This window comes from Coregonus lavaretus (assembly GCF_964263955.1).
Source record: "Coregonus lavaretus genome assembly, contig: HAP1_SCAFFOLD_1138, whole genome shotgun sequence".
In the NCBI taxonomy this organism is placed as follows: Eukaryota; Metazoa; Chordata; class Actinopteri; order Salmoniformes; family Salmonidae; genus Coregonus; species Coregonus lavaretus.
The window spans coordinates 9,784-81,872 of NW_028156382.1; the positions used below are offsets into that span (position 1 = coordinate 9,784).

Here is a 72,089-nt window from a genome sequence, read left to right on the forward strand (position 1 = left end):
AACCCTCTCTTCCTGTTTCCATCCTCTAACCCTCTCTTCCTGTTTCCATCCCTCTAACCCTCTCTTCCTGTTTCCATCCCTCTAACCCTCTCTTCCTGTTTCCCATCCCTCTAAACCTCTCTTCCTGTTTCCATCCCTCTAACCCTCTCTTCCTGTTTCCATCCTCTAACCCTCTCTTCCTGTTTCCATCCCTCTAACCCTCTCTTCCTGTTTCCATCCCTCAACCCTCTCTTCCTGTTTCCATCCCTCTAACCCTCTCTTCCTTTTTCCATCCCTCTACCCCTCTCTTCCTGTTTCCATCCCTCTCTTCCTGTTTCCATCCCTCTAACCCTCTCTTCCTGTTTCCATCCCTCTAACCCTCTCTTCCTGTTTCCATCCCTCTAACCTTCTCTTCCTGTTTCCATCCCTCTCTTCCTGTTTCCATCCCTCTAACCCTCTCTTCCTGTTTCCATCCCTCTAACCCTCTCTTCCTGTTTCCATCCCTCTAACCCTCTCTTCCTGTTTCCATCCCTCTACCCTCTCTTCCTGTTTCCATCCTCTAACCTCTCTCCTGTTTCCATCCCTCTAACCCTCTCTTCCTGTTTCCATCCCTCTAACCCTCTCTTCCTGTTTCCATCCCTCTAACCCTCTCTTCCTGTTTCCATCCCTCTCTTCCTGTTTCCATCCCTCTAACCCTCTCTTCCTGTTTCCATCCCTCTAACCCTCCTCCTGTTTCCATCCCTCTCTTCCTGTTTCCATCCCTCTAACCCTCTCATCCTGTTTCCAGCCCTCTACCTCTCTTCTGTTTCCATCCCTCTCTTCCTGTTTCCATCCCTCTCTTCCTGTTTCCATCCTCTAACCCTCTCTTCCTGTTTCCATCCCTCTAACCCTCTCTTCCTGTTTCCATCCCTCTCTTCCTGTTTCCATCCCTCTAACCCCTCTCTTCCTGTTTCCATCCCTCTAACCCTCTCTTCCTGTTTCCATCCCTCTAACCCTCTCTTCCTGTTTCCATCCCTCTCTTCCTGTTTCCATCCCTCTAACCCTCTCTTCCTGTTTCCATCCCTCTAACCTCTCTTCCTGTTTCCACCCCTCTAACCCTCTCTTCTGTTTCCATCCCTCTAACCCTCTCTTCCTGTTTCCATCCTCTAACCCTCTCTTCTGTTTCCATCCCTCTAACCCTCTCTTCCTGTTTCCATCCCTCTAACCCTCTCTTCCTGTTTTCCATCCCTCTAACCCTCTCTCCTGTTCCATCCCTTCTAACCCTCTCTTCCTGTTCCATCCCTCTAACCTTCTCTTCTGTTTCCATCCCTCTAACCCTCTCTTCCTGTTTCCACCCCTCTAACCCTCTCTCCTGTTTCCATCCCTCTAACCTCTCTTCCTGTTTCCATCCCTCTAACCCTCTCTTCCTGTTTCCCATCCCTCTAACCCTCTCTTCCTGTTTCCATCCCTCTAACCCTCTCTTCCTGTTTCCATCCCTCTAACCCTCTCTTCCTGTTTCCATCCCTCTAACCCTCTCTTCCTGTTTCCATCCCTCTAACCCTCTCTTCCTGTTTCCATCCCTCTAACCCTCTCTTCCTGTTTCCATCCCTCTAACCCTCTCTTCCTGTTTCCATCCCTCTACCCTCTTCCTGTTTCCATCCCTCTAACCCTCTCTTCCTGTTTCCATCCCTCTCTTCCTGTTTCCATCCTCTAACCCTCTCTTCCTGTTTCCATCCCTCTAACCCTCTCTTCCTGTTTCCATCCCTCTAATCCCCTCTTCCTGTTTCCATCCCTCTAACCCTCTCTTCCTGTTTCCATCCCACTACCCTCTCTTCCTGTTTCCATCCCTCTAACCCTCTCTTCCTGTTTCCATCCCTCTAACCCTCTCTTCCTGTTTCCATCCCTCTAACCCTCTCTTCCTGTTTCCATCCCTCTCTTCCTGTTTCCATCCCTCTAACCCTCTCTTCCTGTTTCCATCCCTCTAACCCTCTCTTCCTGTTTCCATCCCTCTCTTCCTGTTTCCATCCCTCTAACCCTCTCTTCCTGTTTCCATCCCTCTAACCCTCTCTTCCTGTTTCCATCCCTCTCTTCTGTTCCCATCCCTCTAACCTCTCTTCCTGTTTCCATCCCTCTAACCCTCTTCCTGTTTCCATCCTCTAACCCTCTCTTCCTGTTTCATCCCTCTAACCCCTCTTCCTGTTTCCCATCCCTCTCTTCCTGTTTCCATCCCTCTAACCCCTCTTCCTGTTTCCATCCCTCTAACCCTCTCTTCCTGTTTCCATCCCCTAATCCCCTCTTCCTGTTTCCATCCTCTAACCCTCTCTTCCTGTTTCCATCCCTCTAACCCTCTCTTCCTGTTTCCATCCCTCTAACCCTCTCTTCCTGTTTCCATCCCTCTACCCTCTCTTCCTGTTTCCATCCCTCTAACCCTCTCTTCCTGTTTCCATCCCTCTAACCCTCTCTTCCTGTTTCCATCCCTCTAACCCTCTCTTCCTGTTTCCATCCCTCTAACCCTCTCTTCCTGTTTCCATCCCTCTACCCCTCTTCCTGTTTCCATCCCTCTAACCCTCTCTTCCTGTTTCCATCCCCTAACCCTCTCTTCCTGTTTCCACCCCTCTAACCCTCTCTTCCTGTTTCCATCCCTCTAACCCTCTCTTCCTGTTTCCATCCCCTCTAACCCTCTCTTCCTGTTTCCATCCCTCTAACCCTCTCTTCCTGTTTCCATCCCTCTAACCCTCTCTTCCTGTTTCCATCCCTCTAACCCTCTCTTCCTGTTTCCATCCCTCTAACCCTCTCTTCCTGTTTCCATCCCTCTAACCCTCTCTTCCTGTTTCCATCCCTCTAACCCTCTCTTCCTGTTTCCATCCCTCTAACCCTCTCTTCCTGTTTCCATCCCTCTAACCCTCTCTTCCTGTTTCCATCCCTCTAACCCTCTCTTCCTGTTTCCATCCCTCTAACCCTCTCTTCCTGTTTCCATCCCTCTAACCCTCTCTTCCTGTTTCCATCCCTCTAACCCTCTCTTCCTGTTTCCATCCCTCTCTTCCTGTTTCCATCCCTCTAACCCTCTCTTCCTGTTTCCATCCCTCTAACCTCTCTTCCTGTTTCCATCCCTCTAACCCTCTCTTCCTGTTTCCATCCCTCTAACCCTCTCTTCCTGTTTCCATCCCTCTAACCCTCTCTTCCTGTTTCCTTCCCTCTCTTCCTTTTTCCATCCCTCTAACCCTCTCTTCCTGTTTCCATCCCTCTAACCCTCTCTTCCTGTTTCCATCCCTCTCTTCCTGTTTCCATCCCTCTAACCCTCTCTTCCTGTTTCCATCCCTCTAACCCTCTCCTCCTGTTTCCATCCTCTAACCCTCTCTTCCTGTTTCCATCCCTCTAACCCTCTCTTCTGTTTCCATCCCTCTAACCCTCTCTCCTGTTTCCCATCCCTCTAACCCTCTCTTCCTGTTTCCACCCCTCTAACCCTCTCTTCCCTGTTTCCATCCCTCTAACCCTCTCTTCCTTTTCCATCCCTCTAACCCCCTCTTCCTGTTTCCATCCCTCTAACCCTCTCTGCCTGTTTCCATCCCTCTAACCCTCTCTTCCTGTCTTCCATCCTCTAACCTCTCTTCCTGTTTCCATCCCTCTCTTCCTGTTTCCATCCCTCTAACCCTCTTTCCTGTTTCCATCCCTCTAACCCTCTCCTCCTGTTTCCATCCCTCTAACCCTCTCTTCCTGTTTCCATCCCTCTAACCCTCTCTTCTATTTCCATCCCTCTAACCCTCTCTTCCTGTTTCCATCCCTCTAACCCTCTCTTCCTGTTTCCATCCCTCTAACCCTCTCTTCCTGTTTCCATCCCTCTAACCCTCTCTTCCTGTTTCCATCCCTCTAACCCTCTCTTCCTGTTTCCATCCCTCTAACCCTCTCTTCCTGTTTCCACCCCTCTAACCCTCTCTTCCTGTTTCCATCCCTCTAACCCTCTCTTCCTGTTTCCATCCCTCTAACCCCTCTTCCTGTTTCCATCCCTCTAACCCTCTCTTCCTGTTCCATCCCTCTAACCCTCTCTTCCTGTTTCCATCCCTCTAACCCTCTCTTCCTGTTTCCATCCCTCTAACCCTCTCTTCCTGTTTCCATCCCTCTAACCCTCTCTTCCTGTTTCCATCCTCTAACCCTCTCTTCCTGTTTCCATCCCTCTAACCCTCTCTTCCTGTTTCCATCCCTCTAACCCTCTCTTCCTGTTTCCATCCCTCTAACCCCTCTCTTCCTGTTTCCATCCCTCTAACCCTCTCTTCCTGTTTCCATCCCTCTAACCCTCTCTTCCTGTTTCCATCCCTCTAACCCTCTCTTCCTGTTTCCATCCCTCTAACCCTCTCTTCTGTTTCCATCCCTCTAACCCTCTCTTCCTGTTTCCATCCCTCTAACCCTCTCTTCCTGTTTCCATCCCTCTAACCTTCTCTTCCTGTTTCCATCCCTCTAACCCTCTCTTCCTGTTTCCATCCCTCTAACCCTCTCTTCCTGTTTCCATCCCTCTAACCCTCTCTTCCTGTTTCCATCCCTCTAACCCTCTCTTCCTGTTTCCATCCCCTCTAACCCTCTCTTCCTGTTTCCATCCCTCTAACCCTCTCTTCCTGTTTCCATCCCTCTAACCCTCTCTTCCTGTTTCCATCCCTCTCTTCCTGTTTCCATCCCTCTAACCCTCTCTTCCTGTTTCCACCCCTCTAACCCTCTCTTCCTGTTTCCATCCTCTAACCCTCTCTTCCTGTTTCCATCCCTCTAACCCTCTCTTCCTGTTTCCATCCCCTCTCTTCCTGTTTCCATCCCTCTAACCCTCTCTTCCTGTTTCCATCCCTCTAACCCTCTCTTCCTGTTTCCATCCCTCTAACCCTCTCTTCCTGTTTCCATCCCTCTAACCCTCTCTCCCTGTTTCCATCCCTCTAACCCTCTCTTCCTGTTTCCATCCCTCTAACCCTCTCTTCCTGTTTCCATCCCTCTAACCCTCTCTTCCTGTTTCCATCCCTCTAACCCTCTCTTCCTGTTTCCATCCCTCTAACCCTCTCTTCCTGTTTCCATCCCTCTAACCCTCTCTTCCTGTTTCCATCCCTCTAACCCTCTCCTCCTGTTTCCATCCCTCTAACCTTCTCTTCCTGTTTCCATCCCTCTCTTCCTGTTTCCATCCCTCTAACCCTCTCTTCCTGTTTCCATCCCTCTAACCCTCTCTTCCTGTTTCCATCCCTCTAACCCTCTCTTCCTGTTTCCATCCCTCTAACCCTCTCTTCCTGTTTCCATCCCTCTCTTCCTGTTTCCATCCCTCTAACCCTCTCTTCCTGTTTCCATCCCTCTCTTCCTGTTTCCATCCCTCTAACCCTCTCTTCCTGTTTCCATCCCTCTAACCCTCTCTTCCTGTTTCCATCCCTCTAACCCTCTCTTCCTGTTTCCATCCCTCTAACCCTCTCTTCCTGTTTCCATCCCTCTAACCCTCTCTTCCTGTTTCCATCCCTCTAACCCTCTCTTCCTGTTTCCATCCCTCTAACCCTCTCTTCCTGTTTCCACCCCTCTAACCCTCTCTTCCTGTTTCCATCCCTCTAACCCTCTCTTCCTGTTTCCATCCCTCTAACCCTCTCTTCCTGTTTCCATCCCTCTAACCCTCTCTTCCTGTTTCCATCCCTCTCTTCCTGTTTCCATCCCTCTAACCCTCTCTTCCTGTTTCCATCCCTCTAACCCTCTCTTCCTGTTTCCATCCCTCTCTTCCTGTTTCCATCCCTCTAACCCTCTCTTCCTGTTTCCATCCCTCTAACCCTCTCTTCCTGTTTCCATTCCTCTAACCCTCTCTTCCTGTTTCCATCCCTCTAACCCTCTCTTCCTGTTTCCATCCCTCTAACCCTCTCTTCCTGTTTCCATCCCTCTAACCCTCTCTTCCTGTTTCCATCAAAAATTTTATGAATTGATTTGCATTTTAATGAGGGAAATAAGTATTTGACCCCCTCTCAATCAGAAAGATTTCTGGCTCCCAGGTGTCTTTTATACAGGTAACTCTTAAAGGGAGTGCTCCTAATCTCCGCTTGTTACCTGTATAAAAGACACCTGCCCACAGAAGCAATCAATCAATCAGTTTCCAAACTCTCCACCATGGCCAAGACCAAAGAGCTCTCCAAGGATGTCAGGGACAAGATTGTAGACCTACACAAGGCTGGAATGGGCTACAAGACCATCGCCAAGCAGCTTGGTGAGAAGGTGACAACAGTTGGTGCGATTATTCGCAAATGGAAGAAACACAAAAGATCTGTCAATCTCCCTCGGCCTGGGGCTCCATGCAATATCTCACCTCGTGGAGTTGCAATGATCATGAGAACGGTGAGGAATCAGCCCAGAACTACACGGGAGGATCTTGTCAATGATCTCAAGGCAGCTGGGACCATAGTCACCAAGAAAACAATTGGTAACATACTACGCCGTGAAGGACTGAAATCCTGCAGCGTCCGCAAGGTCCCCCTGCTCAAGAAAGCACATATACAGGCCCGTCTGAAGTTTGCCAATGAACATCTGAATGATTCAGAGGAGAAATGGGTGAAAGTGTTGTGGTCAGATGAGACCAAAATGGAGCTCTTTGGCATCAACTCAACTCGCCGTGTTTGGAGGAGGAGGAATGCTGCCTATGACCCCAAGAACACCATCCCCACCGTCAAACATGGAGGTGGAAACATTATGCTTTGGGGGTGTTTTTCTGCTAAGGGGACAGGACAACTTCACCGCATCAAAGGGACGATGGACGGGGCCATGTACCGTCAAATCTTGGGTGGGAACCTCCTTCCCTCAGCCAGGGCATTGAAAATGGGTCGTGGATGGGTATTCCAGCATGACAATGACCCAAAACACACGGCCAAGGCAACAAAGGAGTGGCTCAAGAAGAAGCACATTAAGGTCCTGGAGTGGCCTAGCCAGTCTCCAGACCTTAATCCCATAGAAAATCTGTGGAGGGAGCTGAAGGTTCGAGTTGCCAAACGTCAGCCTCGAAACCTTAATGACTTGGAGAAGATCTGCAAAGAGGAGTGGAACAAAATCCCTCCTGAGATGTGTACAAACCTGGTGGCCAACTACAAGAAACGTCTGACCTCTGTGATTGCCAACAAGGGTTTTGCCACCAAGTACTAAGTCATGTTTTGCAGAGGGATCAAATACTTATTTCCCTCATTAAAATGCAAATCAATTGATAACATTTTTGACATGCGTTTTTCTGGATTTTTTTGTTGTTATTCTGTCACTCACTGTTCAAATAAACCTACCATTAAAATTATAGACTGATCATGTCTTTGTCAGTGGGCAAATGTACAAAATCAGCAGGGGATCAAATACTTTTTTCCCTCACTGTATATACATTTGAAGTCGGAAGTTTACATACACCTTAGCCAAATACATTTAAACTCAGTTTTTCACAATTCCTGACATTTAATCCTAGTAAAAATTCCCTGTCTTAGGTCAGTTAGGATCACCACTTTATTTTAAGAATGTGAAATGTCAGAATAATAGTAGAGAGAATGATTTATTTAAGCTTTTATTTCTCTCATCACATTCCCAGTGGGTCAGAAGTTTACATACACTCAATTAGTATTTGGTAGCATTGTCTTTAAATTGTTTAACTTGGGTCAAACGTTTCGGGTAGCCTTCCACAAGCTTCCCACAATAAGTTGGGTGAATTTTGGCCCATTCCTCCTGACAGAGCTGGTGTAACTGAGTCAGGTTTGTAGGCCTCCTTGCTCGCACATGGGGTTAGGGTTAGGGCTAACCCTAACCCTAACCCTAACCTGTATAAAAGACACCTGTCCACACAATCAAACAGACTCCAACCTCTCCACAATGGCCAAGACCAGAGAGCTGTGTAAGGACATCAGGGATAAAATTGTAGACCTGCACAAGGCTGGGATGGGCTACAGGACAATAGGCAAGCAGCTTGGTGAGAAGGCAACAACTGTTGGCGCAATTATTAGAAAATGGAAGAAGTTCAAGATGACGGTCAATCACCCTCGGTCTGGGGCTCCATGCAAGATCTCACCTCATGGGGCATCAATGATCATGAGGAAGGTGAGGGATCAGCCCAGAACTACACAGCAGGACCTGGTCAATGACCTGAAGAGAGCTGGGACCACAGTCTCAAAGAAAACCATTAGTAACACACTACGCCGTCATGGATTAAAATCCTGCAGCGCACGCAAGGTCCCCCTGCTCAAGCCAGCGCATGTCCAGGCCCGTCTGAAGTTTGCCAATGACCATCTGGATGATCCAGAGGAGGAATGGGAGAAGGTCATGTGGTCTGATGAGACAAAAATAGAGCTTTTTGGTCTAAACTCCACTCGCCGTGTTTGGAGGAAGAAGAAGGATGAGTACAACCCCAAGAACACCATCCCAACCGTGAAGCATGGAGGTGGAAACATCATTCTTTGGGGATGCTTTTCTGCAAAGGGGACAGGACGACTGCACCGTATTGAGGGGAGGATGGATGGGGCCATGTATCGCGAGATTTTGGCCAACAATCTCCTTCCCTCAGTAAGAGCATTGAAGATGGGTCGTGGCTGGGTCTTCCAGCATGACAACGACCCGAAACACACAGCCAGGGCAACTAAGAAGTGGCTCCGTAAGAAGCATCTCAAGGTCCTGGAGTGGCCTAGCCAGTCTCCAGACCTGAACCCAATAGAAAATCTTTGGAGGGAGCTGAAAGTCCGTATTGCCCAGCGACAGCCCCGAAACCTGAAGGATCTGGAGAAGGTCTGTAAGGAGGAGTGGGCCAAAATCCCTGCTGCAGTGTGTGCAAACCTGGTCAAGACCTACAGGAAACGTATGATCTCTGTAATTGCAAACAAAGGTTTCTGTACCAAATAATAAGTTCTGCATTTCTGATGTATCAAATACTTATGTCATGCAATAAAATGCAAATTAATTACTTAAAAATCATACAATGTGATTTTCTGGATTTTTGTTTTAGATTCCGTCTCTCACAGTTGAAGTGTACCTATGATAAAAATGACAGACCTCTACATGCTTTGTAAGTAGGAAAACCTGCAAAATCGGCAGTGTATCAAATACTTGTTCTCCCCACTGTATATGCAGTTTGTCACACCCTGGCTAATGGACTCTATTTGTTGAGCCAGAGTGTGTTTGTTCTGTATATCCATGTGTACAAACACCTGCACGGCTTCAGCTTCAGGCAAACAGGCATTAGCTGTAACAACACTGCCCCTCAGTGTCATTCAAATTTACTTTTTGTTAAGTTTTATTTGGACTTTTTTGAATTGTATCTTTGACCGTCATTCTATCCCCCACCCAGCAACTCCACTCCCACTTGTCTCCAGTTCCACATCCCATCCCTCAGCTTCCCTCAGCCCATCCCACCTATCTCTCCATCCCAACCCTCAGCCTCCCTCAGCCCATCCCACCTATCTCTGCATCCCAACCCTCAGCCCATCCCACCTATCTCTGCTGGCCTCCCTCAGCCCATCCCAACCCTCAGCCTCCCTCAGCCCATCCCACCTCTCTCTGCTGGCCTCCCTCAGCCCATCCCAACCCTCAGCCTCCCTCAGCCCATCCCACCTATCTCTGCTGGCTTCCCTCAGCCCATCCCAACCCTCAGCCTCCCTCAGCCCATCCCACCTCTCTCTGCTGGCCTCCCTCAGCCCATCCCAACCCTCAGCCTCCCTCAGCCCATCCCACCTCTCTCTGCTGGCCACCCCTCTTCGGATTTCTACGCACCATATATCTTTCAACTATGCTGTGATGTTTAACATACAATTTCAATCTATCTAATCGAATAGAATCCACAGATTGCGAGTTGAAGATAAATCATTTTACTATGAGTATTTGTATATTACTAATTGACTGACCCGGTCTCTCCAGATCTCCCAACAGTACTATTTCTACGGTCAATTTTAGATCAATATTATGCATTTTCAGCCATTCCTGAACCTGAGACCAGAAACAGGCTACCTGAGGGCAATACCACAATAAATTGTCTATTGATTCTGTATCCTCACAACAAAATCTGCAGCTGTGAGGATTGTATGCCCCAAATATTCAACATTTTGTTGGTGGCAAGAATTCAATATAATAATTTTAGCTGAAAAGCACGAATTCTTGAATCTTGCGTCGTTTTATATATCAACTCTCCATGGAATCGGTACATCAAAAATTTCTTCCCAACTATTTTGCAATCTGTATGGCACAGCTGCCAACATCCTGGTCCTCAAATGAAACTGCTATACTTTCTTATTTATGCTATTTTTATTCCTCCACCAGTTTTGATCCTTTATATTGGGCAGACAGACCAGTTCCCTACCTCTTCCCGCTGCCACCTGCCTCCTCCATTTTTGGGGTAATTTTTGCTGTAATCAATTGGTTGTAATCTTGGATTGAGCAGACCTTCCCATACAATTCTGATAACTCCATGAAAGACATAACTCTACCATTCCAATTGACAATATCATTTAAAAACAATTTTCCCATAAATATAGGTATTTTATCAACCAGCACATTTGAGTTCAGCCATAAAATATAATTTTCAATGAATCAAAAATGAGACATGGCAATCTGCACAAAGGCAAAAAGGCCATTAAAGCGATTTTTTTTTTGCTCATATGATTTGAAAAACGAATTTTAGGCAGCGCCATAAGTAAGTCAGTAAACTGAGATATGATGTATATGGAATAAGGAGTTAATTAATCAGGGCAATTTTCCCATAAATAGACAGGTATTTACCTCTCCATGGTTGCAGGATCTTGTCTATTTTTACAAGTTTTCTATTGGAATTCATTGGAGAGATTCATTCATTTATATGTTGTGATGAATACCAAGTATGTCTACTTCACCGTCAGCCCATTTTATAGGTAAACTGCAGGGTCATGGAAAAGTTGTATTTTTTAAAGATCCAATATGTAATACTGTACACTTAGCATAATTAGGTTTCAGTCCAGAGAGTCCAGAAAAGTTATCTAGATCTTCAATTATACATTGCAGGGATCTAGCTTGTGGACTTAATATAAAACTTGAGTCATCGGCATACATGGACACCTTTGTTTTTAAGCCTTGGATTTCTAATCCTCTAATGGTGTTATTTGATCTGATTTTAATAGCTAGCATTTTGATGGCCATAACAAATAGATATGGTGACAGTGGACACCCTTGTTTAACTCCTCTTGACAATTCAAAACTCTCTGAGAAGTAGACGCTATTTACTATTTTAAACTTTTATCGATTTTACAAGAGAATAACCGATATTGAAAAAAATCCAGGTATTTATAAATAAAACCCAGTCTTACTTTATCAAAGGCCTTTTCAAAATCCGCTTTAAATACCAGGCCTGGCTTCTTAGATGTTTCATGATGTTCTATTATTTCTAGTAGTTGTCGTATATTTTCTCCAATGTATTGTCCATGTAAAAAACCTGTCTGTTCAGGATGAACAATACCTGGTAAAACCTTTTTAATTCTGAGTGCTATACATTTCACTAGTATTTTTGCATCACAACACTAAAGTGTAAGAGGCCTCCAGTTTTTAAGATAGACTGGATCTTTATATTTGCCATCTGGGTCTTGTTTTAATAATAGTGAAATCAGACCTTCCTGGAGTAGTTAAAACAAGCTAACAATGAAGCTTTGAGTTTAGCAAAAAAAAGGCTTGATATACCTCTACCGGGTTGCCATCAAGCCCTGGGGTTTTTCCACACTGAAAGGATTTAATAGCGTCAAAAAGTTATTCCTCTGTAATTTGGCCCTCGCACTGATCTTTTTGTACATTTGTTAATTTTCCTTTTTTGGGGGGGGAAAGAATTCCTTACAGTAATCGTCATTCAGTGGGTGAGGATGAGACGGAAAATAGAACATTAAAATATTTTCCTCTTTTAAAATGTAATTCAGAGAATCATAGATGACTCCGTCTTCAGTAACGAGTTTCTGCAGATTATTTTTATTAGCGTTCCTGTGTTGGAGATTATGGAAGTATTTGGTGCATTTTTCTCCATATTCCATCCAGTTTTCTAATAGAATACATTAGATGGTTCTTGAATAAGTTACTCCAGTTCTTTTTGTTTTTCCTCCAATTTATTCTGTGTCTCTGTAGTATCGTTTGTATTGCTATATACCTGTACTATTAGTTCATGTATTTCCCTTTTTAGTCTAGTCTCTTTAGCCAGAAACTGCTTTTTATTATTGATGAATATTGAATTCAATAACCGCTGAAGGTATATTTAAAGGTATCCCAAACAATATGGGGATTTGCTGAACCTATATTGCCCACGTTAACATATGTAGCTTAAGAAACAAGGTTCATGAAATCAATAATTTGCTAGTAACAGATGACATTCATATTCTAACTATCTCTGAAACTCACTTAGATAACACCTTTGATGATACAGTGATAGCAATACAAGGTTATAACATCTACAGAAAATACAGAAATGCCAGTGGTGGAGGTGTTGCTGTTTATATTCAGAACCACATTCCTGTAAAGATTAGAGAGGATCTCATGTTAAATACTGTTGAAGTAATATGGCTACAGGTTCATCTACCTCACCTAAAGCCCATTCTGGTGGGAAGCTGCTATAGACCACCAAGTGCTAACACTCAGTATCTGGATAACATGTGTGAAATGCTTGATAATGTATGTGATATCAATAGAGAGGTATACTTTCTCAGCTCCATCATTCATTGAATCAGATGGCTCATTCATCACAAAACCAACTGATATTGCCAACAACTTTAATGATTTTTTCATTGGCAAGATTAGCAAACTTAGGCCTGACATTCCAGCAACAAACACTGACACTACACATCCAAGTATATCTGACCAAATTATGAAAGACAAACGTTGTAATTTTGAATTCCGTAAAGTGAGTGTGGAAGAGGTGAAAAAATGATTGTTGTCTATCAACAATGACAAGCCACCGGGGTCTGACAACTTGGATGGAAAATGATTGAGGATAAAAGACAACGATATTGCCACTCCTATTTGCCTTATTTTCAATTTAAGCCTACTAGAAAGTGTGTGCCCCAAGGCTTGGTGGGAAACAAAAGTCATTCCGCTACCTAAGAATAGTAAAGCCCCCTTTACTGGCTCAAATAGCCGACCAATCAGCCTGTTACCAACCCTTAGTAAACTATTGGAAAAAATTGTGTTTGACCAGATACAATGCTATTTTACTCTAAACAAATTGACAACAAACTTTCAGCACGCTTATAGAGAAGGACATTCAACAAGCACAGCACTTACACAAATGACTGATGATTGGCTGAGAGAAATTGATGATAAAAAGATTGTGGGGGCTGTTTTGTTAGACTTCAGTGCGGCTTTTGACATTATCGATCATAGTCTGCTGCTGGAATAACCTATGTGTTATGGCTTTACACCCGCTGCTATATTGTGGATAAAGAGTTACCTGTCTAACAGAACACAGAGGGTGTTCTTTAATGGAAGCCTCTCCAACATAATCCAGGTAGAATCAGGAATTCCCCAGGGCAGCTGTCTAGGCCCCTTACTTTATTAAATCTTTACTAACGACATGCCACTGGCTTTGAGTAAAGCCAGAGTGTCTATGTATGCGGATGAGGCAACACTATACACGTCAACTACTACAGCAACTGAAATGACTGCAACACTTAACAAAGAGCTGCAGTTAGTTTCAGAATGGGTGGCAAGGAATAAGTTAGTCCTAAATATTTCTAAAACTAAAAGCATTGTATTTGGAACAAATCATTCACTAAACTCCAAACCTCAATTAAATCTTGTAATAAATAATGTGGAGATTGAGCAAGTTGAGGTGACTAAACTGCTTGGAGTAACCCTGGATTGTAAACTGTTATGGTCAAAACATATTGATACAACAGTAGCTAAGATGGGGAGAAGTCTGTCCATAATAAAGCTCTGCTCTGCCTTCTTAACAACACTATCAACAAGGCAGGTCCTATAGGCTCTAGTTTTATCGCACCTGGACTACTGTTCAGTCGCGTAGTCAGGTGCCACAAAGAGGGACTTAGGAAAATTGCAATCGACTCAAAACAGGGCAGCACAGCTGGCCCTTTGATGTACACAGAGAGCAAACAATAATATGCATGTCAATCTCTCCTGGCTCAAAGTGGAGGAGAGATTGACTTCATCACTGCTTGTTTGTGAGAGGTGTTGACATGTTGAAAGCACCTAGCTGTCTATTTGAACGACTGGCACACAGCTCAGACACCCATGCATAACCCACAAGACATGCCACCAGAGGTCTCTTCACAGTCCCCAAGTCCAGAACAGACTATGGGAGGCGCACAGTACTACATAGAGCCATGACTACATGGAACTCTATTCCACATCAGGTAAATGATACAAGCAGTAGAATCAGATTTTAAAAAACAGATAAAAATACACCTTATGGAACAGCGGGGAATGTGAAGCAAAACAAACATAGACACAGACACACACACACACACACGATAACATACGCACTATACACACACGTACACATGGATTTAGTGTTGTAGATATGTGGTAGTGGAGTAGGGGCCTGAGGGCACTTAGTGTGCTGTGAAATCTGTAATGAATGTATTGTAATGTTTTTTAAATGTATAACTGCCTTAATTTTGCTGGACCCCAGGAAGAGTAGCTGCTGCCTTGGCAGCAGCTAATGGGGATCCATAATAAATACAAATGCAAATGTCTCCTATTAAAACTGTTTTAACCTTTGATGCAAGAGAGAAAGGACAAGAAAGTTGTCAAGACGACTAGCTTGATTAAGTCTCCTCCATGTATATCTCACTAGGTCGGGGTTTTTAGTCTCCAAATGTCCACTATTTCTAATGTGTCCATAATATCTGTGATTCCCTTAAGGGCACGTTGATGATAGTTCGTAGAGTGGTTCCCTTTACGGTCCATTGAGGTCCTTAATTGTAAGGGTTGGTGTGAGGTGTGGTGCAGGATAGACAGCAGGCAGTAGGCAGAGATGGTGAAACAAGGATCTTTACCGGTGGTCCCGAAACCAGGATAGAAAACACCGGACTCAACACGATAAAAGAAAGGTGGAGCAAATAAGTCTCCAAAAACAGGCTGACAGCCAAAATACGAAATATTACCTAAGACTGAAACAAATAACGAAACAGGGAGAGCACTTCTCAAGTACCTGTACATAGGTCTCCGATCAGACACTGATTAGTCCTGTAACACTTAACACTGTGTTATAGTCTCCCACCATTATGATTTGATCATTTGTTGCCTGTAAATTCAATAAATTGGTATAAATATTTTCAAAGAAGTATGGATCATCCTGATTTGGACCATATAGATTAATGAGCCAAATCTGTTTTTCATCCACTTTCTTATAAGCGTCCGGATTAGAGTCCCGCTCCTTGAAAGCGGCAGCTCTAGCCTTAAGCTCAGTGCGGATGTTGCCTGTAATCTGAGACACACACTGAGACACACACTGAGGCACACACAGAGGCACACACTGAGACACACACACACACATACATACTGAATCACACACACACACACACACACACACACACACACACACACACACACACACACACACACACACACACACACACACACTGAAACACACACACACTGAGACACACACACACTGAGACACATACTAAAACAGGAAAAGATCACCTCCGACCCCCTCACCTCTACATTGTAGTTCTGTATCCGTGGCCTCATACCCTGGTCTGCAGGCACAGGTGGTGGCAGGCTGACCGACCCACTGTCCATCCTCACCGCACAGCATGCTGGGAGGGCGTTCCAGCTCGCCCGGGGGCGTCACGGCGTTGTCCACACACACACCCTGAGCCCCCTCCACCAGGCCATGGGGAACCGTCTCAGGGAACCGGGAGAAGGAGCGCGTCAGGGGGGGGCACTTCTTAAAATATACCTGGAGACAGAATGGATAGGGTTAGAGAAGACTGGGTTACCTGGAGACAGAATGGATAGGGTTAGAGAAGACTGGGTTACCTGGAGACAGAATGGATAGGGTTAGAGAAGACTGGGTTACCTGGAGACAGAATGGATAGGGTTAGAGAAGACTGGGTTACCTGGAGACAGAATGGATAGGGTTAGAGAAGACTGGGTTACCTGGAGACAGAATGGATAGGGTTAGAGAAGACTGGGTTACCTGGAGACAGAATGGATAGGGTTAGAGAAGACTGGGTTACCTGGAGACAGAATGGATAGGGTTAGAGAAGACTGGGTTACCTGGAGACAGAATGGATAGGGTTAGAGAAGACTGGGTTACCTGGAGACAGAATGGATAGGGTTAGAGAAGACTGGGTTACCTGGAGACAGAATGGATAGGGTTAGAGAAGACTGGGTTACCTGGAGACAGAATGGATAGGGTTAGAGAAGACTGGGTTACCTGGAGACAGAATGGATAGGGTTAGAGAAGACTGGGTTACCTGGAGACAGAATGGATAGGGTTAGAGAAGACTGGGTTACCTGGAGACAGAATGGATAGGGTTAGAGAAGACTGGGTTACCTGGAGACAGAATGGATAGGGTTAGAGAAGACTGGGTTACCTGGAGACAGAATGGATAGGGTTAGAGAAGACTGGGTTACCTGGAGACAGAATGGATAGGGTTAGAGAAGACTGGGTTACCTGGAGACAGAATGGATAGGGTTAGAGAAGACTGGGTTACCTGGAGACAGAATGGATAGGGTTAGAGAAGACTGGGTTACCTGGAGACAGAATGGATAGGGTTAGAGAAGACTGGGTTACCTGGAGACAGAATGGATAGGGTTAGAGAAGACTGGGTTACCTGGAGACAGAATGGATAGGGTTAGAGAAGACTGGGTTACCTGGAGACAGAATGGATAGGGTTAGAGAAGACTGGGTTACCTGGAGACAGAATGGATAGGGTTAGAGAAGACTGGGTTACCTGGAGACAGAATGGATAGGGTTAGAGAAGACTGGGTTACCTGGAGACAGAATGGATAGGGTTAGAGAAGACTGGGTTACCTGGAGACAGAATGGATAGGGTTAGAGAAGACTGGGTTACCTGGAGACAGAATGGATAGGGTTAGAGAAGACTGGGTTACCTGGAGACAGAATGGATAGGGTTAGAGAAGACTGGGTTACCTGGAGACAGAATGGATAGGGTTAGAGAAGACTGGGTTACCTGGAGACAGAATGGATAGGGTTAGAGAAGACTGGGTTACCTGGAGACAGAATGGATAGGGTTAGAGAAGACTGGGTTACCTGGAGACAGAATGGATAGGGTTAGAGAAGACTGGGTTACCTGGAGACAGAATGGATAGGGTTAGAGAAGACTGGGTTACCTGGAGACAGAATGGATAGGGTTAGAGAAGACTGGGTTACCTGGAGACAGAATGGATAGGGTTAGAGAAGACTGGGTTACCTGGAGACAGAATGGATAGGGTTAGAGAAGACTGGGTTACCTGGAGACAGAATGGATAGGGTTAGAGAAGACTGGGAGCGGGTGTGTAGAGTCCGATTGAGTTGAAGCGTTAAGACTGCATTCTACATGATCAAATGTTACTTTAAAACTTACTTAAGACTAAGTAAAACTAGGTAACTAATGTTAACCTGTAAATGTAACTAAGTAACTTAAGAAGACCGTCCATACCCTGACAGCCAGTAAGTAAAACTAGGTAACTAATGTTAACCTGTAAATGTAACTAAGTAACTTAAGAAGACCGTCCATACCCTGTGACAGCCAGTAAGTAAAACTAGGTAACTATTGTTAACCTGTGAATGTAACTAAGTAACTTAAGAAGACCGTCCATACCCTGACAGCCAGTAAGTAAAACTAGGTAACTAATGTTAACCTGTAAATGTAACTAAGTAACTTAAGAAGACCGTCCATACCCTGTGACAGCCAGTAAGTAAAACTAGGTAACTATTGTTAACCTGTGAATGTAACTAAGTAACTTAAGAAGACCGTCCATACCCTGACAGCCAGTAAATAAAACTAGGTAACTAATGTTAACCTGTGAATGTAACTAAGTAACTTAAGAAGACGGTCCATACCCTGACAGCCAGCAGAGCCATACAGGCTCCCTGTGCTTGGAAGGCTAGGTACATGCCCCTTTTAGTTAATGGACCAATCCTGAGCGTCTTCACATTGGATTTCTTCTCTCCACCCCTTCGAAGCAGGAAGTCAGCTGCTACTGTGTCCACCTGAGGAGAGAGCGGGTTAGGGAGGATGTTAAAACCAAGAAGGTCATCTGGTGGGATCTTCCTGTAATGGTCCATAAGCAGACTAACAAGACCAGGGAAGGATTTTGGTTGGTTGTCAAAGTGACAAACTCCTCCCGTTGGTAGGTTTTCTCTGAATCTAAATACATTATCTAGTAGGGTTGGGCGGTAACCAGATTTTCATTCCGTCGTACAGTTTTCGTACCATACCGGAGTATACGGTATTACAGAATTTGCACACAATGGGTGTTATTTCTCAAATGTACATAAAAAACACATTTTTTTTTTGGGGGGGGGGGGGGGGGCGGGGACGCACAAAACAATTTTCGACAACAGGGATCTTGATTCAGGAGGGGATTGAATGTCTCTGCTGTAACCAAGAAGTTTGATCTCGACATCTAGCCACTTAGCTAGCAAGTTAGCAAACCAGATGCATAGATGGAGCCCTGAGCTGGAGCCCTGAGCTGGAGCCCTGAGCTGGAGCCCTGAGCTGGAGCCCTGAGATGGAGCCCTGACCTGGAGCCCTGACCTGGAGCCCTGAGCTGGAGCCCTGACCTGGAGCCCTGAGCTGGAGCCCTGAGATGGAGCCCTGAGCTGGAGCCCTGAGGTGGAGCCCTGAGATGGAGCCCTGAGCTGGAGCCCTGAGCTGGAGCCCTGAGATGGAGCCCTGAGATGGAGCCCTGAGATGGAGCCCTGACCTGGAGCCCTGAGCTGGAGCCCTGACCTGGAGCCCTGAGCTGGATATCATTTATTTGACACATCTTAGATTTCTTATATGTAGTTATACTTAATTTATAGTTATAAGCAGTGGCGTAGCAAGGCGGTATTGTGATATACCCCGGTATACGGTATATCTCCCAAGCCTACTAGCTGTCAATACAGTTTCTTCAGTAGCTGAACATATCCACATAGCCACGAAAGTGACAAATTGAGACATTTGCATATTTGTCAAAAATGACTTTATTTCAAAAGAGTGCTGTACGGCACTTTATGCAATCATATTGTTCTACACAGCTAGCGTAACTGGCCGTTTGGCTAGCGTAACTGGCCGTTTGGCTAGCGTAACTGGCCGTTTGGCTAGCGTAACTGGCCGTTTGGCTAGCGTAACTGGCCGTTTGGCTAGCGTAACTGGCCGTTTGGCTAGCGTAACTGGCCGTTTGGATTGGAAGCGTACCTTGGTATAGGGGTTCTCCATCCAGGCAGGGTGCGTGTTTTGGAAGCGTACCTTGGTATAGGGGTTCTCCATCCAGGCAGGGTGCGTGTTGGTAGCGTCGTCCGTGTCGGTCTGATAGTGGTACAGGTTAAATGTCTCTTTACAGGAGCGGTGGGAGTTATAGGGAAGAGACGAACACTCCATCATCGTAAACCTGTCAATACATTCATCAATGCATTAATCAATCAAATCAACAAGTCAATCAAATGCATTTATAAAGCCTTTTTACATCCGCAGTTGTGCTTTACATTTAAAAAAAGTGCTTTACCCAGCCTAAAACCACGAAGACCAAGCAAAGCAGAAGCACAGTTGTTAGGAAAAACTCCCTAGAAGACAGAAACCTACAGAGGAACCAGGCTCAAGAGGGAAAACTCTCTAGAAGGCAGGAACCTAGAGAGGAACCCAGCGCCTACAATCAATTAACCAATTGAAGTGAACATCTGTATAACCCCATTAGCCAATCAGCATGTCCGTACCTTATCTCTACGTAGAGCACGGAGGCGGTCCTTCGGGGGATCAGCCGGCTCCTAAGCCAATGAGAGGTGCTGCCGTCTCCAGGACACAGCTGATAGGTCCTCACACTGTTCCCCTCATCATCCTGACCACTCATCTCCTCCCACTGAGACGTCATATAATACAGGTTAGAGGGCAGGTGTGTGTTCAGTGTGTGCGTGTTGGCGTGTGTGTGCAGTGTAGGTGTGTGCTTGGTGTGTTCAGTGTGTATGTGTGTGTGTGTGTTCAGTGTGTGTGTGTGAGTGTTCAGTGTATGTGAGTGTTCAGTGTATGTGTGTGTGTGTGTGTGTGTGTGTGTGTGTGTGTGTGTGTGTGTACCTCAGGGTCTGTGTGTGTGTGTGTGTGTGTGTGTGTGTGTGTGTGTGTGTGTGTGTGTGTGTGTGTGTGTGTGTGTGTGTGTGTGTTCAGTGTGTATGAGTGTTCAGTGTGTGTGTGTGTGTGTGTGTGTGTGTGTGTGTGTACCTCAGGGTCTGTGTGTGTGTGTGTGTGTGTGTGTACCTCAGGGTCTGTGTGTGTGTGTGTGTGTGTGTGTGTGTACCTCAGGGTCTGTGTGTGTGTGTGTGTGTGTGTGTACCTCAGGGTCTGTGTGTGTGTGTGTGTGTGTGTGTGTACCTCAGGGTCTGTGTGGGGGTAGACGGTCCATCGTAGATCTGAAGTCTCTAGCTTAGTGTTCATCACCACGTCTGGAGGAGAGAGAGAGAGAGAGATGACTTAGAGAGATGACTTAGAGAGATGACTTAGAGAGAGAGAGAGAGAGATGACTTAGAGAGAGAGAGAGATGACTTAGAGAGAGAGAGAGAGATGACTTAGAGAGATGACTTAGAGAGATGACTTAGAGAGATGACTTAGAGAGATGACTTAGAGAGATGACTTAGAGAGATGACTTAGAGAGATGACTTAGAGAGATTGTAGGGTGCTATAGGGTGACATAGCAATGACATTACATTGACATATTGACCCTGAAATAGGGACACGTATGTTTCAGGAGTACATATATATTAGAATCAATATATGTAACAACAGGAGTACCAGTCAGAAGTTTGGACACACCTACTCATTCAAGGGTTTTTCTTTATTTTGACTATTTTCTACATTGTAGAATAATAGTGAAGACATCAAAACTATGAAATAACACATATGGAATCATGTAGTAACCAAAAACATGTTAAATAAATCAAAATATATTTTATATTTGAGATTCTTCAAATAGCCACCCTTTGCCTTGATGACAGCTTTGCACACTCTTGGCATTCTCTCAACCAGCTTCATGAGGTAGTCACCTGGAATGCATTTCAATTAACAGGTGTGCCTTCTTAAAAGTTAATTTGTGGAATTTCTTACCTTCTTAATGCGTTTGAGCCAATCAGTTGTGTTGTGACAAGGTAGGGGGGGTATACAGAAGATAGCCCTATTTGGTAAAAGACCAAGTCCATATCATGGCAACAACAGCTCAAATAAGCAAAGAGAAACGACAGTCCATCATTACTTTAAGACATGAAGGTCAGTCAATACGGAACATTTCAAGAACTTTGAACGTTTCTTCAAGTGCAGTCGCAAAAACCATCAAGCGCTATGATAAAACTGGCTCTCATGAGGACCGCCACAGGAAAGGAAGACCCAGAGTTACCTCTGCTGCAGAGGATAAGTTCATTAGAGTTAATTGCACCTCAGATTGCAGCCCAAATAAATGCTTCACAGAGTTCAAGTAACAGACACATCTCAACATCAACTGTTCAGAGAGGACTGTGTGAATCAGGCCTTCATGGTCGATTTGCTGCAAAGAAGCCACTACTAAAAGACACCAATAAGAAGAAGAGACTTGCTTGGGCCAAGAAACACGAGCAATGGACATTAGACCGGTGGAAATCTGTCCTTTGGTCTGATGAGTCCAAATTTGAGATTTTTGGTTCCAACCGCAGTGTCTTTGTGAGACGCAGAGTAGGTGAACGGATTATCTCCGCATGTGTGGTTCCCACAGCATTCTGCAGCGATACGCCATCCCATCTGGTTTGGGCTTAGTGGGACTATCATTTGTTTTTCAACAGGACAATGACCCAACACACCTCCAGGCTGTGTAAGGGCTATTTGACCAAGAAGGGGAGTGATAGAGTGCTGCATCAGATGACCTGGCCTCCACAATCCCCCGACCTCAACCCAATTGAGATGGTTTGGGATGAGTTGGGCCACAGAGTGAAGGAAAAGCAGCCAACAAGTGCTCAGCATATGTGGGAACTCCTTCAAGACTGTTGGAAAATCATTCCTCATGAAGCTGGTTGAGAGAATGCCAAGAGTGTGCAAAGCTGTCATCAAGGCAAAGGGTGGCTACTGAAGAATCTCAAATATAAAATATATTTTGATTTGTTTAACACTATTTTGGTTACTACATGATTCCATATGTGTTACTTAATAGTTGATGTCTTCATTATTATTCTACAATGTAGAAAATAGTAAAAACAAAGAAAAACCCTTGAATGAGTAGGTGTGTCCAGACTTTTGACTGGTACTGTATATACATACAGTATATCCTTATATGATTCATAAAGATCCTTTTTTTTGAGTACATGCAAGAGTAACACACACACACACACACACACACACAACACACACACACACACACACACACACACACACACAACAACAACAACAACAACACACACCTGTCTGTGGGAGTCATGAGGAGGACAGAGAAATAAACCTTTTCAATTCAATTCAAGGGCATTATGGGAAACATATGTTAACATTGCCAAAGCAAGTGAAGTAGATAATAAACAAAAGTGAAATAAACAATAAATATTAACAGTAAACATTACACTCAGAAGTTCCAAAAGAATAAAGACATTTCAAATGTCATATTATGTCTATATATACAGTGTTGTGGTCCTCTGTAGCTCAGCTGGTAGAGCATGGCGCTTGTAACGCCAGGGTAGTGGGTTCGATCCCCGGGACCACCCATACGTAAAAATGTATGCACACATGACTGTAAGTCGCTTTGGATAAAAGCGTCTGCTAAATGGCATATTATTATTATTATTATTATTATTATTATTATTATTATTATTATTATAGGGGGTATAGTTATTATTATTATATTATATTATATTATTGTAACGATGTGCAAATAGTTCAAGTATGAATGGGAAAATCAACATAAATATGAGTTGTATTTACAATGGTATTTGTTCTTCACTGGTTGCCCTTTTCTTGTGGCAACAGGTCACAAATCTTGCTGCTGTGATGGCACACTGTGGTATTTCACCCAGTAGATAAGGGAGTTTATAAAAAAATTGGATTTGTTTTTGAATTCTCTCTCTCATGCACACACACACACACACACACACACACACACACACACACACACACACACACACACACACACACACACACACACACACACACACACACACACACACACACACACACACACACACACACACACACACACACACACACACACACACACACACACACACACACACACACACACACACACACACACACACACACACACACACACACACACACACACACACACACACCGTGTTTCCCTGTGTTAAATGAGAGAACATCTCCCTCACATTTTTCCGGATCATTCCTGCTCTGCTAAGGAGCGGAACGCTTTCCTACCACACTGTAATTACACACACACACACACACACACCAAAACACACACACACACACACACACACCAAAACACACACACACACCAAAACACAGAGAGAGAAAGAGGAGAGAGAGAAAGAGGAGAGAGAGAGAGAGAGAGAGAGAGAGAGAGAGAGAGAGAGAGCAGACGGGTAGATGAGCTGAATTTTTCAGCATGTTTTTACAAAAATATAGATTTAGAGTTAGATAAACTTGTTTTTTTTGGCAAGGACCTATACAGGATGCTACCCTCCACAACATAACCTTCACTCCAAACAGGCAGGGACCTATACAGGATACTACCCTCCACAACATAACCTTCACTCCAAACAGGCAGGGACCTATACAGGATGCTACCCTCCACAACATAACCTTCACTCCAAACAGGCAGGGACCTATACAGGATACTACCCTCCACAACATAACCTTCACTCCAAACAGGCAGGGACCTATACAGGATGCTACCCTCCACAACATAACCTTCACTCCAAACAGGCAGGGACCTATACAGGATGCTACCCTCCACAGCATAACCTTCACTCCAAACAGGCAGGGACCTATACAGGATGCTACCCTCCACAACATAACCTTCACTACAAATCAAAACTCCAAACCTACGATCTGATTCGACAGAATTACCTGGAAGGATTCTTACTACCAAAGATTCTTATTCCCAAACTATACAGCAAATGCTCTGGCAAACAAACAGAACCCTGAAAACACCATCCAACCTGGAACTGAGTGAGTCATGTTTAGTCTGAAGCTACTTTTAAAGCCAAGAAGAAAGAAAAATACATTACAATTATATATTTCACTTTATAAGGCTTGAATGCTAAGTTAAGGCTACCAAGCTTGCTAGGACAGAACATATCTGACTGCAAATTCAATTCGTACTGAGGTGTGAAGTGAGAGGTGTCAAAGCCCTTGAGCCCAACAATGGCAGGAGAGTTTCACAGTCTTACCCCCCCATGTCATTACAATATACCCTCTGGATTACATTTACATTTACATTTTAGTCATTTAGCAGACGCTCTTATCCAGAGCGACTTACAGTTAGTGAATACATCTTTTTTTTTTATACTGGCCCCCCGTGGGAATCGAACCCACAACCTATCAACTGAGCTACATCCCTGCCGGCCATTCCCTCCCCTACCCTGGACGACGCTGGGCCAATTGTGCGCCGCCCATGAGTCTCCCAGTCGCGGCCGGCTACGACAGAGCCTGGATTCGAACCAGGATCTCTAGTGGCACAGTTAGCACTGCGATGCAGAGCCTTAGACCACTGCACCACTCGGGAGTCTATACAAAAGAAAAAAAATGACAAGGCACTAAAAGAGTACAAAAGGAAAATCAAGAGACACTTTTTGCTGACTATTGTAAAAATGTGAACATAAGCAACTTAATCTTCCACACAGGACTCTGAGTCAGCCAATGTCAACCTGTACAAGTCTGGAGCAGTAATGGTCCAGGGCAACCCCAAACAGTTTCAGATGGACTTTCACATAATCAAAGAAATAGCTCAGCAGGAGAAGCTCTCTCTTGAGAAAGATACCCCCACCCCGAGCGTGTCAGACCAGACCTCTTCATTAAATAACCCCACAGAGCAACCCCAAGCAGAAAGTCAACTTCCCAGCACAGAGTACTACTCCCTCATTGAAATGAAGGATAAATTCACCCAGCTGGAGGTAAGGCAGGTGGAGCTGGAACAGCAGGTGAACACACTCCAGTCAGCACAGACCCAGACAACAGTCCAGCACAACAACACCCCCTTAACTAGACCTGGAGAGCTGCAGGTAGAGAGAGACATGTCTGCACTCTGGACTGTGGTGAGACAACATCAACAGGAGAAAGAGCAGGAGAAGAACAGAGCACTAGAGGAGAGGATCAGAGTGCTGGAGGAGAAGGTGAGAACGATGACGGGTGACAGAGAACAACCCATTAGAGAGCTGGCCACCCCCGCAGAGAAGCCAGCAGAACAGCCCACCCTAGACCCTGACCATAGCCTCGACACCACAGCAGGACAGACAAATGAAGAACCCCAAGCCCAGGGGATCCCACCCCCTCTGAGAACCCCCCCCCCCCCCCCATCAGCCACCCTGATAGCCCTCCTGATGACCCCCCCACACCCACTGAGGACATACACAAGCAACAGATTGTACTCCTTATGGACTCAAACGAGAAATATATACAAGAAAATAATATTTTCCCCAAACACACAGTGTCTAAACTCTGGTGTCCAAACACCCAGCGCGCCCTAGACCTTCTGTCTGAGGACCGACTAGGATCACCCAGCCACATAATAATACACACAGGCACAAACGACCTGAGACCACAGCAGGAAAGGGTGGCCACAGCACTCAAGGGAGTGATAGAAAAAGGATTCTACTTTCCCCAACGCACAAGTGGTTATCTCCACACTGCTACCAATACGCAAGTATTTCCTGTAACTGTGCCTCAAAACCAAATGTCTACCTGGCCCACCACTCCACCCTGGACTGGAACAGCCTTTATGACCAGGTCCACCTATACAAGGCAGCAGTGCCCACCTTCACCCGGACCCTAAAGGATATCGCCCTCAACCGCAGCCCCAACACCTCCCACAGGAGCAACAGATCAACAGACACCCCGCCCAGACCAGCGAGACACTCTCCCAGACCTGCTACCCCCCCCAAGGACATACACATAGAGGACCCCCGCCGAGAGGACCTACATCCAGACCACAGCACCACCAGCCACATCCACACCCCATATAGGCCCCCTCAGGTCAGACCTATGCCCCTCCTGCCCACCCCAAGCCCCCCACTCCCACAAAGAGGGCCTCAACATGAAAGTCACACATACGCCCAGGCAGTGAGCAGGCAAACAGGCCCAACCCCCACTCTTACACTAGCCCAAGCCAATGGCATGTACCAGATGCTCAGCAGGCTCTGCTCACAATTACTGGCCTGAGGCCAAACCACACAACCAACAACATTAGACACTTTATGGAACACAAAGCCTTCACTATCTCATCCTGGAATATCCAAGGCCTGAGGTCATCTGCCTTTGGCCTAAAGAGCAGGAACCTGGACTTCACCAAAGAAATTACAAATACAGACATTGTCATCCTACAAGAAACATGGTATAGAGGAGACGGACCCACTGGTTGCCCTCTAAATTACAGAGAGCTGGTAGTCCCATCCACCAAACTACCAGGTGTGAAACAGGGAAGGGACTCAGGGTATGCTAATTGTACACGCTGGGTTTGTACATAGTCAATGGTAGTGTTCGAGGGGACTCCTATGGTAGGTACACCTATAGCTCATCTCTTGGCAGTAGTACTGTAGACTACTTTATCACTGACCTCAACCCAGAGTCTCTCAGAGCGTTCACAGTCAGCCCACTGACACCCCTATCAGATCATGGCAAAATCACAGTCTACTTGAACAGAGCAATACTCAATCATGAGGCATCAAAGCCAAAGGAACTGAATAATATTAAGAAATGCTATAGTTGGAAGGAAAGTAGTGTCGAAACCTACCAGAAAACAATTAGGCAACAACAAATTCAATCCATTCTAGACAACTTCCTGGACAAAAGGTTTCACTGTAATAGTTGAAAACATAAACAGTATATTTGACCTCTCAGCTTCCCTATCAAATCTAAAAATGTCAAGCAGACAACCTAAGAAAAGTAACAACAGTGACAAATGGTTTGATGAAGAATGCAAAAACCTAAGAAAGAAATTGAGAAACCTATCCAACCAAAAACATAGAGACCCAGAAAACCTGAGCCTACGCCTTCACTATGGTGAATCACTAAAACAATACAGAAATACACTACGGAGAAAGAAGGAACAGCATGTCAGAAATCAACTCAATGTAATTGAAGAATCCATAGACTCTAACCACTTCTGGGAAAATTGGAAAACACTAAATAAACAACAACACAAATAGTTATCTATCCAAAACGGAGATGTATGGGTAAACCACTTCTCCAATCTTTCTGGCTCTATAACAAAGAACAAACAGCAAAAACATATACATGATCAAATACAAATCAACTATTAAAGACTTCCAGAACCCACTGGATTCTCCAATTACATGGAATGAACTGCAGGACAAAATACAAACCCTCCAACCCAAAAAGGCCTGTGGTGTTGATGGTATCCTCAATGAAATGATAAAATATACAGAACACAAATTCCAATTGGCTATACTTAAACTCTTTAACATCATCCTTAGCTCTGGCATCTTCCCCAATATTTGGAACCAAGGACTGATCACCCCAATCCACAAAAGTGGAGACAAATAAACAAACGAAAACATAGAATTTGACATACCAATTAGGATCTGGCTAAAAATACTTGAATCAGTTATAGAACCCCATTGCCCTTTATGGTTGTGAGGTCTGGGGTCTGCTCACCAACCAAGAATTCACAAAATGGGACAAACGAATTGAGACTCTGCATGCAGAATTCTGCAAAAATATCCTCTGTGTACAACGTAAAACACCAAATCATGCATGCAGAGCAGAATCAGGCCGATACCCGCTAATTATCAAACTCCAGAAAAGAGACAATACATTTTACAACCACCTAAAAGGAAGCGATTCCCAAACCTTCCATAACAAAGCCATCACCTACAGAGAGATGAACCTGGAGAAGAGTCCCCTAAGCAAGCTGGTCCTGGGGCTCTGTTCACAAACACAAACCGACCCCACAGAGCCCCAGGACAGCATCACAATTAGACCCAACCAAATCATGAGAAAACAAAAATATAATTACTTGACACATTGGAAAGAATCAGAGCAAACTGGAATGCTATCTGGCCCTAAACAGAGAGTACACAGTGGCAGAATACCTGACCACTGTGACTGACCCAAAATTAAGGAAATCTTTGACTATGTACAGACTCAGTGAGCATAGCCTTGCTATAGAGAAAGGCCGCCGTATGCCAACCTGGCACTCAAGAGAAGACAGGCTATGTTCACACTGCCCACAAAATGAGGTGGAAACTTAGCTGCACTTCCTAACCTCCTGCCAAATGTATGACCATATTAGAGACACATATTTCCCTCAGATTACACAGACCCACAAAGAATTAAACAACAAACCCAATTCTGATAAACTGCCATTTCTTTTGAGTGAAAAACCACAGTGTGCCATCACAGCAGCAAGATTTGTGACCTGTTGCCACAAGAAAAGGGCAACCAGTGAAGAACAAACACCATTGTAAATACAACCCATATTTATGTTTATTTATTTTCCCTTTTGTACTTTAACTATTTGCACATCATTACAAGACTGTATACAGTGAGGGAAAAAAGTATTTGATCCCCTGCTGATTTTGTACGTTTGCCCACTGACAAAGAAATGATCAGTCTATAATTTTAATGGTAGGTTTATTTGAACAGTGAGAGACAGAATAACAACAAAAAAATCCAGAAAAACGCATGTAAAAAATGTTATAAATTGATTTGCATTTTAAATGAGGGAAATAACTATTTGACCCCCTCTCAATCAGAAAGATTTCTGGCTCCCAGGTGTCTTTTATACATGTAACGAGCTGATATTAGGAGCACACTCTTAAAAGGGAGTGCTCCTAATCTCAGCTTGTTACCTGTATAAAAAGACACCTGTCCACAGAAGCAATCAATCAGATTCCAAACTCTACACCATGGCCAAGACCAAAGAGCTCTCCAAGGATGTCAGGACCAAGATTGTAGACCTACACAAGGCTGGAATGGGCTACAAGACCATCGCCAAGCAGCTTGGTGAGAAGGTGACAACAGTTGGTGCGATTATTTGCAAATGGAAGAAACACAAAAGAACTGTCAATCTTCCTCGGCCTGGGGCTCCATGCAATATCTCACCTCGTGGAGTTGCAATGATCATGAGAACGGTGAGGAATCAGCCCAGAACTACACGGGAGGATCTTGTCAATTATCTCAAGGCAGCTGGGACCATAATCACCAAGAAAACAATTGGTAACACACTACGCCGTGAAGGACTGAAATCCTGCAGCTCCCGCAAGGTCCCCCTGCTCAAGAAAGCACATATACAGGCCCGTCTGAAGTTTGCCAATGAACATCTGAATGATTCAGAGGAGAACTGGGTGAAAGTGTTGTGGTCAGATGAGAACTCGCCGTGTTTGGAGGAGGAGGAATGCTGCCTATGACCCCAAGAACACCATCCCCACCGTCAAACATGGAGGTGGAAACTTTATGCTTTGGGGGTGTTTTTCTGCTAAGAGGACAGGACAACTTCACCGCATCAAAGGGTCGATGGACGGGGCCATGTACCGTCAAATCTTGGGTAAGAACCTCCTTCCTTCAGCCAGGGCATTGAAAATAGGTCGTGGATGGGTATTCCAGCATGACAATGACCCAAAACACACGGCCAAGGCAACAAAGGAGTGGCTCAAGAAGAAGCACATTAAGGTCCTGGAGTAGCCTAGCCAGTCTCCAGACCTTAATCCCATAGAAAATCTGTGGAGGGAGCTGAAGGTTCGAGTTGAAGGTTCGAGTTGCCAAACGTCAGCCTCGAAACCTTAATGACTTGGAGAAGATCTGCAAAGAGGAGTGGGACAAAATCCCTCCTGAGATGTGTGCAAACCTGGTGGCCAACTACAAGAAACGTCTGACCTCTGTGATTGCAAACAAGGGTTTTGCCACCAAGTACTAAGTCATGTTTTGCAGAGGGGTCAAATACTTATTTCCCTCATTAAAATGCAAATCAATTTATAACATTTTTGACATGCGTTTTTCTGGATTTTTTTGTTGTTATTCTGTCTCTCACTGTTCAAATAAACCTACCATTAAAATTATAGACTGATCATGTCTTTGTCAGTGGGCAAATGTACAAAATCAGCAGGGGATCAAATACTTTTTTCCCCTCACTGTATAGACATAATATGACATTTGAAATGTCTTTATTCTTTTGGAACTTCTGAGTGTAATGTTTACTGTTCATTTTTATTGTTTATTTCACTTTTGTTTATTATCTACTTCACTTGCTTTGGCAATGTTAACATACGTTTCCCATGCCAATAAAGCCCATTGAATTGAGCGAGAGAGAGAGAGTTGACAGAAGGTAACTGATATGAATTCCTCAGGTTCACACACTTAACAAGATCCTTGACCAAAACCACACACACAGTTTAAGGAGAGCTCTTAATGTGAGTCTGTCTGATAAAACTAATCCCTGCTTTAAAACACTCAGAATGAGTAGAGGAATGAAGAGGAGAGGAAGTAGTGAAGGAGACAGAGGAGGAGGAGGAGAGGAAGAAGTGAAGGAGGCAGAGGAGGAGGAGGAGAGGAAGAAGTGAAGGAGACAGAGGAGGAGAGGAAGTAGTGAAGGAGACAGAGGAGGAGGAGGAGAGGAAGTAGTGAAGGAGACAGAGGAGGAAAGAGTGTGATGTGGTTAGGATGAGAGAGAATGAAAAGTAGACAGAGCTGGAAGCAGTTTATAAATGCTTTTGAAATGTTTAGAGATGTTTAGAAATGTGTTAGAAAGCTTCCAAATAGGGAATTCTGCTTGAGGGAGTCAGGGGGGGATTAGGAAAACCACGGAAAACATTCTAACATCAAGCTGCTATTATTCTGATATTTAAACCGTGAGAGACACACTTACACACACAGGTGAATTGTTTACACACAGATGGCATCAACACACAGAAGAGAAGGAGGGAGGGAGGAGGAGAGGAAGAAGTGAAAGAGGGTGATGTGGTGAGAGAATAAAGGAAGTAGGAGTTTCTCTGCGTTTATAGAATGCTTTTTAAATGTTTAGAAATGCTTTACAATGTTTCCAAAGTGGGAATTCTGCTTGAGTCAAAGGGATTAGGAGAGAAACCCACTGAAAACTTTCCAGTGTTTTTCAGCTGTTTATCCCACAGATAGCTTCAGTCGTTGATCAGAAACATTACATTTTTACATTTCTTGTCATTTAGCAGACGCTCTTATCCAGAGCGACTTACTGTTAGTGAGTGCATATATTTTCATACTGACCCCCGTGGGAATCGAACCCACAACCTTGGCGTTGCAAGCGCCATGCTCTACCAACTGAGCTACACGGGGCCATGTGGGTAAGGTTGGAGACTGTGTGTGTGTGTGGTGTGTGGTGTGTGTGTGTGTGTGTGGTGTGTGTGTGTGTGGTGTGTGTGGTGTGGTGTGTGTGGTGTGTGTGTGTGTGTGGTGTGTGTGTGTGTGTGTGTGTGTGTGTGTGTGTGGTGTGTGTGTGGTGTGTGGTGTGTGGTGTGTGGTGTGTGGTGTGGTGTGTGTGTGGTGTGTGTGTGCGCTTGTGTGCTGTTCTAGACAGGTCATATGAAAATGTGTAAATATGTAAAAACAAACGAATGTTGGAAACTTGAACCATCTTAACCATTATGACCATGACCAAACCATGACAACAACTACAATCCAGCTACGGTCCAACTATGATCCAGCTACAGTCCAGCTATGGTCCAAATAAAGGTCCAGCTACGGTCCAACTGCGGTCCAAATACGGTCCAACTACAGTCCAGCTATGGTCCAAATAAAGGTCCAGCTACAGTCCAGCTATAGTCCAAATAAAGGTCCAGCTACAGTCCAGCTACGGTCCAGCTACAGTCCAGCTATGGTCCAACTACGGTCCAAATAAAGGTCCAGCTACAGTCCAACTACGGTCCAAATAAAGGTCCAGCTACGGTCCAGCTACAGTCCAGCTATGGTCCAAATAATTGTCCAGCTACGGTCCAGCTACAGTCCAGCTATGGTCCAAATAAAGGTCCAGCTACAGTCCAGCTACGGTCCAGCTACAGTCCAGCTACAGTCCAGCTATGGTCCAAATAAAGGTCCAGCTACAGTCCAGCTATGGTCCAGCTACAGTCCAGCTACAGTCCAGCTACAGTCCAGCTATGGTCCAAATAAAGGTCCAGCTACGGTCCAAATAAAGGTCCAGCTACGGTCCAAATAAAGGTCCAGCTACGGTCCAGCTATGGTCCAAATAAAGGTCCAGCTACAGTCCAGCTACGGTCCAGCTATGGTCCAAATAAAGGTCCAGCTACAGTCCAGCTATGATCCAAATAAAGGTCCAGCTACGGTCCAGCTACAGTCCAGCTACGGTCCAGCTACAGTCCAGCTACGGTCCAGCTATGGTCCAAATAAAGGTCCAGCTACAGTCCAGCTATGATCCAAATAAAGGTCCAGCTACAGTCCAGCTACAGTCCAGCTACAGTCCAGCTATGGTCCAGCTACGGTCCAGCTATGGTCCAGCTACGGTCCAGCTACAGTCCAGCTATGGTCCAAATAAAGGTCCAGCTACGGTCCAGCTACGGTCCAGCTACAGTCCAACTACGGTCCAAATAGAAGGTCCAGCTACGGTCCAGCTACAGTCCAGCTATGGTCCAGCTACAGTCCAGCTACAGTCCAGCTACAGTCCAGCTATGGTCCAAATAAAGGTCCAGCTACGGTCCAAATAAAAGGTCCAGCTACGGTCCAGCTACAGTCCAGCTATGGTCCAAATAAAGGTCCAGCTACAGTCCAGCTACGGTCCAGCTACAGTCTAGCTAGAGTCCAACTACGGTCCAAATAGAAGGTCCAGCTACGGTCCAGCTACAGTCCAGCTACAGTCCAAATAATGGTCCAGCTACAGTCCAGCTACGGTCCAGCTACGGTCCAGCTACAGTCCAACTACGGTCCAAATAGAAGGTCCAGCTACGGTCCAGCTACAGTCCAGCTATGGTCCAGCTACAGTCCAGCTACAGTCCAGCTATGGTCCAAATAAAGGTCCAGCTACGGTCCAAATAAAGGTCCAGCTACGGTCCAGCTACAGTGAGGGGAAAAAAGTATTTGATCCCCTGCTGATTTTGTACGTTTGCCCACTGACAAAGAAATGATCAGTCTATAATTTTAATGGTAGGTTTATTTGAACAGTGAGAGACAGAATAACAACAAAAACATCCAGAAAAACAGCATTCCTCCTCCTCCAAACACAGCGAGTTGAGTTGATGCCAAAGAACTCGATTTTGGTCTCATCTGACCACAACACTTTCACCCAGTTCTCCTCTGAATCATTCAGATGTTCATTGGCAAACTCCAGGAGCCACATGACACCCTGAACCGGTTCCAACCCTTTAGGTATAATGACACCCTGAACCGGTTCCAACCCTTTAGGTATAATGACACCCTGAACCGGTTCCAACCCTTTAGGTATAATGACACCCTGAACCGGTTCCAACCCTTTAGGTATAATGACACCCTGAACCGGTTCCAACCCTTGGGTATAATGACACCCTGAACCGGTTCCAACCCTTGGGTATAATGACACCCTGAACCGGTTCCAACCCTTGGGTATAACGCCAGGAGCCACCCTGAACCGGTTCCAACCCTTGGGTATAACGCCAGGAGCCACTTGACACCCTGAACCGGTTCCAACCCTTGGGTATAACGCCAGGAGCCACTTGTGGATTTGACAGCTCTAACTCAGTTCCACCTCCGACACCGCCAAAACAACCGGTATGCTGATGTTGGCTAAAGTGGATCTGATTGAATAGAACCCTTAGCTTTCATTTGACACCCAATTTGACATGGATATGACCATCACGGGAAAAAAATTGTGTAGACTTTTTTTTCCCCCGAGGGAAATTAAGTTTCTGAACTTCCTGCCTGGGCTGCGGAACAGTGGAATTATGACACTAACACGTCATGGTATTCATGTTCCAAGATGGCGAAGTAGTGCAGTCCTGTTTCTGTCGTGTGCCTGTAAATAGCCTGTAAATAACTTGTTTTTTTGTATTTTTCGTACCTATTTCCCTATCAGACTTTTCATCCTTCTACAAAATATACTTTCCTGCAACCCGCCTCACTCAATGTGGAACGGATTCTATTATTGACTTACCTTTTATCTAGAATCTCCAGTGAAACTAGCTAGCCAGCTAGCCAGCTAACTAGCTCCTTGCTATTAGCCTTAGCTAGCGGTGTTTCACCCAGAACATTGGATTTTTTTCTGCGGGATTAATTTTAATCACTGGACATTGATCACCGGATATTCGGCCAGTCTGCACAGCGCGTTATCGACCCAGAACATATCAGTTTTTCCGCTGGAATCACTGAATCACTGGACCTTTAACTCCGGATTCGTCGCTACCAGCTAGCTACAACAAAACGGACGCTGTGGTCTGGCTAATTATCCTGAGCTAGGCCCATCTCCCGGCTATCTACCTCTCTGTCAACCGGACGGGACCACCTAGTATTGACACGGAGCCCCGCCGATCCTACACGACTGGTCTGCCGACGAAATCGTCTGATGTGGTTACGACGTTAACCACGAAGATTCCATCCATCTGCTAGCCCTGGCCCGCTAGCTGTAGCCTCTTACTCACTAGTACTTCACCACCGGACCTTATGATAACTCAGCTATACAGCTGATATCTGCTGGACTGTTCCTTTTTACGGTACTACATCCTGTTTATGTTTAGCCTCAGCCCAAACATGGTTAGTTTATTGTTGTTTCGGTTATTTCTAATTGTACTATATCACTGTAGACCCCCCAGCCTAGCTAAACCTGCCTTAGATAGCTCCTTTGCACCTCCCCCAATACACGCGGAGACCGACTCAATTGATGCCTCCAGCGATGCTATCTCTTTCATCGTTACCCAACGCTTAGGTTTACCTCCACTTTACTCATATCCTTCCATATCCTTGTCTGTACATAATGCCCTGAATCTTTTCTATAACACCCGGAAATCTGCCCCCTTTATTCTATGTACCCAACGCACTAGAAGACCAGTTCTTAAAGCCTTTAGCCGTATCCTTATTCTAGTCCTCCTCTGTTCCTCTGGTGATGTAGAGGCTAACCCAGGCCCTGCAGCCCTCAGTATCACTCCTACTCCCCAGGCGCTATCATTTGATGACTTCTGTAATCGCAAAAGTCTTGGTTTCTTGCACATAAATATCAGAAGTCTACTTCCTAAGTTTGAGTTATTCACTGCGTTAGCACACTCTGCCAACCCTGATGTTCTAGCAGTGTCTGAATCCTGGCTCAGGAAGGCCACCAAAAATTCTGAAATTTCCATCCCCAACTATAACATTTTCCGTCTAGATAGAACTGCCAAAGGGGGTGGAGTTGCAATCTACTGTAGAGATAGCCTGCAGAGCTCTATCATACTATCCAGGTCTGTGCCCAAACAGTTTGAGCTTCTACTTCTAAAAATCCACCTTTCCAGAAATAAGTCTCTCACTGTTGCCGCTTGCTACAGACCCCCCTCAGCCCCCAGCTGTGCCCTGGACACCATATGTGAATTGATTTCCCCCCATTTATCCTCAGAGTTTGTACTGCTTGGTGACCTAAATTGGGATATGCTTAATACCCCAGCCATCCTACAATCCAAGCTAGATGCCCTCAACCTCACGCAAATTATCAACGAACCTACCAGGTACAACCCTAAATCTGTAAACATGGGTACCCTCATAGATATCATCCTGACTAACATACCCTCTAAATACACCTCAGCTGTCTTCAACCAGGATCTCAGCGATCACTGCCTTATTGCCTGCGTCCGTAACGGGTCCGCGGTCAAACGACCACCCCTCATCACTGTCAAACGCTCCCTAAAACACTTTAGCGAGGAGGCCTTCCTAATTGACCTGGCCCAGGTATCCTGGATGGATATAGATCTCATTCCGTCAGTAGAGGATGCCTGGTTGTTCCTTAAAAGTAATTTCCTCTCAATCTTAAATAAACATGCCACATTCAAAAAATACAGAACTAAGAACCGATATAGCCCCTGGTTCTCCTCAGACTTGACTGCCCTTGACCAGCACAAAAACATCCTGTGGCGTACAGCATTAGCATCAAATAGCCCCCGCGATATGCAACTTTTCAGGGAAGTTAGGAACCAATATACACAAGCAGTCAGGAAAGCAAAGGCTAACTTTTTCAAACAGAAATTTGCATCCTGTAGCACTAACTCCAAAAAGTTTTGGGACACTGTAAAGTCCATGGAGAATAAGAGCACTTCCTCCCAGCTGCCCACTGCACTGAGGCTAGGAAACACTATCACCACCGATAAATCTACAATAATCGAGAATTTCAACAAGCATTTTGCTACAGCTGGCCATGCTTTCCATCTGGCTACCACTAACCCGGCCACCAACTCTGCACCCTCTGCTGCAACTTGCCCATGCCCCCCCCGCTTCTCCTTCACACAAATTCAGACAGCTGATGTTTTGAAAGCGCTGCAAAATCTGGACCCCTACAAATCAGCTGGGCTAGACAATCTGGACCCTTTCTTTCTAAAACTAGCCGCTGAAATTGTCGCTACCCCTATTACTAGTCTGTTTAACCTCTCTTTCATAACGTCTGAGATCCCCAGAGATTGGAAAGCTGCCGCGGTCATCCCCCTCTTCAAAGGGGGTGACACTCTAGATCCAAACTGCTACAGACCTATATCCATCCTGCCCTGCCTTTCGAAAGTATTCGAAAGCCAAGTTAACAAACAGATCATCGACCATTTCGAATACCACCGTACCTTCTCCGCTATGCAATCCGGTTTCCGAGCTGGTCACGGGTGCACTTCAGCCACGCTCAAGGTCCTAAACGATATTATAACCGCGATTGATAATAGACAGTACTGTGCAGCCGTCTTCATCGACCTGGCCAAGGCTTTCGACTCTGTCAACCACCGCATTCTTATTGGCAGACTAAATAGCCTTGGTTTCTCAAATGACTGCCTCGCCTGGTTCACCAACTACTTCTCAGATAGAGTTCAGTGTGTCAAATCGGAGGGCCTGTTGTCTGGACCTATGGCAGTCTCTATGGGGGTGCCACAGGGTTCAATTCTTGGGCCGACACTTTTCTCCGTGTATATCAATGATGTCGCTCTTGCTGCTGGTGACTCTCAGATCCACCTCTATGCAGACGACACCATTTTGTATACATCTGGCCCTTCATTGGACACTGTGTTAACAAACCTCCAAACGAGCTTCAATGCCATACAACAATCCTTCAGTAGCCTCCAACTGCTCTTAAACACTAGTAAAACTAAATGCATGCTTTTCAATCGAACGCTGCTGGCACCCGCCCACCCGACTAGAATCACCACTCTCGACGGGTCTGACCTAGAGTATGTGGACAACTACAAATACCTAGGTGTCTGGTTAGACTGTAAACTCAACTTCCAGACTCACATAAAGAATCTCCAATCCAAAGTTAAATCTAGAATCGGCTTCCTATTTCGCAATAAAGCCTCCTTCACTCATGCTGCCAAACATGCCCTCGTAAAACTGACTATCCTACCGATCCTTGACTTCGGCGATGTAATTTACAAAATAGCCTCCAACACTCTACTCAGCAAATTGGATGTAGTCTATCACAGTGCCATCCGTTTTGTCTCCAAAGCCCCATACACTACCCACCACTGTGACCTGTACGCTCTTGTTGGCTGGTCCTCACTACATGTTCGTCGTCAAACCCACTGGCTCCAGGCCATCTATAAATCACTGCTAGGTAAATCCCCGCCTTATCTTAGCTCATTGGTCACCATAGCAGCACCCACCCGTAGTCTGCGCTCCAGCAGGTATATCTCACTGGTCATTCCCAAAGCCAACACCTCCTTTGGCCGCCATTCCTTCCAGTTCTCTGCTGCCAATGACTGGAACGAATTGCAAAAATCTCTGAAGCTGGAGACTCTTATCTCCCTCAATAACTTTAAGCATCAGTTGTCAGAGCACCTTACCGATCACTGCACCTGTACACAGCCCATCCGAAATTAGCCCACCCAACTACCTCATCCCTATATTGTTATTTATTTTGCTCTTTTGCACCCCAGTATCTCTATTTGCACATAATCTCTTGCACATCTAGCATTCCAGTGTTAATACTATTGTAATTATTCTGCACTATAGCCTATTTATTGCCTTACCTCCATAACTTGCTACATTTGCACACACTGTATATATATTTTCTGTTGTATTTCTGACTTTATGTTTTTTTTTACCCCATATGTAACTCTGTTGTTTTTATTGCACTACTTTGCTTTATCTTGGCCAGGTCGCAGTTGTAAATAAGAACCTGTTCTCAACTGGCTTACCTGGTTAAATAAAGGTGAAATAAATAAAAAAAATTGGGGGAGTTTTTGTCCCACAACTCCCGCATATCAACCAATCAGCACCCAAAATCCGAACAACCCGTTTTATAAAATGTTTAATGTTAGTGTTAATGTGTTCTAATGTTAGTGTTAATGTGTTCTAATGTTAGTGTTAATGTGTTCTAATGTTAGTGTGATAATGTGTTCTAATGTTAGTGTTAATGTGTTCTAATGTTAGTGTTAATGTGTTCTAATGTTAGTGTTAATGTGTTCTAATGTTAGTGTTAATGTGTTCTAATGTTAGTGTTAATGTGTTCTAATGTTAGTGTGATGTGTTCTAATGTTAGTGTTAATGTGTTCTAATGTTAGTGTTAATGTGTTCTAATGTTAGTGTTGATGTGTTCTAATGTTAGTGTTAATGTGTTCTAATGTTAGTGTTAATGTGTTCTAATGTTAGTGTTGATGTGTTCTAATGTTAGTGTTAATGTGTTCTAATGTTAGTGTTAATGTGTTCTAATGTTAGTGTTAATGTGTTCTAATGTTAGTGTTAATGTGTTCTAATGTTAGTGTTAATGTGTTCTAATGTTAGTGTTAATGTGTTCTAATGTTAGTGTTAATGTGTTCTAATGTTAGTGTTAATGTGTTCTAATGTTAGTGTTAATGTGTTCTAATGTTAGTGTGATAATGTGTTCTAATGTTAGTGTGATAATGTGTTCTAATGTTAGTGTTAATGTGTTCTAATGTTAGTGTTAATGTGTTCTAATGTTAGTGTTAATGTGTTCTAATGTTAGTGGTAATGTGTTCTAATGTTAGTGGTAATGTGTTCTAATGTTAGTGTTAATGTGTTCTAATGTTAGTGTTAATGTGTTCTAATGTTAGTGTTAATGTGTTCTAATGTTAGTGTTAATGTGTTCTAATGTTAGTGTTAATGTGTTCTAATGTTAGTGTTAATGTGTTCTAATGTTAGTGTTAATGTGTTCTAATGTTAGTGTTAATGTGTTCTAATGTTAGTGTTAATGTGTTCTAATGTTAGTGTTAATGTGTTCTAATGTTAGTGTTAATGTGTTCTAATGTTAGTGTTAATGTGTTCTAATGTTAGTGTTAATGTGTTCTAATGTTAGTGTTAATGTGTTCTAATGTTAGTGATGATGTGTTCTAATGTTAGTGATGATGTGTTCTAATGTTAGTGTTAATGTGTTCTAATGTTAGTGTTAATGTGTTCTAATGTTAGTGTTAATGTGTTCTAATGTTAGTGTTAATGTGTTCTAATGTTAGTGTTAATGTGTTCTAATGTTAGTGTTAATGTGTTCTAATGTTAGTGTTAATGTGTTCTAATGTTAGTGTTAATGTGTTCTAATGTTAGTGTTGATGTGTTCTAATGTTAGTGTTAATGTGTTCTAATGTTAGTGTTAATGTGTTCTAATGTTAGTGTTAATGTGTTCTAATGTTAGTGTTAATGTGTTCTAATGTTAGTGTTAATGTGTTCTAATGTTAGTGTTAATGTGTTCTAATGTTAGTGTTAATGTGTTCTAATGTTAGTGTTAATGTGTTCTAATGACAGTTCTAATCTGTTAATCTGACACATCATCTCTTCTGCTGGTTTAATCCCTTTGTATCACAGTCTGGCTCAGCAGGCTCCATTCCCTTACACCACCGTGGCACAGCAAGAGGAGAGTGTTTGTGTGGTAATGTATTGATTGTAGTGGAACTAGTCTGTTGGTCAATCTGTGAACCGGTCGGATACATCGTGACGGTGACACTACGACACCGCGGTCAGAAACAAGACAATGTTAACGTACCACCCCTGGCTACAGGATGTCCGCTTGCAGTAGCCAGTAATCTGGGGTCATTAGAATTCCAGTCATTGCGCTAATGCTAGTTAGCATTGGTTTGTGAAACTACGCTAACTTCCTTCATACTGGACGCAGAGACATAAAAATGGTATCCATGAGTTCATCTGACTCTGGGTAAGTAGAATGCCAGAATATCTCAGTATCCCTTTAAGGCCTCTGTCTCTTCTCCTATACCAGCATCCCTTTAAGGCTTCCATCCTATACCAGCATCCCTTTAAGGCTTCCATCCTATACCAGTATCCCTTTAAGGCTTCCATCCTATACCAGCATCCCTTTAAGGCTTCCATCCTATACCAGTATCCCTTTAAGGCTTCCATCCTATACCAGCATCCCTTTAAGGCTTCCATCCTATACCAGTATCCCTTTAAGGCCTCTGTCTCTTCTCCTATACCAGTATCCCTTTAAGGCTTCCATCCTATACCAGCATCCCTTTAAGGCTTCCATCCTATACCAGTATCCCTTTAAGGCTTCCATCCTATACCAGCATCCCTTTAAGGCTTCCATCCTATACCAGTATCCCTTTAAGGCTTCCATCCTATACCAGCATCCCTTTAAGGCTTCCATCCTATACCAGTATCCCTTTAAGGCCTCTGTCTCTTCTCCTATACCAGTATCCCTTTAAGGCTTCCATCCTATACCAGTATCCCTTTAAGGCTTCCATCCTATACCAGCATCCCTTTAAGGCTTCCATCCTATACCAGTATCCCTTTAAGGCTTCCATCCTATACCAGTATCCCTTTAAGGCTTCCATCCTATACCAGCATCCCTTTAAGGCTTCCATCCTATACCAGCATCCCTTTAAGGCTTCCATCCTATACCAGCATCCCTTTAAGGCTTCCATCCTATACCAGTATCCCTTTAAGGCTTCCATCCTATACCAGTATCCCTTTAAGGCTTCCATCCTATACCAGTATCCCTTTAAGGCTTCCATCCTATACCAGTATCCCTTTAAGGCTTCCATCCTATACCAGCATCCCTTTAAGGCTTCCATCCTATACCAGCATCCCTTTAAGGCTTCCATCCTATACCAGTATCCCTTTAAGGCTTCCATCCTATACCAGTATCCCTTTAAGGCTTCCATCCTATACCAGTATCCCTTTAAGGCTTCCATCCTATACCAGCATCCCTTTAAGGCTTCCATCCTATACCAGTATCCCTTTAAGGCTTCCATCCTATACCAGCATCCCTTTAAGGCTTCCATCCTATACCAGTATCCCTTTAAGGCTTCCATCCTATACCAGCATCCCTTTAAGGCTTCCATCCTATACCAGTATCCATTTAAGGCCTCTGTCTCTTCTCCTATACCAGTATCCCTTTAAGTCTTCCATCCTATACCAGTATCCCTTTAAGGCTTCCATCCTATACCAGCATCCCTTTAAGGCTTCCATCCTATACCAGCATCCCTTTAAGGCTTCCATCCTATACCAGTATCCCTTTAAGGCTTCCATCCTATACCAGCATCCCTTTAAGGCTTCCATCCTATACCAGCATCCCTTTAAGGCTTCCATCCTATACCAGCATCCCTTTAAGGCTTCCATCCTATACCAGCATCCCTTTAAGGCTTCCATCCTATACCAGTATCCCTTTAAGGCTTCCATCCTATACCAGTATCCCTTTAAGGCTTCCATCCTATACCAGTATCCCTTTAAGGCTTCCATCCTATACCAGTATCCCTTTAAGGCTTCCATCCTATACCAGTATCCCTTTAAGGCTTCCATCCTATACCAGCATCCCTTTAAGGCTTCCATCCTATACCAGTATCCCTTTAAGGCTTCCATCCTATACCAGTATCCCTTTAAGGCTTTCTATCCTATACCAGTATCCCTTTAAGGCTTCCATCCTATACCAGCATCCCTTTAAGGCTTCCATCCTATACCAGTATCCCTTTAAGGCTTCCATCCTATACCAGTATCCCTTTAAGGCTTCCATCCTATACCAGTATCCCTTTAAGGCTTCCATCCTATACCAGTATCCCTTTAAGGCCTCTGTCTCTTTTTCTATACTAGATCATTTGAATGTGTCATATTATATGTCTGCATTGTCTTTGTCTAAAGCAGTTTCCACTCCTCCCTACCTTCTCTCTCTCTCCCTCCCTCCCTCCCTTCTCTCTCTCCTCCCTCCCTTCTCTCTCTCCTCCCACGCTTTCCCCTCTCTCTCTCTCTCTCCTAATTTGTCTTCCTAATCATGTTAATTGTCTTCTCAGGTTAATCATTCCAGACCTGATGTTCACTGTGTGTGTGTAAGCACATTGATTGTGGCCATATTGTCCTTCAATTCTACAATGGGCAACAGGCTCCACACACACAGAAAGACCTGGGCTATATGTCTATTGTCTTGTAAAGCTGCCACCCATCTGTTTGGTCAAATCAGTTTCACAGTAATCAACATCTCAACAGACAGACAGACAAGGCTACATGTCAAAGTTACTGATGAATGGTACTTCATGAGTAAGTGGTTTTGAACAAGCATGTCTCCCGTTCTAATTAAATATGACCGGGAAAGGTGTCATAAAGAAGACGTTTCTAGTGTACTATGGAATATATTGTTTTCTTATGTTTGACAACTTTCCCCAGTCATATTTAAAGATTAGAACTACCTTTCTAAGTGTTCTGATACTTCTAACTTGGGAGTTGTATTTGTATGATAACATAGTTACAGTATTTCACTTTCTAATGTGTATAGTATTGCTTACTAGGTGTGTCCAATCGACTTTGTAACCACTCCCTCGTCAAATTAGGCCTAATTGGAAAAGCTGTTCAAAAGAGGACATTGTATTATTTCTTTGTACTCCCTGACGAAGGCCATGCAGCCGAAACGCGTCGGATTTAAAAAAATAAATAAATCTTGTTTCTATTGAAAACGCCAATACAAATAAAGGCATTTTAATTAATTATATGAAGAGTGCCTTGGGCCTCCTTTATTTTTGATGACTTTAGTACTCTTGTTTTTCTTCTCTTGGGGTAAACATCTGAACGGTACATAAAGAAAGATTGGACTTTCCCCAGTCTGCCTATTGTTAAGACAATAACACCGAACGGAACTAAACCCAGTTCACGTCATTAAATAAAGTTTTTTTTTTATATCAAATAAAACACATCTGTTAAACTTCTTCACGTACCTTCCTCCGCCATGCACGGTGACAGAACCAGCCCGGTTAGCACGAGGCATAGCCCGGCCACGGTGCTCCAGCTGCCTCTTCGCTCCATACCAAACAGCTACACTCCTGATTATCGATCACTGATCACAATCTCTGTCCCGGGACCCGGTGTGGTGTCAGCTAGGTCCGCTGTCCGCCTGCCGGATGACCCACATCAATCACGGAAACCCGTAAACTCGGTCCCTGCCGGGCCAGCAGCCAGCATCAACAACCGGTCATATCTCCTCGGTTCTCTTATCCTTTTTTTTCTTTTCTTTTTTTTTTACCGTCAAAACGTTGAAGCCCCCAGAAATGGAGCAAAAGTCCAAAGAAGTTAGAATCCCAACTTAACTCCTTCTTGTCTCTCCGCTATCGACTGTTTCCTCTCTTTCTCTCCGCCTGGAGAGAGGGAAAGGAGGAGAGGAGAAAGGACAGAGAAAGAAGAATGGGTATGTTCCCTTCCCTGTGGCTGGGAAGAGCTGCCGTCTTCCGGCTAGTTTAGCAGCTGGAGTCCGGGGAGTGAGGCATGATCCAGGTATACAGAGCCCCCCTACTCACACTCACTCTGCACACAGCCCCGTTCTCTCTCTCAACAACAGCATTCCAGTCGGAAATTCAATCCAGCCGTCAGCCCGTTGACTGGATTTTCTCCTTTTCTCTCTCTTTCTCTTTATCTCTCTTTCTTTCTTTCTTTCTTTCTTTCCAAACGGTGCGTAAATATCCCCGCCTCGTCACTATAAACTATAACATAAAAGAGCGCAACAGTGAATCGTTATAAACAACAAAGTAGCCCTAACAAAGTGCAGAACTGTCTGTTGCGCTACTTTTCTGCTGTCTGTGGACACAGACACTTCTGTTGCTGTCCATGAGCCACTGTCTGCCAAGCCCCGCCCTGTCCCGGCCTGCTATTGGCCAGTCCATCTGTCAGTCATTAAGGACGTGAACGATAATAGGGTGATATGAAGGCAGGTGGGCGGCGGTTGGATTGAGTGACTCGAAGAAAAATTCAACTGAATGTTAGATTTTGTAATGGGAAAAGTATGTAGACCGCAGGATATTTGTGGTACTTTAATTGGGGAGGACAGGCTCGTGGTAATGGCTGGAGCAGACTAGTATAAAACACATCAAACATGGGTTTGATGCCATTCCATTTCCATGTGTTTGATGCCATTCCATTTCCTATTTTCCAGACATTATTATGAGCTGTCCTCCCCTCAGCAGCCTCCTGTGATGACCTACAGTATATTTCTCTCTCTCTCTCTCTCTCTCTCTCTCTCGGTCTCTCTCTCTCTCTCTCTCTCTCTCTCTCTCTCTCTCTCTCTCTCTCTCTCTCTCTCTCTCTCTCTCTCTCTCTCTCTCTCTCTCTCTCTCTCTCTCTCTCTCTCTCTCTCCTCCTTCAACACTCTCTCACCTCTCCAACCCTCTCACCTTCAGGCTCTGATCAGTCCCTACACCCAAACGAGGGCACTGCGTTCATCCACCTCTGGCCTGCTGGCTCCCCTACCTCTGCGGAAGCATAGTTCCCGCTCAGCCCAGTCAAAACTGTTCGCTGCTCTGGCACCCCAATGGTGGAACAAGCTCCCTCACGACGCCAGGACAGCGGAGTCACTCACCACCTTCCGGAGACATTTGAAACCCCACATCTTTAAGGAATACCTGGGATAGGATAAAGTAATCCTTCTACCTCCCCCTTACTCCAACCCCCCCCCCCCCCCCCCAAAAAAAAAAGTTGTAAAGTGGTTGTCCCACTGGCTATAAGGTGAATGCACCTATTTGTAAGTCGCTCTGGATAAGAGCGTCTGCTAAATGACGTAATGTAAAAAATGTAAATGTAGATTTTGATAATTAGCGGGTATCAGCCTAATTCTGCTCTGCATGCATTATTTGGTGTTTTATGTTGTACACAGAGGATATTTTTGCAGAATTCTGCATGCAGAGTCTCAATTCGCTGTTTGTCCCATTTTGTGAATTCTTGGTTGGTGAGCTGACCCCAGACCTCACAACCATAAAGGGCAATCGGTTCTATAACTGATTCAACTATTTTTTGCCAGATCCTAATAGTTATGTCGAATGTTATGTTCCTTTTGATGGCATAGAAGGCCCTTCTTGCCTTGTCTCTCAGATTCGTCTCCCGAGTGGCGCAGTGGTCTAAGGCACTGCATTGCAGTGATCCTGGTTCGAATCCAGGCTCTGTCGTAGCCGGCCGCGACCGGGAGACCCATGGGGCGGCGCACAATTGGCCCAGGGTAGGGGAGGGAATGGCCGGCAGGGATGTAGCTCAGTTGGTAGAGCATGGCGTTTGCAATGCCAGGGTTGTGGGTTCGATTCCCACGGGGGGGCAGTATGAAAAGAAATTAAAAATAATGTATGCACTCACTAACTGTAAGTCGCTCTGGATAAGAGTGTCTGCTAAATGACTAAAATGTAAAATGTTGACAGTTTAGTGGAAGTTACCTGTGGCGCTGATGTTTAGGCCGAGGTATGTATCATTTTTTGTGTGTTCTAGGGCAACGGTGTCTAGATGGAATTTGTATTTGTGGTCCTGGCAACTGGACCTTTTTTGGAACACCATTATTTTTGTCTTAATGAGATTTACTGTCAGGGCCCAGGTCTGACCATAATCTGTGCAGAAGATCTAGGTGCTGCTGTAGGCCCTCCTTGGTTGGGGACAGAAGCACCAGATCATCAGCAAACAGTAGACATTTGACTTCAGATTCTAGTAGGGTGAGGCCAGGTGCTGCAGACTGTTCTAGTGCCCTCGCCAATTCGTTGATATGTACAGTATATTGAAGAGGGTGGGGCTTAAACTGCATCCCTGTCTCACCCCATGGTCCTGTGGAAAGAAATGTTTGTGTTTTTGTTTGTGTACATGGTTTTATCATGTCATATGTTTTTCCCCCAATACCACTTTCCATCTATTTGTATAGCAGACCCTCATGCCAAATTGAGTCAAAAGCTTTTTTTAAATCAACAAAGCATGAGAAGACTTTGCCTTTGTTTTGGTTTGTTTGTTTGTCAGCTAGGGTGTGCAGGGTGAATACGTGGTCTGTCGTACGGTAATTTGGTAAAAAGTCAATTTGACATTTGTGTACGAGTCTGCTGTTAATGATAATGCAGAGGATTTTTCCCAAGGTTGTTGTTGATGCATATCCCACGGTAGTTATTGGGGTCACATTTGTCTCCACTTTTGTGGATTGGGGTGATCAGTCCTTGGTTCCAAATATTGGGGAAGATGCCAGAGCTAAGGATGATGTTAAAGAGTTTAAGTATAGCCAATTGGAATTTGTGGTCTGTATATTTTATCATTTCATTTAGGATACCATCAACACCACAGGCCTTTTTGGGTTGGAGGGTTTGTATTTTGTCCTGCAGTTCATTCAATGTAATTGGAGAATCCAGTGGGTTCTGGTAGTCTTTAATAGTTGATTCTAAGATTTGTATATGATCATGTATATGTTTTTGCTGTTTGTTCTTTGTTATAGAGCCAAAAAGATTGGAGAAGTGGTTTACCCATACATCTCCGTTTTGGACAGATAACTCTCTCTCTCTTACACTCCTTCTACTTCAACACTCTCTCACCTCTCCACCCCTCTCTCTCTCTCTCTCTCTCTCTCTCTCTCTTCTTCAACACTCTCTCACCTCTCCACCCCTCTCTCTCTTCTTCAACACTCTCTCACCTCTCCAACCCCCTCTCTCTTCTTCAACACTCTCTCACCTCTCCAACCCTCTCTCTCTCTCTTCTTCAACACTCTCTCACCTCTCCACCCCTCTCTCTCTTCTTCAACACTCTCTCACCTCTCCACCCCTCTCTCTCTCTCTTCTTCAACACTCTCTCACCTCTCCACCCCTCTCTCTCTTCTTCAACACTCTCTCACCTCTCCACCCCTCTCTCTCTTCTTCAACACTCTCTCACCTCTCCAACCCTCTCTCTCTTCTTCAACACTCTTTCACCTCTCCAACCCTCTCTCTCTTCTTCAACACTCTCTCACCTCTCCAACCCTCTCTCTCTTCTTCAACACTCTCTCACCTCTCCAACCCTCTCTCTCTTCTTCAACACTCTCTCACCTCTCCACCCCTCTCTCTCTCTCTCTCACCTCTCCACCCCTCTCTCTCTTCTTCAACACTCTCTCACCTCTCCACCCCTCTCTCTCTCTCTCTCTCTCTCCTCCTTCAACACTCTCTCACCTCTCCAACCCTCTCTCTCTCTCTTTTTCAACACACTCTCACATCTCCACCCCTCTCTCTCCTTCAACACTCTCACCTCTCCACCCCTCTCTCTCTCCTTCAACACTCTCTCACCTCTCCAACCCTCTCTCTCTTCTTCAACACTCTCTCACCTCTCCACCCCTCTCTCTCTCCTTCAACACTCTCTCACCTCTCCATCCCTCTCTCTCTCCTTCAACACTCTCTCACCTCTCCACTCCTCTCTCTCTCTCTCTCTCTCTCTCTCTCTCTCTCTCTCTCTCTCTCTCTCTCTCTCTCTCTCTCTCTCTCCTTCAACACTCTCTCACCTCTCCAACCCTCTCTCTCTCTCTTCTTCAACACACTCTCACATCTCCACCCCCTCTCTCTCTCCTTCAACACTCTCTCACCCCTAGAGTCTATGGATTCTTCAATTACATTGAGCTGATTTCCGACATGCTGTTCCTTCTTTTTCCGTAGTGTATTTCTGTATTGTTTTAGTGATTCACCATAGTGAAGGCGTAGACTCAGGTTTTCTGGGTCTCTATGTTTTTGGTTGGATAGGTTTCTCAATTTCTTTCTTAGGTTTTTGCATTCTTCATCAAACATTTGTCATTGTTGTTCATTTTCTTAGGTTTTTTGCTTGACATGTTTAGATTTGATAGGGAAGCTGAGAGGTCAAATATACTGTTTAGGTTTTCTACTGCCAAGTTTACACCTTCGTATTACAGTGAAACATTTTGTCCAGGAAGTTGTCTAAAAGGGATTGAATTTGTTCTTGCCTAATAGTTTTTTGGTAGGTTTCTACACTACTTTCCTTCCATCTATAGCATTTCTTAATATTATACAGTTCCTTTGGCTTTGATGCCTCATGATTGAGTATTGCTCTGTTCAAGTAGACTGTGATTTTGCTGTGATCTGATAGGGGTGTCAGTGGGCTGACTGTGAACGCTCTGAGAGACTCAGGGTTGAGGTCAGTGATAAAGTAGTCTACAGTACCACTGCCAAGAGATGAGCTATAGGTGTACCTACCATAGGAGTCCCCTCCAAGCCTACCATTGACTATGTAAAGACCCAGCGTGCGACAGAGCTGCAGGAGTTGTGACCCGTTTCTGTTGGTTATGTTGTCGTAGTTGTGCCTAGGGGGGCATATGGGGGAGGGAATGCTGTCACCTCCAGGTAGGTGTTTTTTTCCTCCTGTGTGCTGAGGGTGTCAGGTTCTTGTCCAGTTCTGGCATTTAGGTCACCACAGACTAGTACATGTCCCTGGGCCTGGAAGTGATTGATTTCCCCCTCTAGGATGGAGAAGCTGTCTTCATTAAAGTATGGGGATTCTAGTGGGGGATATAGGTAGCACACAGGAGGACATTTTTCTCTGTTGAGATAATTTCCTTTAGAAGTTCTAGCCAAATGTAAAATGTTCCTGTTTTGATTAATTCAATACAGTGAGTTAGGTCTGCTCTATACCAAATTAGCATACCCTCTGAGTCCCTTCCCTGTTTCACACCTGGTAGTTTGGTGGATGGGACTACCAGCTCTCTGTAACCTAGAGGGCAACCAGTGGGTCCGTCTCCTCTATACCATGTTTCTTGTAGGATGACAATGTCTGTATTTGTAATTTATTTGGTGAAGTCCAGGTTCCTGCTCTTTAGGCCAAAGGCAGATGACCTCAGGCCTTGGATATTCCAGGATGAAATAGTGAAGGCTTTGTGTTCCATAAAGTGTCTAATGTTGTTAGTTGTGTGGTTTGGCCTCAGACCAGTAATTGTGAGCAGAGCCTGCTGAGCATCTGGTACATGCCATTGGCTTGGGCTAGTGTAAGAGTGGGGGTTGGGCCTGTTTGCCTTCTCACGGCCTGGACGTATGTGTGACTTTCATGTTGAGGCCCTCTTTGTGGGAGTGGGGGGCATGGGGTGGGCAGGAGGGGCATAGGTCTGACCTGAGGGGGCCTATATGGGGTGTGGATGTGGCTGGTGGTGATGTGGTCTGGATGTAGGTCCTCTCGGCGGGGGTCCTCTATGTGTATGTCCTTGGGGGGGGGGGGTCCCGCAGGTCTGGGAGAGTGTTTCGCTGGTCTGGGTGGGGTGTCTGTTGATCTGTTGCTCCTGTGGGAGGTGTTGGGGCTGTGGTTGAGGGCGATATCCTTTAGGGTCCAGGCGAAGGTGGGCACTGCTGCCTTGTATAGGTGGACCTGGTCGTAAAGGCTGTTCCAGTCCAGGGTGGAGTGGTGGGCCAGGTAGACATTTGGTTTTGAGGCACAGTTACAGGAAATACTTGCGTATTGGTAGCAGTGTGGAGATAACTACTTGTGCGTTGGGGAAAGTAGAATCCTTTTTCTATCAGTCCCTTGAGTGCTGTGGCCTCCCTTTCCTGCTGTGTTCTCAGGTCGTTTGTGCCTGTGTGTATTATTATGTGGCTGGGTGATCCTAGTCGGTCCTCAGACAGAAGGTCTAGGGCGCGATGGGTGTTTGGACACCAGAGTTTAGACACTGTGTGTTTTGGAAAACGTTTATTTTCTTGTATATATTTCCAGTTTGAGTCCATAAGGAGTACAATCTGTTGCTTGTGTATGTCCTCAGTGGGTGTGGGGGGGTCGTCATGAGGGCTATCAGGGTGTCTGACTGGGGGGTTGCTCAGAGGGGTTGGGGTCCCCAGGGCTTGGGGTTCTTCATTTGTTTGTCCGGCTGTGATGTCGAGGCTATGGCCAGGATCTGAGGTGGGCTGTTCTCCTGGCTTCTCTGCGGGGATGGCCAGCTCTCTAATGGGTTGTTCTCTGTCACCCGTCATCGTTCTCACCTTCTCCTCCAGCACTCTGATCCTCTCCTCTAGTGCTCTGTTCTTCTCCTGCTCTTTCTCCTGTTGATGTTGTCTCACCACAGTCCAGAGTGCAGACATGTCTCTCTCTACCTGCAGCTCTCCAGGTCTAGTTAAGGGGGTGTTGTTGTGCTGGACTGTTGTCTGGGTCTGTGCTGACTGGAGTGTGTTCACCTGCTGTTCCAGCTCCACCTGCCTTACCTCCAGCTGGGGGAATTTATCCTTCATTTCAATGAGGGAGTAGTACTCTGTGCTGGGAGGTTGACTTTCTGCTTGGGGTTTCTCGTCTGTGGGGTTGTTTAATGAAGAGGTCTGGTCTGACATGCTCAGGGTGGGGCTATCTTTCTCAAGAGAGAGCTTCTCCTGCAGCGCTCGCTCTTTGATTATGTGAAAGTCCATCTGAAACTGTTTGGGGTTGCCCTGTACCATTACTGCTCCAGACTTATACAGGTTGACTTTGGCTGACTCAGAGTCCTCGTTGTCTAGTATCCTGAGTTTCCACCCATCTTAACAGAGGGGTAGTGTGTTAATATAGCACTGTGCCATGCCAGGGGATGGTCTGTTAATATAGCACTGTGCCATGCCAGGGGATGGTCTGTTAATATAGCACTGTGCCAGGGGATGGTCTGTTAATATAGCACTGTGCCAGGGGATGGTCTGTTAATATAGCACTGTGCCATGCCAGGGGATGGTCTGTTAATATAGCACTGTGCCATGCCAGGGGATGGTCTGTTAATATAGCACTGTGCCAGGGGATGGTCTGTTAATATAGCACTGTGCCATGCCAGGGGATGGTCTGTTAATATAGCACTGTGCCAGGGGATGGTCTGTTAATATAGCACTGTGCCATGCCAGGGGATGGTCTGTTAATATAGCACTGTGCCAGGGGATGGTCTGTTAATATAGCACTGTGCCATGCCAGGGGATGGTCTGTTAATATAGCACTGTGCCAGGGGATGGTCTGTTAATATAGCACTGTGCCATGCCAGGGGATGGTCTGTTAATATAGCACTGTGCCATGCCAGGGGATGGTCTGTTAATATAGCACTGTGCCAGGGGATGGTCTGTTAATATAGCACTGTGCCATGCCAGGGGATGGTCTGTTAATATAGCACTGTGCCATGCCAGGGGATGGTCTGTTAATATAGCACTATGCCATGCCAGGGGATGGTCTGTTAATATAGCACTGTGCCATGCCAGGGGATGGTCTGTTAATATAGCACTGTGCCATGCCAGGGGATGGTCTGTTAATATAGCACTGTGCCAGGGGATGGTCTGTTAATATAGCACTGTGTCATGCCAGGGGATGGTCTGTTAATATAGCACTGTGCCATGCCAGGGGATGGTCTGTTAATATAGCACTGTGCCAGGGGATGGTCTGTTAATATAGCACTGTGCCAGGGGATGGTCTGTTAATATAGCACTGTGCCATGCCAGGGGATGGTCTGTGTGGAATATTAAGTTGCTTACCCATTTTTATAATAGTCAGCTAAAAGTGTCTCTTGATTTTCCATAAGGATATTCCTTTTGTACTCTTTTGGTGCCTTGTCATTTTTTTTCTTACATCCATAAGGAGCTTCTTTTTGTATTCTTTCTCTGCCTTCTCATTTTTTACATCCAGGGGGTACTGTACACAGAGGGAGGGGGCTTCAAAGGCCTCTGTATTCGAGTGGGGTAGGCTGTGAAACTTTGACCCCTCTCCCTTCACACCTCAGTGCTAATTGAAGTTTCAGCCGGATCTCTCTCTCTCCCTCTCTCAATTCAATTCAATTTCAATTTCAATTTCAATTTAAGGGCTTTATTGGCATGGGAAACGTATGTTAACATTGCCAAAGCAAGTGAAGTAGATAGTAAACAAAAGTGAAATAGACAATAAATATTAACAGTAAACATTACACTCAGAAGTTCCAAAATAATAAAGACATGTAAAATGTCATATTATGTCTATATACAGTGTTGTAACGATGTGCAAATAGTTAAAGTACAAAAGGGAAAATAAATCAACATAAATATGGGTTGTATTTACAATGGTGTTTGTTCTTCACTGGTTGCCCTTTTCTTGTGGCAACAGGTCACAAATCTTGCTGCTGTGATGTAGCTCAGTTGGTAGAGCATGGCGCTTGCAACTCCAGGGTTGTGGGTTTGTTTCCCATGGGGAGCCAGTATGAAAAATGTATGCACTCACTAACTGTAAGTCGCTCTGGATAAGAGCGTCTGCTAAATGACTAAAATGTAAATGTAAATGTAATGGCACACTGTGGAAAAGAGAAAAGAGAGGGACCGACTGTTCTCATTGATTAATTTCTCTGTCAATAAAGTTACACTCTATATTATTATATTATATTAAATCTATCATGAAAACCAAAACGCGCCCGTCCCGCCCTGCTCTCAAAACATTACGACTCGTGTACACTGGCATTTTCAATGGAAGGACAACACCTACTCATTCAAGGGACTTTCTTTATTTGTACTATTTTCTACATTGTAGAATAATAATGAAGACATCAAAACTATGAAATAACACATATGGAATCATGTAGTAACCAAAAAAGTGTTAAACAAATCAAAATATATTTTATCTTTGAGATTCTTCATATAGCCACCCTTTGCCTTGATGACAGCTTTGCACACTCTTGGCATTCTAATAATAATAATAATAATAATAATAATAATTCTCTCAACCAGCTTCATGAGGTAGTCTACTACATGATTCCATATGTGTTATTTCGTAGTTTCGATGTCTTCACTATTATTCTACAATGTATAAAATAGTAAAAATAAAGAAAAACCCTTGAATGAGTAGGTGTTCTAAAACTTTTGACCGGTAGTGTAGCTATGAAGCTCAACTATCAGGGACGTTGTGTCAACTTAAAAACCGTCTGAATGGCATTAATGAACCCTGTGGATTGAGTAGAATATAATATAACGTTGTGCCAAGGATGGAAGTCGTGTATACATGTAGTTATCACCATGCATGAGATCCCATATTGTAGCCTGTACATTGAATATATTCACTGATCATGTACTCTGCCTTGGCAAATAAAGGTGTGGTTCAGGTATGAATGTCTGTGAGATTTCTTTTTCAGTCATATCCAATAATAATAATGATAATAACAATAATCCCTAGATTTAGGGAGAGGGGTGAAGTGAAGGAGAGAGACTGTTATTGAGAAAATAAGGTAGTTAAAGAGATGTTCTCTCTGTGTGTGTCTCACCTGGTGTCCACACTAAGTGGCTGCAGAGTACTTTTATACTGAAAAACACATGAGGACAAACAATATAGCCTGTCTTACTATTCTCCACGGTTGGTCCTCTTGCCTGTTCTCTGAAGGTGGAAGGAGCCACAGTTATACACCTGATCCTGCTTACTGCACAACACAATCCATCAGTCAGATTGATACACCAGTGTGTGGGTTATAGGGTGTCTTATTGTTCTACATGTTGTCAATATGGGCGACTCAATAGAGCCTGTTTTGCTTTTGTACAGACAGCACCCTCACCTGAACAGCACCCTCACCTGAACAGCACCCTCACCTGAACAGCACCCTCACCTGAACAGCACCCTCACCTGAACAGCACCCTCACCTGAACAGCACCCTCACCTGAACAGCACCCTCACCTGGACAGCACCCTCACCTGAACAGCACCCTCACCTGAACAGCACCCTCACCTGAACAGCACCCTCACCTGGACAGCACCCTCACCTGGACAGCACCCTCACCTGAACAGCACCCTCACCTGAACAGCACCCTCACCTGGACAGCACCCTCACCTGGACATCACCCTTACCTGAACAGCACCCTCACCTGAACAGCACCCTCACCTGGACAGCACCCTCACCTGGACATCACCCTCACCTGGACAGCACCCTCACCTGGACATCACCCTCACCTGGACAGCACCCTCACCTGAACAGCACCCTCACCTGAGAAGTAGAAATCAAAGGGAGAGAAACTATGAATTGAATAACTGCAGTTGATAAATAAATGGAAGAATATTCTTATTGCAATGTGGATGGCTCTTAAAAGAGCCTTTGGTTGTGCATAGTGTAGTCTATGGTGTTGCCAGGGAAACTCCCGCATGGATTGCCACACGGATTGCCCCCCGTGCTGCGTTGTTGGCCCCCATCCTGGTAACATCCTGCAGAGCAGCAGACCTCTCCTCTGGCACACGGATTGCCTCCCGTGCTGCGTTGTTGGCCCCCATCCTGGTAACATCCTGCAGAGCTGCAGACCTCTCCTCTGGCACACAGCGATGAGCTGCAGATCCCCTCCTGGTCCCCGTATTGTCCATCCTCATGAAGTTATGCAGGACACAGGTAGCCTTCACAGGCCTGAATACCCCCAGGAGGCAGTCCCAGGTGGCCCTGGTCACCCAACCTTGCAGAGCTCTACACGGTAACTGTAGGCAATCGTTTTGAAGGAATCTCCAGTTGCAGGGTCTCTGCAGGAATATGGAAGATAATGTCATTATTAGACTTTTACATCACCAGGTCATTGTGGATTACTAAAGTATAATATCCCTTATAACAAATCATGATAACATTGGATAGATAGATACATGTGCAGCATGTGACAACAGCAGGATCATATCAAGGATACATACATTTACAGGGGGCCTCCTGTAGCTCAGTTGGTAGAGCATGGCGCTTGCAACACCAGGGTTGTGGGTTCGATTCCTACGGGGGGGCAGTATGAAAAATGTATGCACTCACTAACTGTAAGTCGCTCTGGATAAGAGCGTCTGCTAAATGACTCAAATGTAAATGTAAATAAATACCGCTTGATGATGAGTTGATGTAGTGCTGAGGCAAAAATGTGCGCCCCTTTGAGTCCCCAGGACTGAGACCCACCGCTCTTCATCTGCAGAGTCCCCAGGACTGAGACCCACCGCTCTTCATCGGGACCTCTTCATCTGCAGACAGGCTTTCACAGCTCTCTCTATCTGAGGACAGAAAACATCACAAGAAACAGACTTCATTATACTCAAATTAGACCGCACTGAATATTATGTTACTATTATCTCTGTCCTCACCTCTAGGGACCGAAACACAACAGAACCTGTCCTATCCAGAACAGGCTACTCTCTCACTCCTCACCTCTAGGGACCGGAACACAACAGAACCTGTCCTATCCAGAACAGCCTTCTCTCTCACTCCTCACCTCTAGGGACCGGAACACAACAGAACCTGTCCTATCCAGAACAGCCTACTCTCTCACTCCTCACCTCTATGGACCGGAACCACAACAGAACCTGTCCTATCCAGAACAGCCTGCTCTCTCACCTCTAGGGACCGGAACACAACAGAACCTGTCCTATCCAGAACAGCCTACTCTCTCACTCCTCACCTCTAGGGACCGGAACCACAACAGAACCTGTCCTATCCAGAACAGCCTGCTCTCTCACTCCTCACCTCTAGGGACCGGAACACAACAGAACCTGTCCTATCCAGAACAGCCTGCTCTCTCACCTCTAGGGACCGGAACACAACAGAACCTGTCCTATCCAGAACAGCCTGCTCTCTCACCTCTAGGGACCGGAACACAACAGAACCTGTCCTATCCAGAACAGCCTACTCTCTCACTCCTCACCTCTAGGGACCGGAACCACAACAGAACCTGTCCTATCCAGAACAGCCTGCTCTCTCACTCCTCACCTCTCGGGACCGGAACCACAACAGAACCTGTCCTATCCAGAACAGCCTGCTCTCTCACTCCTCACCTCTAGGGACCGGAACCACAACAGAACCTGTCCTATCCAGAACAGCCTGCTCTCTCACCTCTAGGGACCGGAACACAACAGAACCTGTCCTATCCAGAACAGCCTGCTCTCTCACTCCTCACCTCTAGGGACCGGAACCACAACAGAACCTGTCCTATCCAGAACAGCCTGCTCTCTCACTCCTCACCTCTAGGGACCGGAACACAACAGAACCTGTCCTATCCAGAACAGCCTGCTCTCTCACTCCTCACCTCTAGGGACCGGAACACAACAGAACCTGTCCTATCCAGAACAGCCTGCTCTCTCACTCCTCACCTCTATGGACCGGAACACAACAGAACCTGTCCTATCCAGAACAGCCTGCTCTCTCACTCCTCACCTCTATGGACCGGAACACAACAGAACCTGTCCTATCCAGAACAGCCTACTCTCTCACTCCTCACCTCTAGGGACCGGAACCACAACAGAACCTGTCCTATCCAGAACAGCCTTCTCTCTCACTCCTCACCTCTAGGGACCGGAACCACAACAGAACCTGTCCTATCCAGAACAGCCTGCTCTCTCACTCCTCACCTCTCGGGACCGGAACACAACAGAACCTGTCCTATCCAGAACAGCCTACTCTCTCACTCCTCACCTCTATGGACCGGAACACAACAGAACCTGTCCTATCCAGAACAGCCTGCTCTCTCACTCCTCACCTATCGGGACCGGAACACAACAGAACCTGTCCTATCCAGAACAGCCTACTCTCTCACTCCTCACCTCTATGGACCGGAACACAACAGAACCTGTCCTATCCAGAACAGCCTACTCTCTCACTCCTCACCTCTAGGGACCGGAACACAACAGAACCTGTCCTATCCAGAACAGCCTGCTCTCTCACTCCTCACCTCTAGGGACCGGAACACAACAGAACCTGTCCTATCCAGAACAGCCTACTCTCTCACTCCTCACCCCTAGGGACCGGAACCACAACAGAACCTGTCCTATCCAGAACAGCCTGCTCTCTCACTTTGACAGTTGGGCTGCTATCCTTTAACCCTCCTCCATGGCTGTTAGCTAGCTAGCTACAAATGTAATGGCTGTTAGCTAGCTACCTACAAATGCAATGGCTGTTAGCTAGCTACCTACAAATGTAATGGCTGTTAGCTAGCTACCTACAAATGTAATGGCTGTTAGCTAGCTACCTACAAATGTAATGGCTGTTAGCTAGCTACCTACAAATGTAATGGCTGTTAGCTAGCTACCTACAAATGTAATGGCTGTTAGCTAGCTACCTACAAATGTAATGGCTGTTAGCTAGCTACCTACAAATACAATGGCTGTTAGCTAGCTACCTACAACTGTAATTGCCATAACAAAGGGGTTGAATACTTATTGACTCAAGAAATTACAGCTTTACATTTATTATTAATTTTCAAAAAATGCATGCTGTAACAACATCTGAAAAAAGTCAAGGGGTTTAAATACTTTCTGAAGGCTGTAATATATAGAACCTCCCTCTCTCTAGTGGGAGAGTGATGATGAAACTGGTTCTCATGAGGACCGCCACAGGAATGGAAGACCCAAAGTTACCTCTGCTGCAGAAGATAAGTTCATTAGAGTTACCAGCCTCAGAAATTGCAGCCCAAATAAATGCTTCACAGAGTTCAAGTAACAGACACATCTCAACATCAACTGTTCAGAGGGGACTGCATGAATCAGGCTTTCATGGTCGAATTGCTGCAAAGAAGGGTGGCTATTTGAAGAATCTCAAATATAAAATATATTTTGATTTGTTTAACACTTTTTTGGTTACTACAGTCGTGGTCAAAAGTTTTGAGAATGACACAAGTATTGAGGATCGACCACAAGTTCTCAATGGGATTAAGGTCTGGGGAGTTTCCTGGCCATGGACCCAAAATGGGAGAAGTTGCTCTCGGAGGATGTGTTGATACCATTCTTTATTCATGGCTATGTTCTTAGGCAAAATTGTGAGTGAGCCCACTCCCTTGGCTGAGAAGCAACCCCACACATGAATGGTCTCAGGATGCTTTACTGTTGGCATGACACAGGACTGATGGTAGCGCTCACCTTGTCTTCTCCGGACAAGGTGTTTTCCAGATGCCCCAAACAATCGGAAAGGGGATTCATCAGAGAAAATGACTTTACTCCAGTCCTCAGCAGTCCAATCCCTGAACCTTTTACAGAATATCAGTCTGTCCCTGATGTTTTTCCTGGAGAGAAGTGGCTTCTTTGCTGCCCTTCTTGACACCAGGCCATCCTCCAAAAATGGTTGATTTAGGTGCAATCTTACTAGCAGCAATATCCTTGCCTGTGAAGCCCTTTTTGTGCAAAGCAATGATGACGGCACGTGTTTCCTTGCAGGTTACCATGGTTAACAGAGGAAGAACAATGATTTCAAGCACCACCCTCCTTTTAAAGCTTTCAGTCTGTTATTCTAACTCAATCAGCATGACAGATTGATCTCCAGCCTTGTCCTCGTCAACACGCTCACCTGTGTTAACAAGAGAATCACTGACATGATGGCAGCTGGTCCTTTTGTGGCAGGGCTGAAATGCAGTGGAAATGTTTTTGGGGGATTAAGTTCATTTTCATGGCAAAGAGGGACTTTGCAATTAATTGCAATTCATCTGATCACTCTTCATGACATTCTGGAGTATATGCAAATTGCCATTATCAAAACTGAGGCAGCAGACTTTGTGAAAATTAGTATTTGTGTCATTCTCAAAACCTTTGACCACGACTGTACAGTGACAGAATTCAGAACATGGTCTGTTCTTACAGTGTTCTCCCTGTACACCAAGTCAGAACCGTAGGATAAATAAAGGGGGCATATAAGCAGACAATGAAAGCTCTTACAATATTCAATGATGGCTATAGGCTACATGTGCACCACCAAGTCAGAACAGTAGGCTAAGTTATGAGGGGGAAAGGGACCAAATTATTAGGGTGAGGCACATGGGCTGCTAACAGCTTACTACACAACATACTTAGCTACAGTATACATATCTAACTGGCATATTACATAATTTATGCAGCAGCATAAAATACATTTTTGGACTCAGGAAGGTGGCGCGGTGGTCCTTGTGGCAAATTCTGTCATCAAACTTTGTTATCAAAGTCTGGCATTCCCTGGATTTATGGTGCTTTCAAGACAACTGGGAACTCTGAAAAAAACACTACTAAAGGACACCAAAAATAATAAGAAGATACTTGCTTGGGCCAAGAAACAAGAACAATGGACATTCCACCGGTGGAAATGTGTCCTTTGGTCTGGAGTCCAAATTTGAGATTTTTGGTTCCAACCGCCGTGGCTTTGTGAGACGCGGTGTGTGTGAACGGATGATATCTGCATGTGTATTTCACACCGTAAAGCATGGAGGAGGAAGTGTTATGGTGTGGGGATGCTTTGCTGGTGACACTGTCTGTGATTTATTTAGAATTCAAGGCACACTTAACCAGCATGGCTACCACAGCATTCTGCAACGATACGCCATCCCATCTGGTTTGGGCTTAGTGGGACTATCATTTGTTTTTCAACAGGACAATGAGCCAACACACCTCCAGGCTGTGTAAGGGCTATTTTACTAGGAAGGAGAGTGATGGTTTACTGCATCAGTTGACCTGGCCTCCACAATCCCCCGACCACAACCAGATTGAGATGGTTTGGGATGAGTTGGACCACAGAGTGAATGAAAAGCAGCCAACAAGTGCTCAGCATATGTGGGAACTCCTTCAAGACTGTTGGAAAAGCATTCCAGGTGAAGCTGGTTGAGAGAATGCCAAGAGTGTACAAAGCTGCCATCAAGGCAAAGGGTGGCTATTTGAAGAATCGCAAATATAAAATATATTTTGATTTGTTGAACACTTTTTTGGTTACTACATGATTCCATATGTGTTATTCCATAGTTTTGATGTCTCCACTATTATTATATAATGTAGAAAATAGTAAAAATAAAGAAACATTCTTGAATGAGTAGGTGTTCTAAAACTTTTGACCTGTAGTGTACTTTTGACCTGTAGTGTATATATATATATTTCCCTGTATTTAGCGCCATCCATCATTCCTTCAATTCTGACCAGTTTCCCAGTCCCTGCCGATGAAAAACATCCCCACAGCATGATGCTGCCACCACGCTTCACTGTGGGGATGGTGTTCTCGGGGTGATGAGAGGTGTTGGGTTTGCGCCAGACATAGCGTTTTCCTTGATGGCCAAAAAGCTCAATTTTAGTCTCATCTGACCAGAGTACCTTCTTCCATATGTTTGGGGAGTCTCCCACATGCCTTTTGGCGAACATCAAACGTGTTTGCTTATTTTTTTCTTTAAGCAATGGCTTTTTTCTGGCCACTCTTCCGTAAAGCCCAGCTCTGTGGAGTGTACGGCTTAAAGTGGTCCTATGGACAGATACTCCAATCTCCGCTGTGGAGCTTTGCAGCTCCTTCAGGGTTATCTTTGGTCTCTTTGTTGCCTCTGATTAATGCCCTCCTTGCCCGGTCCTTGACTTTTGGTGGGCGGCCCTCTCTTGGCAGATTTGTTGTGGTGCCACATTCTTTCCATTTTTGAATAATGGATTTAATGGTGCTCCGTGGGATGTTAAAAGTTTCAGATATTTTTTTATAACCCAACCCTGATCTGTACTTCTCCACAACTTTGTCCCTGACCTGTTTGGAGAGCTCCTTGGTCTTCATGGTGCCACTTGCTTGGTGGTGCCCCTTGCTTAGTGGTGTTGCAGACTCTGGGGCCTTTCAGAACAGGTGTATATATACTGAGATCATGTGACAGATCATGTGACGCTTAGATTGCACACAGGTGGACTTTATTGAACTAATGATGTGAGTTCTGAAGGTAATTGGTTGCACCAGATCTTATTTAGGGGCTTCATAGCAAAGGGGGGTGAATACATACAGTGGGGGGAAAAGTATTTAGTCTGCCACCAATTGTGCAAGTTCTCCCCTTAAAAAGATGAGAGAGGCCTGTAATTTTCATCATAGGTACACGTCAACTATGACAGACAAAATGAGAAAAAAAATCCAGAAAACCACATTGTAGGATTTTTTATGAATTTATTTGCAAATTATGGTGGAAAATAAGTATTTGGCCAATAACAAAAGTTTCTCAATACTTTGGGATGTTCAAAAGTTTCTGATATTTTATTATAACCCTTATCTGTATTTCTCCACAACTTTGTCCCTGACCTGTTGTTTGGAGAGCTCCTTGGTCTTCATGGTGCCGCTTGCTTGGTGGTGCCCCTTGCTTAGTGGTGTTGCAGACTCTGGGGCTTTTCAGAACAGGTATATATATATGCCTCCTTGGTCTTCATTTACGTCATTTAGCAGACGCTCTTATCCAGAGCGACTTACAGAAGCAATTAGGGTTAAGTGCCTTGCTCAAGGGCACATCGACAGATTTTTCACCTAGTCGGCTCGGGGATTAGAACCAGCGACCTTTCGGTTACTGGCACAACGCTCTTAACCACTAAGCTACCTGCCGCCCCATTGTGCTACAAACAAACACTTGACCGGCTCAAGTGTTCTGGGGAATTATAAAGCTTAATTATGTAAAATAATGTGAAGGTGTCACGTTCGTTGAGTACAGGATTGGACCAAGGTGCAGCGTGGTATGCGTACAAGTTCGTTTATTGAATAAACACTGAACAAAACAACAAAAGCAACGTAACGTGAAGTTCTAAAGGCTAACATCAAACAAGCCAAACACACAGAAACAAGATCCCACAACAGGTAGGCAACATGGCTGCCTAAGGATGATCCCCAATCAGAGACAACGATCGACAGCTGCCTCTGATTGGGAACCACACCCGGCCAACATAGATATAGATGACATAGATAATCACACCCTGACCAAAACCAACAAGAAACAACAGGCATTAACGGTCAGGGCGTGGCAGAAGGGTGAAATGAAGAATGCGCTTTATCTCCAAATGCACAAGTTCACTGCTTGTTCAATGTACTTAAAAAGTAGCAACAAATATAACAATTTATTTAAAAATGTCAAAGAAATAGTTCAAACTGTATTGACGGTATTGTAAGACCAAAAACCCGGTATACGGTATATACGTTATACTGCTCAAGCCTAATAGTGAGACATTATATATTATATTGAACAAAATTATAAACGCAACATGCAACAATTTCAATGATTTTACTGAGTTACAGTTCATATAAGGAAATCAGTCAACTGAAGTGTGATGAGTGTGATGGAGTCAGGCGCAGGAGGGTAATCACCGAATACAGAGTTTAATCCTTCGTAGACACACAAATGCGCTCAAATAGCGATCAACGAAACAGGCTCAGGGGAAACCATCATCCCTGGCAAATACACTGTAACGATATCCAATAATACATAGGCACAGGGGGAAATCTACCCTGGCAACACAATGTTATGAGTAGCTCCACCGAGCTACACTACTCTCACAACTAACAATCACCCACAAGGACAAGGGGGTAGAGGGAACACTTATACACAGACTAATTAGGGGATAGGAACCAGGTGTGTGTGATTGACAAGACAAGACAAATGTGATGATGATTGGGGCGGCAGTGGTTAGTAAGCCGGTGACGACGAACGCCGAAGCCTGCCCGAACAAGGAGGGGGAGGCAGCCTCGGCCGAAGTCGTGACATGAAGTAAATTCATTAGGCCCTAATCTATGGATTTCCCCGGGCAGTCACCTACTGGGGAGCCAGGCCCAGCCAATCAGAATGAGTTTTTCTCCACAAAAGGGCTTATTACAGACAGAAATACTCCTCACGTGGTCTGCGGTTGTGAGGCAGGTTGGACGTACGGCCAAATTCTCTAAAATGACGTTTGAGGCGGCTTATGGTAGAGAAATGAACATGAAATTCTCTGACAACATCGCTGGTGGACATTCCTGCAGTCAGCATGCCAATTGTAAGCTCCCTCAAAACTTAAGACATCTATGGCATTGTGTTGTTTGACAAAACCGCACATTTTAGAGTGGCCTTTTATTGTCCCCAGCACAAGGTGCAACTGTGTAATGACCATGCTGTTTAATCAGGTTCTTGATATGGCACACCTGTTAGGTGGATGGATATCTTGGCAAAGGACAAATACTCACTAACAGTAGCTCAGCTGGTAGAGCACGGCGCTTGTAACGCCAGGGTAGTGGGTTCGATCCCCGGGACCACCCCATACACAAAAAAAATGTTATGCACGCATGACTGTAAGTCGCTTTGGATAAAAGCGTCTGCTAAATGGCATATTATTATTATTAGAGAGAAATAAGCATTTTGTGCGTATGAAACATTTCTGGGATCTTTATCTAATATATTTTATTTCCCCTTTATTTAACCAGGTAAACCAGTTGAGAACAAGTTCTCATTTACAACTGCGACCTGGCCAAGATAAAGCAAAGCAGTGCGATTAAAAACAACAACACAGAGTTACATATGGGGTAAACAAAACGTACAGTCAATAACACAATAGAAAATATATATACAGTGTGTCTGGTGTTCAACCTTCCCAAGTTCTCTCACGTCACCCCGCTCCTCCGCACACTACACTGGCTTCCAGTTGAAGCTCACATCTGCTACAAGACCATGGTGCTTGCCTACAGAGCTGTGAGGGGAACGGCACCTCTGTACTTTCAGGCTCTGATCAGTCCCTACACCCAAACGAGGGCATTGCGTTCATCCACCTCTGGCCTGCTGGCTCCCCTACCTCTGCGGAAGCATAGTTCCCGCTCAGCCCAGTCAAAACTGTTCGCTGCTCTGGCGATGACCCATTACGGACGCAGGCAATGAGGCAGTGATTGCTGAGATCCTGGTTGAAGACAGCAGAGGTGTATTTAGAGGGTAAATTAGTCAGGATGATATCTATGAGGGTGCCCATGTTTACAGATTTAGGGTTGTACCTGGTAGGTTCCTTGATAATTTGTGTGAGATTGAGGGCATCTAGTTTAGATTGTAGGACGGCCGGGGTGTTAAGCATATCCCAGTTTAGGTCACCAAGCAGTACAAACTCTGAGGATAGATGGGGGGCAAGCAATTCACATATGGTGTCCAGGGCACAGCTGGGGGCTGAGGGGGGTCTGTAGCAAGTGGCAACAGTGAGAGACTTATTTCTGGAAAGGTGGATTTTTAGAAGTAGAAGCTCAAACTGTTTGGGCACAGACCTGGATAGTATGATAGAGCTCTGCAGGCTATCTCTACAGTAGATTGCAACTCAGCCCTCTTTGGCAGTTCTATCTAGATGGAAAATGTTGTAGTTCGGAATGGACATTTCTGAATCTTTGGTGGCCCTGAAATGCAAGATCAACTGTTTGACAATGCCGACTTAGTGTTTTACAAAAGTTGTCATAGTAAGTTTCCGTCGTTTCCAGAGACAGGAAAGGATGTCTCCGAGGACGTCTGGCTGGTTGTTGCTCCGGAGTGTAAAACATGCTATTATGTAAATAATGAATTTACTCATTTCAGAAACACACCCATGTCACCACAGAGTTAAGACAATAAAACTAAACAGGAAATGATGCAGTAAGTAGTAGTTCAATCCATACAGTTCGTTTTAATTTGGTGAACACTAGCATCTGGCTGGTGTATTTTATCATTTGGGTGCATATTAATCTCTAAATAGTTTAAGTTAATGGGTGTGAAGCAAATAGTGAATATCCGACAGACATTGGTAATAAATATATACAGTAAAATTGTTAGGGTAGATTAAAATACGAAAGATACTTTCCAATAAGGAGAACGTAAAGAGGGGAAATTGGATCCCGATGAACAGAAGTTATCATATTTAGTTTTGTCCGTAATTAAAAATTTCTGCATTTTTGGTGTCCTTCCTTAGCCAAGATTCAGACACTGCTAGAACATCAGGGTTGGCGGAGTGTGCTAACGCAGTGAATAACTCAAACTTGGGGAGGAGACTTCTTATCTTAACATGCAAGAAACCAAGGCTTTTACGGTTACAGAAGTCAACAAATGACAATTTGATTTCCGCTCATGAAACATGGGACCAACACTTTACATGTTGCGTTTATATTTTTGTTTAGTATATATTTTAGAAGAAGTGATGATCATTATTAGGACCATATAGATTAATTAGCCTAATCTGTTTATGGTCCAAAAGCATATTTAAAAGGATTCACCTTCCTTGAGGATCATTCGGATCAAAATTTTTATTAATTCATATAATCACCCCTTTTGAGTTTATTTTCCCATGACAAAAAATATTTCTCCCTCCCAGTCCTTTTTCCACCCAACCTCATCTATGTTTGTAGAGTGAGTTTCCTGTAAACAATATATATTATATTCCTTCTCTTTTAGCCAGGAAAAAATTGATCTTCTTTTTTTATGATCTGCTAAGCAATTACAATTATAACTGGCTACTTATTGTCCCCACTTACTTAATGATACCCAAGGTTCAGTTATACTTCCCACAAGCAATGTTTGGAAACTTACCATCAAAAAGCACCATTATGATTAAGTGTCCATATAGCTGTACCATAATGTCTGCACTGTTAAGCATACTGTAGGTGCAACTGGGTAAACCTCCAAATGTCCTAATAATCCACCTCCAGTAGAGACCCTAGACAGGTTATGTATAGGCCTACTCCAGTAGAGACCCCATCCCCACCATCAAACATGAAGGTGGAAACATTATGCTTTGGGGGTGTTTTTCTGCTAAGGGGACAGGACAACTTCACCGCATCAAAGGGTCGATGGACGGGGCCATGTACCGTCAAATCTTGGGTGAGAACCTCCTTCCCTCAGCCAGGGCATTGAAAATGGTTCGTGGATGGGTATTCCAGCATGACAATGACCCAAAACACACGGCCAAGGCAACAAAGGAGTGGCGCAAGAAGAAGCACATTAAGGTCCTGGAGTGGCCTAGCCAGTCTCCAGACCTTACATTTACATTTACATTTTAGTCATTTAGCAGACGCTCTTATCCAGAGCGACTTACAGTTAGTGAATACCTTTTTTTTTTTTTTTTTTGGCCCCCCGTGGGAATCGAACCCACAACCCTGGCGTTGCAAACGCCATGCTCTATCAACTGAGCTACATCCCTGCCGGCCATTCCCTCCCCTACCCTGGACAACGCTGGGCCAATTGTGCGCCGCCCACGAGTCTCCCGGTCGCGGCCGGCTGCGACAGAGCCTGGATCCCATAGAAATTCTGTGGAGGGAGCCGAAGGTTCGAGTTGCCAAACGTCAGCCTCGAAACCTTAATGACTTGGAGAAGATCTGCAAAGAGGAGTGGGACAAAATCCCTCCTGAGATGTGTGCAAACCTGGTGGCCAACTACAAGAAACGTCTGACCTCTGTGATTGCAAACAAGGGTTTTGCGCACCAAGCACTAAGTCATGTTTTGCAGAGGGGTCAAATACTTATTTCCCCTCATTAAAATGCAAATCAATTTATAACATTTTTGACATGCGTTTTTCTGGATTTTTTTGTTGTTATTCTGTCTCTCACTGTTCAAATAAACCTACCATTAAAATTATAGACTGATCATGTCTTTGTCAGTGGGCAAACGTACAAAATCAGCAGGGGATCAAATACTTTTTTCCCTCACTGTATATAGTTGATACAAGTTTAAAGCCAGACTCGGTAAGTGTCAGTTTGAATTCTGCTAGGTCATTTTGTTTATATTAATGATTTGTTACGGGGCTACAAAACACATCAATGGAATGTGTTTGTGTCAGACGTACACAGCAAGGCTATCTGAATCATTGTTCTGGCGACAAGACAGCTCCCTGCTACAATGCAGTCTTAGGAGTGATCTGAGCAAATGGCAGACAAACGCCCCGCTACCCAAGATTTTGAGTGTTACTATCAACCGAAGAGAAAAAATACCTAACCGAAAACAACAACAAGATATTGGGAGTAAATATCGGTGAAAGTTTTGAAAGGTGGCGGGAGCATCTTAAGACACGAAGCCGAAATGGCATCGTTCAGATACAGCCACTTTCTTCCTTCTAGCTAATGTTAGCTGATGATGTGTTCGTCAATGACTAGCCGGCAAAATAACCTAACTAATCAAACTATTTAAGTAACGTGTACTTCTAACAGTGACACTCTTGAAACAAAGTGGTTGTAAATCGTTACAAAGTTGTTAGCTAGTACCAGTCCAAAGTGACATTGCTCTGCCCTGTTATTCTCTGCTAGCTATCCTCAAGGACACCGCAGCTTTCTGCACCAAGTGTCAATGTGTTACTGTTTGTGTGATGTGTAACGATAACATTACTACCCAGCCTGGCTAGCTAGCTAATGTATGGAAAACATTGAGCAACCCATTTACAAGTCCAGGATAGTTTGTCAAATAGTGTCTGCAATTTGGAGAATATGTGGTTGATATTACAGCGGCAATACCTTTCGTATTTTCCTCATAGTTACCAGAAGGGACCATCCACATCCACTCCTGCCAAAGATGGAGCATGTTCTGTCTAGCGTGTTCTATCTAGCGTGTTCTGTCTAGCGTGTTCTGTCTAGCGTGTTCTATCTAGCGTGTTCTATCTAGCGTGTTCTGTCTAGCGTGTTCTATCTAGCGTGTTCTGTCTAGCGTGTTCTATCTAGCGTGTTCTATCTAGCGTGTTCTGTCTAGCGTGTTCTATCTAGCGTGTTCTGTCTAGCGTGTTCTATCTAGCGTGTTCTGTCTAGCGTGTTCTGTCTAGCGTGTTCTATCTAGCGTGTTCTGTCTAGCGTGTTCTATCTAGCGTGTTCTGTCTAGAGTGTTCTATCTAGCGTGTTCTGTCTAGCGTGTTCTGTCTAGCGTGTTCTATCTAGCGTGTTCTGTCTAGCGTGTTCTGTCTAGCGTGTTCTATCTAGCGTGTTCTGTCTAGCGTGTTCTATCTAGCGTGTTCTGTCTAGCGTGTTCTATCTAGCGTGTTCTGTCTAGCGTGTTCTATGATTGTTGTTGGACCAAAGTGTTAATCAATAAATAGTTCAAGGTTCTTCTATTATTCAGAATGTTTTGTAGTTATCATTTAATCCTACATTTTACAACTGATTAAATGGGACACGCTGTGCCTACCATTTGGTATTTTGGGTATTTGGTATTTTATTGGGATCCCCATTAGCTGTTGTGAAAGCAGCAGCTACTCTTCCTGGGGTTTATTAGGGATCCCCATTAGCTGTTGTGAAAGCAGCAGCTACTCTTCCTGGGGTTTATTAGGGAGCCCCATTAGCTGTTGTGAAAGCAGCAGCTACTCTTCCTGGGGTTTATTAGGGATCCCCATTAGCTGTTGTGAAAGCAGCAGCTACTCTTCCTGGGGTTTATTAGGGATCCCCATTAGCTGTTGTGAAAGCAGCAGCTACTCTTCCTGGGGTTTATTAGGGATCCCCATTAGCTGTTGTGAAAGCAGCAGCTACTCTTCCTGGGGTTTATTAGGGATCCCCATTAGCTGTTGTGAAAGCAGCAGCTACTCTTCCTGGGGTTTATTAGGGATCCCCATTAGCTGTTGTGAAAGCAGCAGCTACTCTTCCTGGGGTTTATTAGGGATCCCCATTAGCTGTTGTGAAAGCAGCAGCTACTCTTCCTGGGGTTTATTAGGATCCCCATTAGCTGTTGTGAAAGCAGCAGCTACTCTTCCTGGGGTTTATTAGGATCCCCATTAGCTGTTGTGAAAGCAGCAGCTACTCTTCCTGGGGTTTATTAGGGATCCCCATTAGCTGTTGTGAAAGCAGCAGCTACTCTTCCTGGGGTTTATTAGGGATCCCCATTAGCTGTTGTGAAAGCAGCAGCTACTCTTCCTGGGGTTTATTAGGGATCCCCATTAGCTGTTGTGAAAGCAGCAGCTACTCTTCCTGGGGTTTATTAGGGAGCCCCATTAGCTGTTGTGAAAGCAGCAGCTACTCTTCCTGGGGTTTATTAGGGAGCCCCATTAGCTGTTGTGAAAGCAGCAGCTACTCTTCCTGGGGTCCACACAGAACATGAAACATGACATAATAACTTGACCTTGCCTTGACCTTGACCTTGCCTTGACCTTGACCTTGCCTTGACTTTGACCTTGCCTTGACCTTGACCTTGCCTTGACCTTGCCTTGACCTTGCCTTTCTTACACCAACACTCACACTTCTTATTAGCCTGACTTTGTTGATATCGGCTTTATTGAGGAGAAGATTTACTTACTATAACTGATGTGGTTGGGTCACCTAGATATCTCTGTCACGCCCTGACTCAGGGGACTCTTATATGTTGAGTCAGGGTGTGAATATTCTATGTTGTTTATCTCTATGTATTATCTAGGTTTTGTAGTTCTATGTTGACCGGTGTGGTTCCCAATCAGAGGCAGCTGTCGCTCGTTGTCTCTGATTGGGGATCATGCTTAGGCAGCCTATTGGCAATTAGGGGTTGTGGGATCTTGTTCTGTGTAAGGTATGTTGTGTGTTCTACCTTTGGACTTCACGTTTCGTTTGTTATTTTGTCGTGTGTTTATCTGTTAAAATAAACTTGTACGCATATCACGCTGCGCCTTGGTCTGACCCGTCATTCAAGGAACGTGACAATCTCAACATTAATATTGTGGTCCTCTGTAGCTCAGCTGGTAGAGCACGGCGCTTGTAACGCCAAGGTAGTGGGTTCCATCCCCGGGACCACCCATACACAAAAAAAATAAAAAATGTATGCACGCATGACTGTAAGTCGCTTTGGATAAAAGCGTCTGATAAATGGCATATTAATTAATTATTAAAATATACTAACTATAATTTACTATAACTGATGTGGTTGGGTCACCTAGATATCTCAAGATTAATATACTAAGTATAACTCTGTTCCTGGAACAACTCTATGTAGTTCAGAGGTAGGCAGGTGTGGCTGTATGGTCAGAGTGGTGTTTGTGGCTGTGTGGTCAGAGTGGTGTTTGTGGCTGTGTGGTCAGAGTGGTGTTTGTGTTTGTGGCTGTGTGGTCAGAGTGGTGTTTGTGGCTGTGTGGTCAGAGTGGTGTTTGTGGCTGTGTGGTCAGAGTGGTGTTTGTGTTTGTGGCTGTGTGGTCAGAGTGGTGTTTGTGGCTGTGTGGTCAGAGTGGTGTTTGTGGCTGTGTGGTCAGAGTGGTGTTTGTGGCTGTGTGGTCAGAGTGGTGTTTGTGGCTGTGTGGTCAGAGTGGTGTTTGTGGCTGTGTGGTCAGAGTGGTGTTTGTGGCTGTGTGGTCAGAGTGGTGTTTGTGGCTGTATGGTCAGAGTGGTGTTTGTGGCTGTGTGGTCAGAGTGGTGTTTGTGGCTGTGTGGTCAGAGTGGTGTTTGTGTTTGTGGCTGTATGGTCAGAGTGGTGTTTGTGTTTGTGGCTGTGTGGTCAGAGTGGTGTTTGTGGCTGTGTGGTCAGAGTGGTGTTTGTGGCTGTGTGGTCAGAGTGGTGTTTGTGGCTGTGTGGTCAGAGTGGTGTTTGTGGCTGTATGGTCAGAGTGGTGTTTGTGGCTGTATGGTCAGAGTGGTGTTTGTGGCTGTGTGGTCAGAGTGGTGTTTGTGGCTGTATGGTCAGAGTGGTGTTTGTGGCTGTATGGTCAGAGTGGTGTTTGTGGCTGTATGGTCAGAGTGGTGTTTGTGGCTGTATGGTCAGAGTGGTGTTTGTGGCTGTATGGTCAGAGTGGTGTTTGTGGCTGTGTGGTCAGAGTGGTGTTTGTGGCTGTATGGTCAGAGTGGTGTTTGTGGCTGTGTGGTCAGAGTGGTGTTTGTGGCTGTGTGGTCAGAGTGGTGTTTGTGGCTGTATGGTCAGAGTGGTGTTTGTGGCTGTGTGGTCAGAGTGGTGTTTGTGTTTGTGGCTGTGTGGTCAGAGTGGTGTTTGTGTTTGTGGCTGTGTGGTCAGAGTGGTGTTTGTGGCTGTGTGGTCAGAGTGGTGTTTGTGTTTGTGGCTGTGTGGTCAGAGTGGTGTTTGTGTTTGTGGCTGTGTGGTCAGAGTGGTGTTTGTGGCTGTGTGGTCAGAGTGGTGTTTGTGTTTGTGGCTGTGTGGTCAGAGTGGTGTTTGTGGCTGTGTGGTCAGAGTGGTGTTTGTGGCTGTGTGGTCAGAGTGGTGTTTGTGGCTGTGTGGTCAGAGTGGTGTTTGTGGCTGTGTGGTCAGAGTGGTGTTTGTGGCTGTGTGGTCAGAGTGGTGTTTGTGGCTGTGTGGTCAGAGTGGTGTTTGTGGCTGTATGGTCAGAGTGGTGTTTGTGGCTGTGTGGTCAGAGTGGTGTTTGTGGCTGTGTGGTCAGAGTGGTGTTTGTGTTTGTGGCTGTATGGTCAGAGTGGTGTTTGTGTTTGTGGCTGTGTGGTCAGAGTGGTGTTTGTGGCTGTATGGTCAGAGTGGTGTTTGTGGCTGTATGGTCAGAGTGGTGTTTGTGGCTGTGTGGTCAGAGTGGTGTTTGTGGCTGTGTGGTCAGAGTGGTGTTTGTGGCTGTATGGTCAGAGTGGTGTTTGTGGCTGTGTGGTCAGAGTGGTGTTTGTGGCTGTATGGTCAGAGTGGTGTTTGTGTTTGTGGCTGTATGGTCAGAGTGGTGTTTGTGGCTGTGTGGTCAGAGTGGTCTGTGTGGTCAGAGTGGTGTTTGTGGCTGTGTGGTCAGAGTGGTGTTTGTGGCTGTGTGGTCAGAGTGGTGTTTGTGGCTGTATGGTCAGAGTGGTGTTTGTGTTTGTGGCTGTGTGGTCAGAGTGGTGTTTGTGGCTGTGTGGTCAGAGTGGTGTTTGTGGCTGTGTGGTCAGAGTGGTGTTTGTGGCTGTATGGTCAGAGTGGTGTTTGTGGCTGTGTGGTCAGAGTGGTGTTTGTGGCTGTATGGTCAGAGTGGTGTTTGTGGCTGTATGGTCAGAGTGGTGTTTGTGGCTGTGTGGTCAGAGTGGTGTTTGTGGCTGTGTGGTCAGAGTGGTGTTTGTGGCTGTGTGGTCAGAGTGGTGTTTGTGGCTGTGTGGTCAGAGTGATGT

The 72,089-nt window shown here is 44.9% G+C and overlaps 1 protein-coding gene across 1 annotated transcript; it reads right to left on the reverse strand.

Moving 5' to 3' along the window:
* Positions 1-15,582: 15,582 nt before the first annotated feature.
* LOC311126420 (ephrin type-B receptor 4b-like) lies at positions 15,583-43,774 on the reverse strand (the record flags this gene model as incomplete). The annotated part of the gene is made up of 6 exons (XM_084200423.1): positions 43,487-43,774; positions 20,445-20,515; positions 19,796-19,938; positions 19,332-19,473; positions 17,939-18,088; positions 15,583-15,826 (listed from the first exon to the last, which is right to left on the reverse strand). Coding segments are annotated over exons 1-6 (838 nt in total), but the record flags the coding sequence as incomplete, so codon positions are not given.
* Positions 43,775-72,089: the final 28,315 nt, after the last annotated feature.